Consider the following 72,089-nt stretch of genomic DNA (forward strand, 5'->3'; position numbering starts at 1 on the left):
AAATATAGCAATGCGGGGAAAAATATAGCAATGCAGGGAAAAATATAGCAATGCGGGGAAAATATAGCAATGCAGGGAAAATATAGCAATGTGGGGGAAAAATATAGCAATGTGGGGAAAAATATAGCAATGCAGGGAAAGATATAGCAATGCAGGGAAAAATATAGCAATGCGGGGAAAATATATAGCAATGCAGGGAAAAATATAGCAATGCGGGGGAAAATATAGCAATGCGGGGTAAAATATAGCAATGCGGGGAAAATTTTGGCAATGCGGGGAAAAATATAGCAATGCAGGGAAAATATATAGCAATGCGGGGGAAAAATATAGCAATGGGAAAATATAGCAATGCGGGGAAAAATATAGCAATGCGGCGGAAAATATAGCAATTCTGTGAAAAATATAGCAATGCGGGGAAAAATATAGCAATGCGGGTAAAATATAGCAATGCGGGGAAAATATAGCAATGCAGTGAAAAATATAGCAATGCGGGGAAAATATAGCAATGCGGGGAAAATATAGCAATGCGGGAAAATATAGCAATGCAGAAAAATATAGCATTGCGGGGAAAAATATAGCAATGAAGGGGAAACTATAGCAATGCAGGGAAAATATAGCAATGCGGGGAAAATATAGCAATGGGGAAAATATAGCAATGCAGGGAAAATATAGCAATGCGGGGAAAAATATAGCGATGCAGAGGAAAAATATAGCAATGCGGGGAAAAATATAGCAATGCGGGGAAAAATATAGCAATGCGGGGAAAAATATAGCAATGCGGGGGAAAATATAGCAATGCGGGGGAAAATATAGCAATGCGGGGAAAAATATAGCAATGCGGGGGAAAATATAGCAATGCGGGGGAAAATATAGCAATGCGGGGGAAAATATAGCAATGCAGGGAAAAATATAGCAATGCGGGGGAAAATATAGCAATGCGGGTGAAAATATAGCAATGTGGGGGAAAATATAGCAATGCGGGGGAAAATATAGCAATGCGGGGGAAAATCTAGCAATGGGGGGAAAATATAGCAATGCGGGGTAAAATATAGCAATGCGGGGGAAAATATAGCAATGCGGGGGAAAATATAGCAATGCGGGGGAAAATATAGCAATGCGGGGAAAAATATAGCAATGAAGGGGAAAAATATAGCAATGCGGGGAAAAATATAGCAATGCGGGGAAAATATAGCAATGCGGGGGAAAATATAGCAATGCGGGGGAAAATATAGCAATGCGGGGGAAAATATAGCAATGCGGGGGAAAATATAGCAATGCGGGGGAAAATATAGCAATGCGGGGGAAAATATAGCAATGCGGGGGAAAATATAGCAATGCGGGGGAAAATATAGTAATGCGGGGGAAAATATTGCAATGGGGAAAATATAGCAATGCGGGGGAAAATATAGCAATGCGGGGGAAAATATAGTAATGCGGGGGAAAATATAGCAATGCGGGGGAAAATATAGCAATGCAGGGGAAAATCTGCTCTCCGGCGATCTATATATAAAAAAAAAAGGAATACGATACGCTTGCCAACGACTTTTTTTTTCCTCCTAACACTTTTCTCTATTTTGATATAAGCGTAAATTTTCATAATGTTTATTTCTGTCCATCAGGCAAGCGAGTTTTTCATTCCTTGCCTGATTAAATTACTCAGACATTAGCAGACACCCCGCAGCGAATTCATTATTATTCTCTCATTATTGGTATGCGACAAGGCTGACCGAATTTAAAATGCAAAAAAAAAAGTCCTAATATTTTCATCTTTCAGTTCCATTTCCCAATTTCCTTACACTAACCCTCTTCTCTCTGCCTCTTACCCTCGCATCGTGTCTCCATTTCATTTCCATTTGCCTGTTTTGCCTTTCCTTCTTTTCCTTCCATTACTTTTTTTTTTGTAGGGGCTGGATAATCTCGTACATCAATGAGTTTTCTTTCGACATTGATCAGGACGAAAAGGAGAGGATCAAAACACTTCTCCATCCGAAACTGACCTCTCTTATGGCCACTCATCTATAGGAGCCATGTTCAGCGGATTATTTTTGTTTTATTTGTATATTTTCCCTTTGAGCTGCTTCCTCTGCTGAAAAAAAAGGAATACAGGAACACGCAATCTCCCGCCTGGACCGCTACCTCCCACGGCACGTCAGCCACTTGTGATTATAGTGCAGATACCCCGCCATCATCATCAGTGTGTGTGTATGTGTGTGTGTGTGTGTGTGTGTGTGTGTGTGTGTGTGTGAGAGAGAGAGAGAGAGAGAGAGAGAGAGAGAGAGAGAGAGAGAGAGAGAGAGAGAGAGAGAGAGAGAGAGAGAGAGAGAGAGAGAGAGAGAGAGAGAGAGAGAGAGAGAAGAAAAGAAAGAAAGAAAGAAAGAAAGAAAGAAAGAAAGGAAGGAAGAGAGAGAGGGAGAGACAGAAAGAAAGAAAGAAAGAAAGAAAGAAAGAAAGAAAGAAAAAGAAAGAAAGAAAGGGAGAGAAAGAGAGAAAGAAAAAGAAATAAAGAAAGAAAAAAAAGATGGAGGAGAGAAATAGAGAAGAAAGAAAAAAAGAAAAAGAAAATAGAAAAGGAATGAAATATGGAAAGAGAAAAAAGAAGAGAGAGAGAGAGAGAGAGAGAGAGAGAGAGAGAGAGAGAGAGAGAGAGAGAGAGAGAGAGAGAGAGAGAGAGAGAATGGATAAAAAGCGAACCCATTCTCTGGAGGACTGTTATGCGCGGGGCCACTCAGCACGGGCCGGGTACCTCATGCAGCGGCGAACACGACCCTCCACCAAGGCCGCGCCGAGTGGAAATGGGGAACTGATAAGAGCTGCGCGGAGCCTCGGTCTTATCAAACATGTGATTAAGAGGATAGTCAGCGTGTGGTGTCTTTGCTCATTATAGTCCTTAGAATGCTATAAAGTTAGAGGAATATCGAATAATGCTTTTAGAACAACGAAAGACATATTCAAAAACAGATTAGATAAATTCATGGATGGTGATGTAAGGTGGGGTTTGGTTCACAGGAGCTGCCTTGCATAGACCTACCGGCCTCTTGCAGACTCCTTACGTTCTTATGTTCTTATGATGTTTTTTGTTTGTCTTCACTTATTCCTTTATTTTCACTCCTTGGACTTGATGCGGTTAATTTCTCTAAGCCCTTCAGAGTACACAAGGACACTTAGTAATCCAGGCTAACTGTGCCTCATTAGCTACTAGGGCCGCCATTTACTGAGTAATAACATATAAAATTTAAAGCCTAACTCCACAGCTGCGGCAAGATTCGGACCCCGGGATCGATGTTCCGTGGAATCAGCAACAGGCGGTAGTGGGCACTCGAAGGCGGGAATGAGTGGAGCGGCATTGTGCACGACATCGGCAGCCAGGGACTCCAGATAATGGTGCTTAGCAAGGGAACGGAGGAGAGGAAAGAATGAACGCGAGGCGGCTTGATGAAAAATGACGGACAGGCAATCAGCGCGCCTAGACGGGCCTCCAGCAGTCACTCACTCTTGTCGGCGACGCAGACTAGTGATGGTGGGGAGGGGGGACAGGAGGCAGACAGCGTGTCCCCCTATTGACTGACACACACGTCACGGCTCCTACAGCGTATAGATTCTGATATACAGGTGCTCCAACACCCCCCCACACCAGCGTATAGAAAGTCACTGTGGATTCTGACATACAGGTGCTTTACCCCTTCTTCCCCTACACACACACGGGAGGAAGAAGAAAGGGTCGTACCATAAAACAATGTAGTGATGGTGCGCCACTTTCAAGGTACATACATAAGCGAGATAAAGAACAGAATAAAAAAGTAAAAAATAAGATGAAGCTGAAAAAGAAGACCACATCAATTAACCAAACGACAGCCGGGTTCACGAGGCGGCCAGATTGGTTACAACGACACGAAAAAATAAAAAGGTCTCGCTAACACATAAAAAAAAAGGCGAAAGGAATGACACACAGTTAAAGAAAGAAAAAAGCTTACGAAAACCAGAGAAGGCTGACACAAAAGAAATCCTGGACCCCATTAACCTCAGCCTAAGACGAACCTGCGGGACTTACAGACCTTTTGAAGAAGTGACGAAGAACTTGCGGAAAATCACGAGGAGAGAGAAGAGAGAGAAAAGAATAGAATGTAGATGAGAAGGAACAGCCAGAGAATAGTGACTGGAGCAAGAAAGGAGAAAGGTGACAGAAAAGAGGTGTGGGAAGAAAATGGTGAAAATGGTACCAAAAGGAGAGGAAGACGAAGGAGGAGAGAGGAGAGGAGGTAGATGAGTAGGAACAGCTGGAAAAAAAGTGAGTGGAGCTGAAAAGAGGAGAAAAGTGGCAACGTTTGGGAAGAGAAAGGTAATAAGGAGAGAGGAAGATGAAGATGAGGAGAAAGTAGTGAGTGATAATAATAGTGATGGGAAGATAGAAGATGTAGAGGATGATTCTCGGAGGAGGAAAGTAAAAGATGGAGAATGATGGAAATAATGACGGAGGAGAAAGGTGACGGAAAAGACGTGTGGGAAGAAGAAGGTAACGAGAGGAGAGAGAAGGATGAAGATGGGAAGAAAGAGGTGGGTGCTAATAGTAGTAATGGGAGAACAGAAGACGTAGAGGATGATTCGCGGAGGAGGAAAGTAAAAGATGGAGAATAATTGAGAGAATGATGGAGGTGGCAGCAGGAAGATAAAGGAGGAAATAGAGGAGGGGATACCAGCGAGGAAAAAGAGGAAAGGGAAAAACAGAATAAAGAAAGAGAGGACAAAAGAGAGATAAAAGGTACGGTATAGAGGGTAGAAAGGGCTTACAATTCTACACGGTCATGGAAAAGAGAAAAGTGTAAATGGAAGAGAAACAGAAAACGAAATGCGATGACGAGGGGGACGAAAAGAAAGAGACGGAGGACGAGGAGAGGGATGAAAATGAGGACGAGAACGAGGACGAGGAGGACACACAAGGGGAGGGGAAATAAGGCTTTAATGAAGGCCGGAAGGAGGCTGCTGAAAAAATAAAAAGGTGGAGCGTTTTAGGAACAGAATGGAGACGCCGGGCATGTAATGAATGATGAAAGGAGAGCACGGTGAAGGTGTGGTGAGGGAAAGAGAGTGGGACAGAGAGAAAGAGAAGGAGGAGAGGGAGAAAAAAAAAGTTAGCAGAGAAAAGATGGAGAAAGTGGTGAAATATAGAGGAAGAAGAAAGAAGGTGAGGATAAAGTTTCAGAAGAGGAGCGAACGAGGAGGGAAAAAATGAAAGAGAAAGAAAAAAAAAGAGAAAGGAAAGGAAATTATGAGAATATGAATGGAATGAAAATACTAAAAAAAAAAGTGGCAAGAGTGGACTAATGGTTTGTGGAAGATAAAAATAATTGTAACTGCTGCATGTAAAAAATAAAGAAAAGGAAGAATTAGATTAAGAAATAGGTAATATGGGAAATAGGAGAGAGAGAGAGAGAGAGAGAGAGAGAGAGAGAGAGAGAGAGAGAGAGAGAGAGAGAGAGAGAGAGAGAGAGAGAGAGAGAGAGAGAGAGAGAACCGTGATCCCGGGCGTGCCAGTAAAAGAATCTCGGCAACTCTAAAATTTAAAAAGGATAATGGGCCGCCCGGATTAGGGTAAAAGTTTCTGAAGTATTATCTGCCTTAAAGAATTCACAAGAGACTGCGCCAAGTGATCCGGAACCTTTCACGCAGGAACCCCACGCAGGGACAAACCGCATAGGTAACGTACGGATACTAAAAATAGAAAGGTAGAGAAGGATAGACAGACAGAAAAAGAGAGAGAGAGAGAGAGAGAGAGAGAGAGAGAGAGAGAGAGAGAGAGAGAGAGAGAGAGAGAGAGAGAGAGAGAGAGAGAGAGATTGATTGACTAGCTGACTGACTGACTGACTGACTAACTGACCGACTGCATGACTGCCTGGCTGACTGACTAACTGATTGATTGATTGATAGATAGATAGATAGATAGATAGGCAACTAAAGATAGAGAGGAGAAGAAAGTGAGAGGCCACAAATAAATCTTATGAGCAAAATTACATGTATTCTTAACGCCAAGGACACAAAAAAAGCCGTGAAAAACAGAGATGAATGAACATAAGGTTGACGTAATGTTTCTCCTTCCTCTCTTTGCCCTGACTCTATACCAAGGAGGTTTACAGAGAGCGTCAGAAACTCTATAACTACTGGTCAATCTACTAACTGGAAACTCACTAACTGACCTCCACTGAAACTCGCTGACTGACTTATGCTGAAACTTGCCAGCTGACCTCTATTGAAGCTCGCTAACTAACCTCATCTGAATCTGGTTAACTGACCTGTACCGACGTTTACAAGTGCTGATATACAAGTACCGTGATACAATCATGACCAAATAAGCAGAGTTAGAGTCAAAGTTTGTAATATATTGACGGTTTAAGAGATCAACCGTGTCTTCAGTGTGGTCAGTAAGTCTTTACCTTACTTACGAGAAAGGAAAAACGTGTCTCGGCTTAAATTTTCTTTCCTCTTCTTTATACTTTCTTGGAGGTCCGCTAAATGTTCTCAGTTCGGTGATACATCTTGTTTTCTTACCCTTTCATATCCACTGACGATGCCGACGCCGCCATTGCCTTACCGACACAAAAAGCACACGGCCAACAGTACGTCTTGCTGCTCCTCTGATCCTGGCGTCTCCCGTATCAGCAAAACATGGAGGTGTGCTTTTTTAGAGTGCAGTTTCTCCGCGGAATCTCTCCTCGCCGCGTGCAAGTCAAGTGCAGTGCGCCGGCCTCTCCTCCGCCAACCCTCAGCGTCTTCAGGAGTTTCATTTTCTATCTTGCTCTCTTTTCATTCTTCAAAATACTTTACTCCTCATCGTCTGAATTGCAGCCTCAGTTATATTGCGAGATAACTTTTCTTCTTCTCATTAAAACTTCCCACTCATTATTCATGGAAGTCGTCCGGTCCAGCGGCGGCAGCAGCAGCAGGCCTGGTCGGTGCTGCCCCGCGGCTGGCTGGAGGCGGACCAGCGGGCGGCGTCTCGTCCCGCCCTGCTCGCCGCTTCACGGAACTCCAGGTCCCATCACGTGCAGGATTAAGTTTAATGACGTGTCTAACCCATGCAGCTTTTAGTAAAACGTTATCCACATTAATATTCTTTATTAATTATCTCCTTTTTTTTAAATGCTTTCCTTTGTGTTCAGTATAATCACACTGTCTGAAACGGCACCTCTACTGGCACGGTTATTTTGTCTTTTCATGCTTCAGAGTCTTCTATCAGACTACTTAAGTCATTGTCATTATACCCACAAGATGACGGACGCTACGACGCGGCCGCTGTGGGCTCAGGGCGGCGTCTGCTGTTGTCCTCCACGCGCTGAACACTGATGTTGATGCTTCTAGATGTTGAGTAACGAGAACACACTCAGACGAATGAAAAGGGAATGTTTTTTCATGTAACAAAGTTTCCAAACGAGAAGCAAACAAGACTATTAGCTTTTTGAATTTGTGGTTTCACAGACAAAGGAGTAAACCATTCCGTATTCTCTTTGAGGCAAGAACTGTCTCACTTTTTTTAAATCTCTCGTGCACGTAAATAAAAAAAATTCCTCCGGTTGCTTATCATTAAGAATATTTACTTATTTACAAAGCTGTTGTTTTAACCTTTCCGAAACACACAAAGAAAGAAAAGCAAAAACAATGTAGGTAACCAAATACCCCTGAAGAGAATTTCCTTGAACAGGACGTCCCGTTGAGAAAAAGCTCCTCTTGTTCGAGCCAGGAACACAGCGATCGATGCCCAGCTGTCTGCCTGTCACGAGCAACGCACAGGAATCCTTGATCTCTATTTCCATGCTAACTGTTCTTCTAAATTTGCTAACTATATCGCCCTTCCCGCGGATTTGCTGCATAAGTACGCCTAATTATTTCAATCCATTTCTCTGTTATCCAACTTCCAAATGTAGAACTTAATCAGTATTTTCATCCTTTCAATAATTTTACATCCATGCATAAGGGTGACCGGTCTAGATATCTTCCCGCACCACACCGATGGGTCTGGTTCCTGTCGATGGCTTCTGAACCGCTAAACCCGGAGTCGGCAACAGCTGCACTCATCGCTGGACCTGACGCAGTGCCGCCCAGTGCGCTGGGAACCAGAGGCTATTGTCTTGACGTTACTGTTCCACACTCACATATTGTATTTTATTGTTACCATTTTTCCAACCATCTTATTGCTGCATGAGATCCACACGTCTCATCGACATGACAAAAGCCGCTAATTATTGTTGCCCTTCAATGCGTACACTTAATTAAGCTATTATTTGCGAGGCAGCATTTGTGTCGCCAACATTATATTCGACATCACTATCAATACAATCGCTTTCAATAACATCAAAGTCTCAACTTTTTTTTATCAAGACAGACGAGCTAAAAATAAAAATAGATTGCAAAACTATGCAGGAAGAGGACCAAACTTGGAAAAAGAAAAAAGTCCAAAATAGACGGCAATGTTCAACAAATTCGTTCACACGGCGCCCAGGTACCAAATATTTTTCATTCCCCGCGCTCCCAAAATACAATTTTTTCTTTCTCTTTCCCTCTTCTTTCGGTCCTGGGTCAGTCACGCGGCCGTCCGACCCCCCTACCACCCACCCACCACCCAGCTACTGTGACCCTCCCGCACCCACCTCACCTCGCAAGTTTTCTTCATCTTTCACGACAGGACCGAGAAGTTTGTAGCCCGCCCTCACCTCCCCCCTCCCTGGCTGTAGTACGTGGGGGCATGGGAAGCAGGTTGGCGTCAGAGAAAGAGCGGGTGACGCGTTCGCCAACCCTCGACGCAGAAAAATGAAAAAAATGCAAAATACCATTGTCGTATTTCCCCGACCTCACGATCCCCTCGAGTAACCGGGACTTCAGGTGCAGCTGCGGGAGGCCTGGGTCTCGGGTGGCCCTTTTCCGCGAATTTCAACTCTATTTTTACCTTTCTTGATGCTGGGAGGAGGATAAATGAAAAATTCCAATACGTTACGGAAAGAGAGCCGGTTCAATTACAGCCTCAAATTGAAAACTATATTACCTTCTTTCCCTTAAGCTACGTGGATGAGTTTCTTGTTACTGTGTTTTCTTCTTTCCCTCATCGTGTATAGGAGGATCAATGAAAAATCCCTATGAAATATTGAAACGAGGGCGGTTCAGTTATAGCCTCAAGTTTCAAATCATATTCCTACTTTTCCTTAAGCTACGTTCCTATGCTTTCTGATCTTTCCCTCATCGTGCCAGTCCTGTATGTGGGTGCGTAGGAGGATCAGTGAAAAATCCCTATGAAATACTGAAACGAGGGCGGTTCAGTTATACCCTCAAATTGCAAACCATACTCCTTCCTACTTTTCCTTGACCTACGTTCCTATGCTTTTTGGTCTTTCCTTCACCGTGACATTCCTGTACGTGGGTGAGTATGACAATAAATCAATATCCCTACGACATCCTGAAAAGGGCGGTTCAATTATAGCCTCAAATTGAAGAGTATATCAACTTCTTTTAAGCTACGTGGACAAGTTTCTTATCCGTATGTATTTTATCCTTTCTTTGCTCGTGTATTCCTGTACGTGAGTGTGTATGAGGATAAATGAATAATCCCAAAGAAATGCTGAAGTGAGGGCGGGCCATTTATAGCCTCAAATTTCGAACTATACTACCTACTTTATCTTAAGCTACGTGGATCAGTTTCTTATTCCTGTTTTTCTCTCCTTTCCCTCAGTGTGATATTCCTGTACGCTGGAGTGTGGTAGCCGTAGAGTTGCAGCACGTGTCCCCCCCTGGCGGTGTTGCGGAGCAGTTTGTTGTGGTTCCTGCACTCAAGCGCTGCGACCCGCGCTCATGTTTGCTCTGCGGGATTTTTGCGTCTCTTTTTGCCTTCCGAGGGGTCGAGGCGATAATCAGGCGTGAGGAGCGTAAACTAATTCCTTCAGCAAACAGAGACTCGGTTTGTGCTCTATGTACCATGTGGGGCAACGACTGTAAAATTAATGCTCGTGTAACTAATTCCGGAAAACGAGAAAACGTGTCCCTAATTACGAAGAAAACACAACACCGAAACTTTCCGCCCATTACCCTCCTCGCAGATATTACTTTTGAGGAAACACAATCGATACAGTTTCGTGGAGGATGCATAAAGACTTCAAACCTAATGAAAACGGAATCCAAGAACTTGCAGCGACCGGGGAGAAGGAGGGAAGGGCAGGGTAGGGCAAGGCAGGGGAGGAGGAACAGGGAATCAAGTCTCCTCGTAAGCTAACTTTAACGCCCTTCATTCTTTCCTCGGCCAAGACGGGGGTTAAAGTTGAGCTTCCTTCCGTAGAGGTTTTTATTATATCTTTTTTGGCGAGATTTTTGAAGTGCAGCTACAAAGAGGAAAGGCTTTATTTTTTTGTTCTGTTTGTTTCAGGGGGTTGTTTTGTGTGTGTGTGTGTGTGTGTGTGTGTGTGTGTGTGTGTGTGTGTGTGTGTGTGTGTGTGTGTGTGTGTGTGTGTGTGTGTGTGTGTGTTTTATACCCTTCCCACACGCACACAAAAAAAGGTAATGACACAAGCTAATGACTGAATTACTGAAGCTTGGCAAGTGAGAAGGCGATGTATTCCAAATGATGATGATGATTATGATGATGATGATGAGGAGGAGGAGGAGGAGGAGGAGGATAGGGATGTAACAGAAATACTACCCCTGAATGTGAGGATAAAGACGGAGGGACTGAGCGAGGAGGTGGTGATGGATGAAGATAAAGGACGCCCGAGAAGGAAAATATGACTCAGGGCCCAGTTGTAGGGAGAGGAGAGGGATGAGGACGTGAGGGCGAGGAGATGGGAAAATCAGCATATTCAGATGAAGAGATAGAGCCCCTTAAGTGGAAGCAAATAAGGTGCGAACGATCAATAAGCGATGACGGAAGACGGAGTGATAAAATGCGATGAAGGTTCGTGTCCCCCTCGTCGCTGAGAGAAAATGGGTCATCTTTTTAAACACTCCGTCTCCCGAGGACGCATATTTAAGTAGACTTGCGTAGGAGTTTAGGCTATTTCCAGGGGTAGTTTTATGACCCTTTTTGTTGTTTGACCCTTCTTCTGTACCATGAACCTAAAAAAAAGCACTCCTTTGACCCCGATTGATCTCCTTTTCGGCCTTTGGAAATTGATGATATTAGGGGTGGAATACCAACTGCTGTGTGTGTGTGTGTGTGTGTGTGTGTGTGTGTGTGTGTGTTACCGAACTCCCCCAGCTGTACCATCGGAAACACACTGACGCCCTCCGCTGCAGTGCGCCAATACCGCCACAACACCAGAAAACAATACGTTCACGGACTCTCCTTCGTTCCAGCAGCGGGTTATAAGCAAGGCCGCGGCCACTGAGAGCCTCGCCCCGCACCAGCGCTCCCCGGGGGCACGCGGACTAAAGTTTGCCCGCAGCCAAGTCCAGCGAGGGCTTCATGCATTGTGGATTACGATACTCGCAAGAAAAAGGACGTAAAAATAAAGAGGAAAACGAAAAAAAAGAAGAGAAACGAAGGAAATCGCAAAAAAAGACAGATGAATGAGAAGAAAGATAAGAAACGCAAGAAATGGAAAAAGTCGTAAGAAAGAAGCATGAGTGTAGCTGTGTGGGCGAGGGATATGCCATGAGTTATGAAAGATCAGCGTCAAGGCGAGAGAGAGAGTTTACCCTCGGCCAAGTCCAGCGAGAGCCTCATCCATTGTAGATTACGGTACCCCAGACGAGCAGCGCGAGACCCAACTCGGGCACTGGGTTATTGGAGTTGTTTTTGCCAAGCCTTTCCGTGCTGATGTCAGAACGGCTTCGCTTTTTCTGCCTCCTCGTCTTGGCGTCTTTCTTCTCAGTAGCTGGAATGTGTTATACGACTAAGCCATTATTTTTTTTATTTTGCTCATGAGTTCTACGTGAAGCACTTGAATGTCCTGTTCGTAGCTAATGAATATGGAAAAATACTAAGGTTGGTATTTTCAGACGATTCCCCATCGCACTTCAACTGTTTCCAAAAGTCGAAGAGGAGATCAGTTGGTTTCTAATGCGTGTTTTTATTTTCAAGGTACACAGAAAAGGTCACACTACCACCAGCGACATAAAACTACCCCTGGAAATACCCGAAAATCCTACGAAAACCTTGCCAAATGTGTGTTCTTGGGAGCCGAAATGTTTAAGAAAATGTCCCTAAAATACTGCGAAATAATTACCATAAAGATGAAAAACACGAGAATTATTATGCATCGCCTGGCACGTGTCTGGTGAAGGGGACGCAGAAGCACGACCGAAGAGCAGCGGGAAAAATATCATTGTACTCTGGGAAAGAATGGAAGCCCCAGAGAGTGTGAAGCAGTACGTAAACAGGAGCAAGCGAGGCGAGGAACTAAGAGAGAATCAAGCGTGTTACCAAACAGGGCGAGGGTGAGGGAGGAGGAGCAGGAGCTGGAGGTAAATACAACGAGGAACGGAGACTGGAAGGGAGAGTAGAGGGTGAAAAATAACGCGAAGAGAACGGACGAGCAGGTGACAGGTCTGACTGCGCATCTCACCCACCTGCGATGACTGTGTTATCGTGGTCTGTGTTTTTATATACGTATTATTATCACGTACGAAAGAGGGGAAGTGAGTGTGAGAGAGAGATAGCGCGGCAAAGATACCTACACGCATACAGACAGACAACACAGCCAGACATGGGAAACTCTCTAGTCTGATAAGGGAAAACATGAAAGAATACGTTGCTGATTATACGTACCTGAGTCCTTGGGGGAACAGGTAAGGAAGAAGACACCGCGCGCCGACGACACGCAACAACAGGAACACACACACACACACACACACACACACACACACACACACACACACAAGATAAGGAGTCTGCAAGAGGCCGGTTGGCCTTTAAAAGGCAGCTCCTGATAGCCTAGTCCCACCTTACATTATCCATGAATTTATCTTGAATGTATCTGAGGTATTGGCACTCACAAAATGACTGCCAAGCCTATTCCACTCATCCACCACTCTATTGGTGAACCAATTCTTGCCTCTGTCTTTGTTAAATCTGAATTTGTGTAACTTAATTAAAACAATTGCTACGTGTCCTACCTGATTCTTTTACAACAAAAACCTTATTACATCCCCTTTATTAAAGCCCTTCATCCATTTATATACTTCGATCAAGTCTCCTCGTATCCTTCGCCTTTCTAGAGAATGCAAATTTAAGTGTTATCCCATACGGCAAGTTTCTCACCCCTTGAATATTTTTTGTCACCCTCCTCTGTACAAATTCTAACATCTTGATATCCATTCTATAGTAGGGTGTCCAGAATTGGACCGCATAATCAAGATGAGGTCTAACTAGTGCTAAGTAAAGCTTGAGGATGACTTCAGCACTCCTATTGCTTACGCTCCTCGAGATGAAACCCAGTACCCTGTTTGCCCGATTCTTAGTCTGAATGCATTGAGCCCTAGGACCGAGGTCATTGCTCACTAAGACTCCTAAGTCCCTCTCACACCCAGACCTGCTTAGAGGAGTGTCATTTAAGGAGTTTTCGTGTGAGGGGTTATACCTACCTACACTCAGAATAATACACTACCCTACGTTGAATTAAATCTGTCACTTCCACGCTCAATCATATAGTCTGTCTAGCTCATCCTGGAGAACTCTAGCGTCCTGATCTGATTGAATTACTCTACCAATCTTGATATCATCTGCGAACTTATTGACATCAGCACTAACTCGTGTCCAAATAATTGATGAAAATGATGAAAAGCAGGGGACCTAGCACCGACCCCTGTGGGACTCCACTCGTAACACTGCCCAATTCAGATTTTTTACCATTGATTTGCACTCTCTGCTTCTTACCCCTAAGCCAGCCCTGATCCAGTTCAAGATTTTCCCATCTACGCCGTGAGCCTGTAATTTTAGTAATAGCCGGTGATGAGGGACTCTGTCGAACGCTTTACTGAAATCTAGGCACAGTAGGTATGTCATAATTTTCATCTCTGTCAACCGCCTCGATTACTTTAGTGTAGAAGGACAACATGTTGGTGAGTTGTGAATTAAACTATGCTTCTCTAAATGGTCCCGAATGCTTCTAGCTATAATTGACTCCAACATCTTGCCTACAACTGATATTAAGCTATATGGACGAAAATATAAGGTGGCTGGCTTGTATCCCTTTTTGAAAATCGGCGTCACGTTAGCTACTTTCCATAGGCAGGGCATATAACTAGAATTTACCGACATCTTAAAGATATCGATTGAGCCAGACAGTGCAGCAAGAAGTACTAGTGATCTGTGAGTACTATTGTGGCGTTACTTTACAGTTTTCTGATGATTAATTACTGTAATAAATAATCACTTGAGGCCCGGCTTCATGATAAGGCCTTACAGGGTACATTTCAGGCTCCCAGTTCCATGTCTTTGAGGTAAAATATGATGTGTTGCACATGATCTGAAGAATGTTTCCATTCCTCATAATTGGCTAGAGTAAAATAAAGAAAATCTCCTTTCGATTCAGCGACGAAATTATGCTCTAGAACTGTCCTTTAAGTAAAACAAAATGAAACTGAACATAAAACAGAATCCTCAGGTCAAACTTTGAAACCAAGAGAATTATCCGTTTTGGGATTTTTTTTTTTTTTTTTTTTTTTACAGATCCCCACCTATAGCGCCGGTAGGCTTTCTTCAGGGGCCAAATGGTCGGCCCAAGCCCGTCGTGGCGCAGGCAATTTTTTTATGGTGGCGCCAGTGGATTTTCATTACATAATTAAGGGCGTGAAAGTTCCTCCTGGCTGCGGTTACCGTATCAACACTACAAACTGACAAATACATTACAGTAAACCTGGGGCCGCGCTGCTCAGTGGTCGTCGTGGAGGGCGGCGTGCAGCGCGGCCTCGGGCTTGGTTTGCTGCAGGTTGTGAATAGAAGTGACTGCCTGCAGCAGGGAAGGCCGCGACCCTGAATGATCGTCGTGGAGGGCGGTATCTAGTACGCACAGCCTCGGGTTGACTTTCCTGCAGATCGTGAGTCGCAGTGGCCGCCTGCGGCAGGGTTGGTCGTTCCTCTGAATAGTCGTCGCGGAGGGCAGCGTCAGGCACAGCCTCGGGCTGGCTTTCCTGCAGGTCGTGAATTGCAGTGGCCGGCTGCGTCAGGGAAGGCCGCGCCCCTGAATGATCGTCGCGGAGGGCGGCGTCAGGCACAGCCTCGGGCTGGCTTTCCTGCAGGTCGTGAATTGCAGTGGCCGGCTGCGTCAGGGAAGGCCGCGCCCCTGAATGATCGTCGCGGAGGGCGGCGTCAGGCACAGCCTCGGGCTGGCTTTCCTGCAGATGATCGTGAGTCGCAATGGCCGCCTGCGGCAGGGAAGGTCGTTCCTCTGAATGGTCGTCGTAGAGGGCGGCGTGCAGCACCGCCTCGGGCTGGCTTTCCTTCAGCTCGTGAATCGCAGCCACCACCTGTTGCAGGGAAGGCCGTGCCTCCGGGTCCCACTGGGTGCAGGAGGCCACCAGGGGCTGCAGGGCGGCCTTGAGGCTGCCATGGGGCGTCTGCCGAGAGACGATCCTCAGAAGGACGCCCAAAGCGTACACGTCGCTAGCCGGGAGCAGTGGTTGCCCGTCCTTCAGTTCGGGGGACATCCACGTGCACATCCCGAAGTCCATCTCCTCAAAGTCAAGGTCGTAGGCCTCAGCGTCGAGCGGCTGGCCGGTGCGGGTGGCGAGGCCGCAGTCAATGATGCGGAAGGTGGGGCTTGAAGTTGGCCCGGACACGGTGACGTTGTTGCTCTTGATGTCATTGTGAATGACTTGTTTGGCGTGGAGTTCGCTCAGTTGGCGGGCAATGCAGACGACGGAGTCGAGGAAAAGCCCCACCGAGCACCCTTCCTCCAGAAAGTCGTCATAGGACTTGCCAGCATACTCCTGTATGAGCGTGGGCGGCTGAAGGCAGAGGGCGAGCAGCCTGGGCACGCCCCCCGCCCCGTCCAGCTCCACCAGGACCCGCGCCTCCCGCAGGAAGAGGTCGAGCTTGTCCTCCTCGAGCATGAGCTTCTTGGTGACCAGCTCGCCCTTGTAGCGGATGAGATCCACGGACCCGTAGGCGCCCTCCGCCAAAGTCTCCAGCACCTCCACGGCGCTCAGTTCCTCTTCGGATAGGAAGACCACTTGTCGGCGCAGGAACACCTCATCCACCTCCATGCCCTCGAGGGCCGCAGCCCCGGGCAGTACCGCGCTGCACATGCTCTCTGTGCTAGCCATTCAAGTGTTTTTTTGGACGCCAAGCAATCACGGCTTGGATGCCTATACAGGGTCGCAATCCAGCACCTAACCTCGGTTTAGGTCAAAATTTTCCTCATCTTTCCCTTCTATGTTAGATCTGAGCTATCGGTCAACTTTACTTCGACGCTGGATCCGAGCTGAGGAATGGTTCAAGCAATTTTCAACCTTATCGCCTCCAGCCTCGGCGCCCACGACGGACGCTCGTACAGGGGCGGGAAACATGGCGCTGCCTCGTGAACGGGCACTAATATGAACGGCAACACCGGTCACGGCACAGGGGGGGGGGGGGAGAGAGAGAGAGAGAGAGAGAGAGAGAGAGAGAGAGAGAGAGAGAGAGAGAGAGAGAGAGAGAGAAACTATATACCCAACCCCCAAATTAGGTGTGGCCTGTTTCTTTTTACTCGTCCTTCTATGAACGTAATTCTAGTAGTTGATAAAAGAAAACTAAGTGGAAGACGCTAAGAAATTGGAAGGAATAAAATAATATGTGGCCAGAGATCATCATTACCATTATTATTGTTATGGCTGTTTTCTCTCCTCTTCTTTCTCTTCCTCGCAATATAAAAGGTTACAAAATCGCTACACTTGTCGTTAGTCTTTCCATTCCGATGACAGCTTCTCATGCATGCTTCCTCTCCTCTCTCTGGTGGTCGGTCGGTCACTTTCACCCAGCCGTCAGTTATTGCTATTTCCTACACGTTAATCTTGATAATAACACCACTCCACGATACCTGTTAGTTCTATATAGTAAAAGAAAAATGATAGGAGTAAATGGAAGAAAGAAAGAGATTGATAGACAGATAGACAAATAGATAGATAGATAGTAATTATATTTTTTCTATCATTTGGTAAGATTAAATTGTCTATTCACAGATATTGCTTTGTTGGCATAATTCATTTATAGTATATTTAAAATGCTATGGTCAATAAAATAATCTCTATATTTATCTATCTAAATCTACCTATCAACTATCTGTTTATATATCTGTTTATAAATCTATCTGTCCATTTATCTATCTATCTATCCACATATCCACCTACTTATCTATCAATATATCTATATCTACGTACTTATCTATTTATCTATATATCTACTTATCTATCCATCTGTTTATCTATCTATCTATCTTTGGCCAATCCGCCGCCCAAGGAGTCAGTATTCTATCATTGATTATTTCTGATGACTGTACTTTGTTACCTGTTAATATATCAAGGTAAGGGACAGGTGTGCGGTTAAGAGAGAGAGAGAGAGGGAGGGAGGAAGGGCAGGTGTGTGTGTGTGTGTGTGTGTGTGTGTGTGTGTGTGTGTGTGTGTGTGTGTGTGTGTGTGTGTGTGTGTGTGTGTGTGTGTGTGTTGTTGTTGTTGTTGTTGTTGTTGTTGTTAGTGTGACCCTAGTATGACATTGCCGTGGACTATTATTTGTATTAATTATCTCCTTTTCATTTCGTTTACCGTTACTAATGCGACAGTTTGTATATCTTGGTTTATTACTACGAAGATGTCTTTTTCATAGATGTTCCTCTTTATTATATTATTACAGATGGATTTTTTTTGCTATATTGGTACATAATTTCGTGTTTTTTGTTACGTTATTAAATAGATAGTCCTCTCTAACTTATATAATCACACATGGGGCATTTTTCTCGTTATATTTTCAACTTTTTTCGACTTAATTTATCTCTACATCTTTCTATCTATCGTCAGAATTCTACGAGGGCAAGGCAATTACAAGGACACACCCGGCGAGGCTAACGTCCTTATAAGGTGACTCTCCATCTCAACCCATACAAGGGAGTGAGACGATTATTCTTGTGGCTTCACGCTCACCTACTCTCCACTGACCTGTCCAGCTAACTACAGCCTATTAAACTATTGCAGACGTCACAAATATGCCGTATAGAAAGTTTCGTATATGCGCTTATCCCAAAATGAGTCTGTATCAATTTCTTTCAGCACTTATTCAAATCCAGTATCACCCTCAGCCTACATTGCTAATTACATTCTAGTGAGCTATATTTTAAGCGTCACAAATATAAAAATAATCGTATTTGCGCTTCTCCCAAAATAAGAATATATGAATGTCTGAAGCACTCATCCAAATCCAGTATTATCCTAAGTCTACTAATGATTATGAAAAACAAAATAAGATGAACCTCTTTTCCTCCCCCCCTCCCCCGCAGCCTGTAAATGACATGACAGGTGTTCGCGGTGATTTGGACTGTCAGCTCTCGCACACAACAAAGGCGGTGACAGGTGGACCGTTTAATGATTGAGGTGAGGGGCACTACAAGAGGAAGGGACAGGGTGAAGTGTACACAGTGGATGCCGAGAGATGGCGTGCGTGTGTGATGGATGCTGAGGAAAGATAGAGTGAGGTAAGGAAAGGAAAGGTGAGATGGTGAGCGGAGAGAGGTGGCGAGTCAGGTGAAGTGGTAAGAGGAAACACCAGGAGAGAAAGTGCGAGGGAAAGAGCGAATGGGGGAGGAATGATAAAGGAGGTGAGAATCTAGTGGAGTGACGGGGGGAGATGATAAATGCATAAGAGGAGGAGGAGGAGGAAGAGAAGGAGAAGATAAAGGAACAAGAGAAAGAGAAGAGGAAGAGCAGGGTGGATATGAGCGATGGTGTAGGCGGCGGAGACGGAAGTGGAGGAGGAGGAGGAAGAGAAAGGAGAAGGGGAAGAAGATAAGGGAACAAGAGAAAGAGAAGAGGAAGAGCAGAGGGGATATGAGCGATGGTGTAGGGGGCGGAGGCGGAAGTGGAGGAGGAGGAAGACCAAAGGGATACGTTCGCGGATGTGAAGGAGATGGAACAGGACGAAGGAGAGGAGATCGGCGAGGTGATAGCGGACGAGAAGTTGCACGGGAAAGAAAAACGTGGTGACGGACTGGATGAGGGAAGGGTGAGGGCGAGTGAGGCGAAACAGAACTTGGGAAAAGGAAAAATTAATGTGGCAACTGATCCTGTGAGTGAGCGGAAAGGGCAGGAAGAAGGAGGACGAAGAGAATGTGGCAACGATGGACTTGACACACATGGCCGCACCGAAGCAGGTCATCATCATCATCATCATCATCATCATCGTTTGCGTGAGGGAAAGATGCCACCTCGTTACCCCCACTGAGGAGTCAATGGCCCGCGCGGGAATGGTTGGAAGGTCATGCCCGTGGAAGGATGCGCGGCCAGGGACACGTTAGGTCTTCGCTTTACTCTTCCGAATCCTCATTTTTACTTTTCTCAGTCATCGTTTTACTTTTCTCAGTCATCGTTTTACTTTTCCGAGTCATCGTTTTACTTTTCCGAGTCTTCGTTTTACTTTTCCGAGTCTTCGTTTTACTTTTCTCAGTCATCGTTTTACTTTTCCGAGTCACCGTTTTACTTTTCCGAGTCACCGTTTTACTTTTCTCAGTCATCGTTTTACTTTTCTCAGTCATCGTTTTACTTTTCCCAGTCATCGTTTTACTTTTCTCAGTCATCGTTTTACTTTTCTCAGTCATCGTTTTACTTTTCTCAGTCATCGTTTTACTTTTCTCAGTCATCGTTTTACTTTTCCGAGTCATCGTTTTACTTTTCTCAGTCATCGTTTTACTTTTCCGAGTCATCGTTTTACTTTTCCGAGTCTTCGTTTTACTTTTCTCAGTCATCGTTTTACTTTTCTCAGTCATCGTTTTACTTTTCTCTGTCATCGTTTTACTTTTCTCAGTCATCGTTTTACTTTTCTCAGTCATCGTTTTACTTTTCTCAGTCATCGTTTTACTTTTCCGAGTCACCGTTTTACTTTTCCGAGTCATCGTTTTACTTTTCCGAGTCTTCGTTTTACTTTTCTCAGTCATCGTTTTACTTTTCTCAGTCATCGTTTTACTTTTCTCAGTCATCGTTTTACTTTTCTCAGTCATCGTTTTACTTTTCTCAGTCATCGTTTTACTTTTCTCAGTCATCGTTTTACTTTTCTCAGTCATCGTTTTACTTTTCTCAGTCTTCGTTTTACTTTTCTCAGTCATCGTTTTACTTTTCTCAGTCATCGTTTTACTTTTCTCAGTCTTCGTTTTACTTTTCTCAGTCATCGTTTTACTTTTCTCAGTCTTCGTTTTACTTTTCTCAGTCATCGTTTTACTTTTCTCAGTCATCGTTTTACTTTTCTCAGTCTTCGTTTTACTTTTCTCAGTCATCGTTTTACTTTTCTCAGTCATCGTTTTACTTTTCTCAGTCATCGTTTTACTTTTCTCAGTCATCGTTTTACTTTTCTCAGTCATCGTTTTACTTTTCCGAGTCATCGTTTTACTTTTCTCAGTCATCGTTTTACTTTTCCGAGTCTTCGTTTTACTTTTCCGAGTCTTCGTTTTACTTTTCCGAGTCTTCGTTTTACTTTTCTCAGTCATCGTTTTACTTTTCCGAGTCTTCGTTTTACTTTTCCGAGTCTTCGGTTTACTTTTCTCAGTCATCGTTTTACTTTTCCAAGTCTTCGTTTTACTTTTCTCAGTCTTCGTTTTGCTTTTCTCAGTCTTCGTTTTACTTTTCTAAGTCTTCGTTTTACTTTTCTCAGTCACCGTTTTACTTTTCTCAGTCATCGTTTTACTTTTCTGAGTCTTCGTTTTACTTTTCTCAGTCATCGTTTTACTTTTCCGAGTCTTCGTTTTACTTTTCTCAGTCATCGTTTTACTTTTCCGAGTCTTCGTTTTACTTTTCTCAGTCATCGTTTTACTTTTCTGAGTCTTCGTTTTACTTTTCTCAGTCATCGATTTACTTTTCCGAGTCTTCGTTTTACTTTTCCGAGTCCTCGTTTTACTTTTCTCAGTCATCGTTTTACTTTTCTCAGTCATCGTTTTACTTTTCCGAGTCTTCGTTTTACTTTTCCGAGTCCTCGTTTTACTTTTCCGAGTCTTCGTTTTACTTTTCCGAGTCATCGTTTTGCTTTTCTCAGTCATCGTTTTACTTTTCCGAGTCTTCTTTTAACCTTTCTCAGTCTTATACTTTTACAATTTCATATTTTATTCATAGGAAGCACAATAGAAGCGAGGCAAACAGAGAGACAGTGACAGAGAAGAGGAGAAGGAGGAAGAGGAGGAGAAGGAGGAGGAGGAGTAGGAAGGAGGAGGAGGAGGAGGAGGAGGCAAGCAAGGGGAACATGTCAGTTATCGTCAGGAGGAGGAGGAGGAGGAGGAGGAAGATGTGGGTTCTCCACTGTCTGTAACGAAGCACCAGAGTGAAGGAAGCAGCAGGATTACCGACAACGACGACTATGAATTTTGCATATACGACAACATTTCTACAACGCACAAAACATAGAAAAAATAAAAAAAAACATAAAACAACACGAATATGCAAACGATAAATAGAGACCCCACCCACAATAAGATAGAAATAACCAAACAGGAGAGCAGGAAAACTAAAAAGGAAGAGAAAACAAGGAAAATACGGGAAACAGAAGACGGAATGAGAAGGAAGCATCTTGGAGTGTGTATCCTTGAGGCCGAAGGATACACCACAAGGAGTTATGACAGATCAGCAGTACCGGGGACGAGAGGAGAAGATGCGTGAGGGACGAGAGAGGAGGAAATGACTCGCCTGGTGGTCTTGCCGAGGAAATGAGACTGGGCTAAGGAGAAGGAGAGAATGAGCAATCGCAGGCGGGAAAGGGAGATGAAAGAGACCCGGGCGGAGATGATATCGAGTCGGGGCGGACATAGATTTGGCCAAAAGAACATCGTGCGGAGTGCGTGAGAAGGTAAGGAAAGATATAATTCACCTGAGAGTCCATGAATGAGAGAATGAAGAGTTGTAGCGAACTTGAGGAGGCGAGGGAAGAGGAGGAGGAGGGTAGGACGACGAGGAGGTGGAGGAGGAGAAGGAGGAAGGGGGAGGATGAATTGTGGCGAACATGTGAAGAAGGAAGAGGAGAAGGAGGGTAAGACAACGAGGAGGAGGAGGAGGAGGAGCAGGAGGAGGAGGAGGAGGAGGACAAGTAGACTCCCGCCACACTGAACCACAAGACCAAGAACCATCACTAGAGCACACGCACCTCGCTTATAAATGAAAGATCCGCCAATTTCCAGGAAGACGCGCTTTCCCTCTCTCTCTCTCTCTCTCTCTCTCTCTCTCTCTCTTGCGCGCATACACTAGACTAAGGGCAAGGCTTAAAAAATAGTCTCCTGCGGCACACAACCTTCACACTCTGTTCAAAATATCCTGGAAATGCATGTATGACGTGCGAACAGGGGGAGGAGCATAAAAAGTGGGGGAAGGGGAGTGTGTGTGTGTGTGTGTGTGTGTGTGTGTGTGTGTGTGTGTGTGTGTGTGTGTGTGTGTGCATCGAAAATCGTCTCAGTTCAACATTCTAGGGAAAACAAGGAATACATATGTTGAACAGTTTACCGCCTAGAAAGGAAAGCTGTACATATCCGAGGTATTTTTAGCATAAGCCAATAATATTCATAAGCTTCACTGTCAAAATAAAAGTTACAAAAGTTAATTGCCTGCCAAATACTTCCATAGAAATTCATGATAGATTTGCCAGTATGAATCTTTCTGGCCCCTAGTTGTTCAGCCTTCGTTCTCATGCTGTGTTAGTCCCCCCTCACACACACAAAAAAAAGAAATAAATAAACAAATAATAAAACATCACGAATAAGCAAACGAACAATAGAAACATCACCCACAATAAGAAAAAAATACACAAACAGGAGAGCGGGAAAACTGAATATGAATAAGAGAAAACGGGAAAGACACGAAACAGAAAACGGAATGGGAAGGAAGCATCTGGGAGTGCGTGTTCTGAAGGGGAAGGATACACACACACACACACACACACACACACACACACACTACAGTCATCTCAGGAGCATGCTGTGAGGAAGGAAGGGCGCAGCAAAACAGATCTCACCAGGAAATTAAATGCCACAAGAGCCGTTTCTCATTCTATTGCAATGCTGGGGCTATTTCCGTGTCCCTCCTCCCATTGCATTTCCTTCTCATCTTTCTTTGTGTTAGAGTAGAATTAGCCTCTTTGTCTGCCACCCTTTTGCACACTGGGATTGGAGTACACATGTATTTCCTCGACAAGGTATCACGGGACGAAGTATTTTTTCGTTTGGTGGAATAATACATAAGCTTTTGCCAGCCTCCGTCCTGGGAATGTCTCTCCGTGCAGCCAAATGGGGACGCCGCCGAACTTGGTCCCTGCAACTCTGTGCCTGGTATTACAAGACACTTTGCCATGTCACATCAGCTATTTCTAAAGGTCAAAGAGGGGATCAATCGGGTTCTAATGAGTGTTTCTTCAGGTTCATGGTACAGAAGAAGGGTCAGACTACCACCAGGGTCATAAAACTACCCCTGGAAATGCTCACAACTCCTACGAAAGCCTTGTCAAATATGTGTTCTTGGGCGGCGAAATGTCTCATAATACGACTCTGTGTCACTTGTCGGCTGAGTGCGCAAGTTCAGCAACATATGTGCGCCATCGAAAACACATACATACACACATATACTGGCATGCGCACACCCACACACCCACACACCCACAGACACACCAACATAACCATACCCAATCATTATCTTCAGGCCTTCATTCAGACTCTCTGCGTAGTTCACCGATGACCATTTTTAAGTTTTCCTTTGAATCACTAATCAAGACTATGTCATCTGTGAATCTAAGGTTGTTAAGGGTATTCACAGTCTATCCTGATCTCTATGTTATCCGACTCTATCCCCTCCCAGACGCTGCAAGCCAAACACCGTCGCCTTACCTGTACCCGTGTGTTGCCTCCGTCCCACTCTTTACCTCTCCTCCTCCCCCATCTCAACCCCTGTGCTGCAAATGTTTACATTCCCGCTATCCGTCCGCCATTGATCCCCGGTCACCAAATAATCTCAACACAGGTTAAAATCAGCAGCCTCCCTATCATGCTCCCTCTGCGTCAGCCCGGTCTGCTACCGCCTTCCTCTCCTCAATCCCTCCTGGCGGGCGTATCTCCTTTCACCCCCTTGATTTCCACGAATGAGATTCATCAGGTCCCTCTCTGCATCTTCCAATGGTTATAAAGTCCTTCCTTTCTCCCTTCCAACTATCTCGTCACTGAGAACCTTGATCCCCGGCAGTCAAGCATCTCCTCTTCAGCTCTCTGTGTTCCCGTCTCATTAACCCTGTATGTACATGAAGCTTAGGTTTGTTCCCCTTTGAAATCCGAAACAATACCACTTCGTCCAGGAAGCGAGCTCGCCAAGGCTCCGAGAAACAAGATGATAGTAACCGTCGTCTACCATCACTTCAAGTTTATTTAAAGAGAAAGATTGCCTTCATGCGAGCTCAGGCATAGCATCAAAACATAGATATTCACTGTGGGATAAGCTTTCTAGATAATAACTTTGAAAACTAAGATATTCTGGTGAATCTTGAAAGCCTCAAACGGGCCAAGGCGCTCTTCCTTTCATCCTCACCCAAGACGGAGCACTCAGGACGGCGGGTCACTCGCGGCTCAAGCTCTCGGGTCTCCATCACCATGACGGATATTGCCTCGTTTGTCTCGAGAATATGGCAGCGGACTGCACCGCCTCACTGTCACTGCCAGAAACACAACTCTGAGGCGTGCTGCTGCTTCAAGGTGCGGGGGCCGACGGGAGGCACGAACCTACTCTCTCTGGAACACACGGTGGGTAAAGGGAGGAAGAGGAGTGAGTGGGAGGGAGCACTCGATGAAAAAGGAAAGTGAAAAAGTATATAGTGACGAAAAGGAACACACAGTTGGGGTAGTGAGTGAGAGGATGCAGATGATGAACAAAAACGGAGGAAGGAAAGTAAGGGAATTCATGGTAAGGAAAATAAACACACAAGGTAAAAGGAGGAAAGGGAGTGAGTGAGAAGGAGGACAGGATGATAGAAAAAGAGAGAAAGGAAAGTGAGGGAGTACATGGAGAGGAAAAGAAACACACAAGGTAAAAGGAATGAGGGGAGTGAGTGAGAAGGACAGGATGATGGAAAAATAACAAAGGAAAAATGAGGGAATACATAGTGAGAAAAAAGAACACACAAGTAGAGTAAAAAGAGGAAAGGGAATGAATGAAGATAAACGAAGGCAGGAGAGTTAATAATAAGAACAGAATGACGAAAAAAGGAGAAAGCAAAGTGAGGGAGTATAAGGTAAGGATAAAAGGGTAGGAAGGTAAAGGGATGAGGGAGCAGAGAGGCGGGAGTTACGACGTTGTAAAAGAGATAAATCGTGGCGGTGAAGAAACACGTGGCAGCAGGTGACACGGGATGGTCGATCAACCCTTGCCCCTCAACACCAGCCTCAGCCGCGCTCTGACGGGGGTCTAGGTTCAGCGTCACGTAGAAAAATGAGAGGCAGGGGATGGAAGTCGAATAAATGAGAGGAGGCGGAGGGAAATGGGAGGAGAAAGGGAAGAGGAGAAGGAAGAGGAAAAGAAGAAAAAGAGGAACAGGAGAGGAGGAAGTAGAAAAATGTGAGAAATTAAGAACATTGAGAAGAAGTATAAGAATGAGGAGGAAATATAAAAATGAGAAGGAAATGGAAAATGAGAGAAGGGAGTAGGAAAATGAGAAGAAGATAAAAAAAAAAGAGGAAGGAGCAGCCAAATGAGATGCAGAAAAAAAATCGAAGGAGGAAGTAGAAAAAATGAGATGGCGAGCTGAAAATGAGAGGGAGGGGTGAGAAAATGAAAGGAGAGAATACAAAACTGAGAGGAAGAAGAAGAATTACAGGAGGAAAAAGAAAACATAGACGAAGAAGTAAAAAATGAGATGGGATAAATAAGAGGAGGAAGAAGAAAATGAGATGAAAAAGTAAAGAATAGAAGAGAAAGAATAGAAAAGGATGAAAGGAAAAAAGAAAACTAGAGGAGGAAGAAGAAAAAATAGAGGAAGAAGTAAGAAATAGTGTAGGTCTTGAAAAATGAGGAAAAAGTGGACAAAAATAAGAGGACAGAAAAAAATAGAGCCGCGAAGAGAAAGTAGAGAAAATAGAGGAGGGAGAGCGAAAATGAGAAGAGGGAAGATAAGAAATGAGAAGAAAAATAGAGAAGGATAAAGAAAAAGGAAGAAGAAGAAGTAAAGAGTGAGACGGGAAGTTAATAAACGGGAGGAGAGGGAAGAAAAATGAAAGGAATAAATAAAGAATAGAATGAATAGAAAAATAGAAAGGGAAGAAAAAAAACAGAAGAAGAAGTAAAAAAGATGAGATACGAAGTGGATACATGAGCGGAGGAAGAAGAAAAATGAGAGAACAAGTATAAAGAAGAACAGAAAGAAGAGAAAATTGAAACGAAGAAGAAAAATAAAGAAGGATGAAGAAAATAAAGGGAAAGAAGAGTAATAAGAAAATTTAGGTGTTAGAAATGAGAAAATGAAGAAGAAAAATGAGAGGCAGAAGAAATAAAAGAAATGGGAAATTGAATAACCGAGAGGAGAAAGAAGAAGGAAAAATAGAGGAACCAGAAAAAATATACAAAGAAGAAAGATAAGAAACGGGGAAGTAGAAAAATATGAGAGAAGGAAGAAGAAAAATATTAATAGAAAGAAGAAAAATTAGAGGAGAATGAACAAAAATGAGATGGGGAAGTGGAAAAAAATGAGAGAATAAAGAAAATGAGAAGGGAGAAGAAAAAGTGGAGGGAGAAGTAGAAAAATGAGGAGGCAGCAGATAATTAGAAGAGGAAGTATGAAGATTAGAAGAGGAAGTATGAAAATTAGAGGAGGAAGAAGGAAAGGAGGGAAAGAAGAAGATTTGGAGGAGAAAGCCGCAAAATGACGAGAAAGCAGATAATTAAAAGGTAAGTAGAAAATTAGAAAGGAAACAAATAAACAGAGGAGGAAGAGAAAAAATGAGAGAAAAAAGCACAAAAATGAATAGGGAATAATAAAATAAAGAGGAAGAAGTTAAATGACGAGAAAGAAGAGAGGGAGATGGCAAAGGGAAAAAATGAAAGGAGGAAGAAAATGAGGAGGAAGTAGAAAAATTAGAAAATGAAGTAGAATAAGGAGGAAAAAGAAAATGAGAAGAAGAGGGAAAATAAGAGAAGGAAGAAAATGAAGAGGAAGAAAAGAATGGAGGAGAAAGTAGAAAAATTAGAAAATGAAGTAGAAGGAGGAAGAAGAAAATGAGAGGAAGAGGGAAAATGAGAGGAGGAAATGGAAAATGAGAAGAGGGAGAAGAAAAACGAGAAAAAAATAGAGGACGCAGACGATAATTAGAGAAGGAAGAAGAAAAATTAGAGGAGAAAGAAGAAGAAGGAGAAGAAGAAGAAGAATTAATGGACGAAGAAAATGAGAGGAGGAGGAGGAAGGTGAGGCTGTCCCGAGCAAGACTAAGGCTGGCTCCCGCTCTGGCTCGCTTTTCCTGACACTTCATTTATCCCGAATGTATAAATTTTCGCGCTTGGGCGGTCTCGAGGCCTCCGGCGGTAACGATCTTTCCGGCGGGTGATCCACATTTGGCGCCCCATAAGCCGCGGAGGGGGAAGGGGCCGGGGGGGGGGGTTCATTCCTTCCAGCAACAATTCCACTAAAGGCGGCCTGCTTCCCCTCCCTGAGTTTAATTGAAATGCCTGTTCCTTCTTTTCTTGTAAAAAAAAGGATGTGGGAGGGAGAGAGGTAGTTGTGGTGGTGGGTGGGTGCGTGGGTGCGTGGGGTGGTGGTGATGGTGGCGGCAGTATATTATGATAATGATCTATGGTGATGGAAAAGTGAAACAGCGAGGCAAACAAAGCCCCGTAAGATACTCTCGAAGCAAGTAAAGAGGAATGTCCTGAGACTCAATTTCAGGATGGAGAAATAGTAAAAATGTAAACGAACAGGACTGAGGAGGGAGGACCGGACAAAAAGGCGGAAGGGAGACTGGAAGGAGCCTCGGCCGAGTAGATGGAGAGGCGAGTACACACAAGACGAAGATCCTCCGGCAAAGTTTTATCCATCAGCGAAATAAGACGTTTCGTCTCGACTCTCCGATTGGTCGACCGCATCTGAAAAATTCATGTGTGCCGGTGACTTTTCGTATATACTTGAAAACGTTCAATAAATTTATTTGTTCTTTTGCTTCTCAGTTTCGTTGAAACAAAAAAAAATGTTATTGTGAGAGGGAAGGGTTGCACCGGCCCTCACTCCCGTAGTAACCGTTTCTTACGCTCAGATAAGTGACAGTCCGATTGACTCCACTTGGAGCTTTTCACCAACACCCCAACAACTGCCGGGGCCGCCTCTGGAGGGGATCGTGGCGATGGATGCAGGCAATTGCGACAAGAATGCAGGACAACTCGACGACACCCTCCCCTGCCCTGCACCATTTACTGCAAGGGTCGAGGACAGTGTGAAGCCGTGAGCAGTCAAGCCATTGTGCTCTCTCTGGAGGCCAGGGAGAGGCAGACTTGGGCTTCGAGTCACGGAGTATTGTGCGACGGAGGTGAAGTGGAGGGTGACTATAAGTTTGTGTTCCCAAACAAACGTGGAGCCACGGCAATGCGGCGCTTCAGGACTGGTGCAGAAGGGGCCGCTTGTTCGATGGACTGAGAGGACAGAACCGCCCTTGACTGAGCCAGTTGTCTGAGAGGGGATACAAATCCTAATGGGATCCTGTACAGGCTATTATCAGCTCGGTGCAGGACAAAGACCTTCCATATAGTCATCAACCTCTGTTAGATGTCAGTGTGCTCTGTCCCCCTCCGGCAAATGCTTGAACTCCATCACTCCAGCTGGTTTTCTGTCTGCCCTGATTTATTGTACAATTCTCGGGCTGTTACTCTGTTACTTTGACTTTTCATTCTTTCATCCCCTTCACTGTTAACCTTTAGAACAGTCTTCCTTCGTCTGTATTTTCTCCTGCCCAACGACTTGACCTCTTTCAAGAGGGGAGTATCTGGACACCTCTCCATCCGAAATTGACCTCTCTTTTGGCCACTCTTTACTACTCTCTCTTGTCCCGTCCTCTGTGATTGGCACGGATTTCACCTTCATTGGTAGCCTGGTAACACATACTCCCAGGTCTTTCTCTGCATGCCTCTGTGGTGGATAGTGGAGTGTTTCCCATGTGGTATTGGATGCATGTAGTATTGGTGTCCCAAGGTGCATGACTTTACATTTTTCTTCATTGAATTTTAGCAGCCACTTTTTGTTCCATTCCTGTAGCTTGGTGATGTCTTCTGGTAGGGGATCCGCAGTCAAGGGGTTATAGGAGCAGTGTTTAGCAGGCTTTTTTGTTTTCATATGTTTTTGCCCTTGAGCTGCTTCCTTTACTACAAAAAACACTTTGACTGTCCATCCAAAATCAGTTCTATGTATGAAAGGACTTCCCACGTCTATTTCGTATCCTTTATAGTTAATAGAGTAGCTCCAACTTTTCTTTATTCCTTAATCCACGATGCTCGCTCGATATCTCTCCATCTTTTCCTCAGCATTTTTCTCTCCACTTCACCGCTGTGTCCCCATTTAATCCCTATGTGCGGAAATGTTAACAAGGTGTTGGGTTATCCCGACAATTTGTGTAGCGCCGGACAAAAGTAATCCCGTAACAGGGAAAACGATGCACTTCTACCGGCACTAAATCCACACGAAGGGAGGAAAGGCGTAACGAGTGAGGTTCGAAATAGAGGGGTTCGCAGCGAGGCGAGAGAGAGAGAGAGAGAGAGAGGGAAACTCGCACACCAATATATTCCTCAGAGAAAAGATGGGGAGCGTGTATAGAGGATTAGCCCAGTGAATGAACGCAGGAGCAGGAGGAGGAAGGCGATAATGTGGGAAGCACCAGAAAAGGCAGCAACTAGCGTCGTATTTACGTGGAAAAGTTATTATGAATATCGCGAATAAGGGTAATTATACAGTAACTATTGGTATGTGAAATTGAGAACGGGATGAGAGAGAGAGAGAGAGAGAGAGAGAGAGAGAGAGAGAGAGAGAGAGAGAGAGAGAGAGAGAGAGAGAGAGAGAGAGAGAGAGAGAGAGAGAGAGAGAGAACGACAAAACGAAAATTACGGAGGACCATGCATGCGCGCTCGCTGTTGTATTACCAAACCATTTTCCGAGGATATGCGCACTGCCAGGACGAGAGAGAGAGAGAGGGGCGGAGAGAGGGGCGGAGAGAGAGAGACAGGGAAGATCTATTAAGCATCTCATCCCGGGCGGTTGGGTGAGAGCCTCCGACATGTCCCTGTATTGTGCGGCAGCGTGGGAGTATTGGGTAATGACAGCGGCCTCGTGTACAGACGTGTTTGGCTACCGGAGTTGAGTGAATTTTCCAAACTCCAAAATTTTTTCCTTCAATTTGGAGCAGCCTCTCTTCGGAACACTTATGCTTTTTGTGGGAAACCCTAAAGTGTACGTGCTCACTATACGGGGTCTGTGCATGGGAAGAATATGCGCGGGTGGCTGGAGCTGAACGGACTAAAGCAGGTATTCCCTTCTCAAAAAGACAATGTTTTTTTTTATCGCCCTCCCCTCGGAACACTCGTCTTTCAGGTGGAATACGTTTAATATATGCATCCACTACACTGCGGCTATGCATGCAAATGAGTCCAACGTGGAATTGATTTTCACCCATTAAAAAAAAAATCATGAGCATTCCTCCTTCGTAGCATTCCGGTTTCATATGTAAAATAATATATGAATACATTAACTGTGTCTATCCGCGGAAATGGTATGTATGGATACCTGGAGTAGAGAGCCATGGAGTTCATATCCTTCCGAAAAACTTACTTGTACGTATATTGAACATTAATTAACTTTTCTTGTAGAACATCATATATGTATAAAATGAATTCTTAAGCTGTCCCTTTAAAAGTCACTAAACTTGGCCACATTAGGAGCGCACGACACCGTCCCCTAATAGTCATACAAAACTTGGCCCAGGATAAGCTGGGGCCACGCTAGGCTCCTGCCAGTGGGATGCACACACGTGACTGGCCTATGCTCGCCACCCGCCATCCACTCAACCTATTTTTAACAATTTGGATTAAAAGGGAAAAGGTAATTCCCACAAGTGCCGATTTTATCAGTGCTTAGAGAAGGAAAGAAAGTTAATGAGCTCCGAGGCTTGAGTCAGCAGCTCAAATAACTTGCAAAGGGTGAAAGAATGATCCCCCGCCACGGGAGGGCGCAGCGTGGAGGATATGCAGACCCCCTTCCCACACACACCCCATCGACGGGCTCTGATCAGCGGAGCGACACTTTTAAACAGGAGATTCTTTTGTGCAGGTGTTGCTGTTTTTGTGTTGCTCTGTTCGTGTGTAAACTGAACCAGAATACACTGTTTCGTACAACAAAACGTATTTATTTCGAAGGGGTGAATGACATTAGTATATTATTTTAGTACAAATAAATAGATTAATTAATCAATAAATTGATATACGTTTTTATCTATTCCTCTAAATAAAGTATACTGGCCCGTGACCATTAGCTATGCATATTATGTATAGAAAGCACACACACACACACACACACACACACACACACACATCTTCCTCATATTACAACAAAAGGCACACAGCATAATCCCCCGATATGACAGGAGGGCGGGCAGGCTGGCAGGAGAGCGGGCAGGCTGGCAGGCAGGCAAGGAGGCGGGCAGGCAGGTAAGCTGACTGACAAGCTTGATCTTCCTCCTCCCTGGCCGGTGCAGCTCCTCCTCGGCCCCGCAGCTTTAACCCGCTGGCCGCCCAGCCCTCCCTTAGACGCGGACACCACCGATCACACGTTCCTCAGACTATTAACCTTATTAACCTCCATCTCCGGCGACGCGACGATGCTCACACAATATTTCTTTCTCCTCACTTTTCTTCCAAGTTTGTCTATGCAGGGGGGAGGGGGTCCACAGCGGGGAAAGATTCAGGGGGTAAACTTTGGTCGTGAATTATAAAAAGATACGATGCATGAACCACGATGCGATGTTGTTTATGTGGCACTTCATTGTGATTTATTTTTTCTTGCGATCCGAAGAGTGGGAATAAGTTACTGAGTCTGGGGAAGGGGGGAGGGGGGAGGGCACGCTTTGCTCCATCTTTTCCTCGCCCGTCAGAGAGCAGCAGCAGCAGTGCAAAAAAGATCAAAACTTACTCGCAGGAGCTCCGCGCAGAGTGATTTATGTCGCTCCGCTGCCTGGCTGTTCGGCTGTGCCCTGAAAACACACGGTGGGGCTGTTCACTGAGTTCCAAGTGTGAAGCGATTTCCGAACTTTTGACGTCTGTCGGAGTAATGTGATGACCGTGGCCGCGGCGGAGTGAGGAAAGGAGGTGAAGGGCGGCCCATAACGCGGGACACCTCAGACCCACCAACGGGTATTGATTGGGCTCATCATCCCACCATTTCCTGAAGACTCCTGGATGAAAGCAGACGCCGGCTTTTGAGGTAAGACCAGTGACGCTGATAAGGGAGGGAGGGACTCGCACACTACTACTACTACTACTAATACTGCTACTACTACTTCTTCTACTACTACTACTACTACTACTACTACTACTACTACTACTGCTGCTGCTGCTGCTGCTGCTGCTTCGGGTGTCATTTTAACAGTAGTGATGAGTAGAAGTAACGATAATGAGTGACGATTACGATGATGATGCCAATGATAAATAATAACAATAACAATAACAGCAATAATAACAACCTCCATTCTTCAAACGTGGATAATAACAGGCGAGCAGAACACATTTCACGCTCCGGCAAATGTGGCTTCAATATCTGAGGTGGAGCGGCATTTTTACGGCGAGGCCCTGTCAGGTAATGAGGGTAGAACAGCAACTAATGATAATGCAGCCCGCGGTGGAGTGCCGGGAAGGGAAGGGAGGTGAGGCCCAGGTGAGTGCCGGGAAGGGAAGGGAGGTGAGGCCCGGGGGAGAGACGGGAAGGGAAGGGAGGTGAGGCCCGGGTGAGTGACGGGAAGGGAAGGGAGGTGGGGCCCGGGGGAGAGACTGGAAGGGAAGGGAGGTGAGGCCCAGGTGAGTGACGGGAAGGGAAGGGAGGTGGGGCCCGGGGGAGAGACGGGAAGGGAAGGGAGGTGAGGCCCAGGTGAGTGACGGGAAGGGAAGGGAGGTGAGGCCCGGGGGAGAGACGGGAAGGGAAGGGAGGTGAGGCCCGGGGGAGAGACGGGAAGGGAAGGGAGGTGAGGCCCGGGGGAGAGACGGGAAGGGAAGGGAGGTGAGGCCCGGGGGACTGACGGGAGAGAACAGGTGCGGGAGGTGCAGGTGGAGTATGGAATGGAAGGACTCGTTAGGCAGAGGAAGAGGCAGGTGAGGCGAGGTGGATGGACACGTTAGGCTGAGTGTGGGCAGGTGAAGGATGAGGTAGGACACTTTAGGTAGGGAAGGGACATGTGAAGGATGAAATAGGACACGTTAGGTAGAGAAAGGATAGGTACAGGATAAGGTGAAAGGACGTCAAGGAGAGAATGAACAGGTGAAGGATGAAATAAAAGGAAACACTTGGTAGGCTAAACAAGTGAAGGAGGGACACGTTAGGACACCTTCATAAATAGATCGCACCTTGCTAGATTAGTCACCTTAACATGCTTCCTGTGACACTTCTTGCGGCGATGGATGAGAGAATATTTAGAACATCGTTAAAAGAATGTGGAATAAGTTAGGGCCCTTCCCTCCCCTTATAAAGACGCTCCAGCTTGTTAGTCGAGCCACCTTATCGTTATATTTTTTTAACCTGTAACGTGAGGACAGACGAGAGAGGTCCTTCAGAGCTCCGCAAACAGTCATGACGCAGCGCCCCTCTTGAGGTCGTGTAACTCAGCACGTGAATGGCGGTGGTTATTACAGTGTCTTTTTAGCCCCCGAGTGTAAACACGCCACTTCCTTCAAATGAGTTTTGTCTTGAGTGCCGAAAGGCGTTGAGTTTGTAGCTATAGGGGGGAGAAGCAGAGCGTGTGGCTACCCGAGGTGTGAACTCCTGGCTATGGCGTGTGAGGCTGTGTAACTCCCTGAGGCAGAGCCCACAAAGAGTGTGTGTGTGTGTGTGTGTGTGTGTGTGAGAGAGAGAGAGAGAGAGAGAGACTGCGTAACCGCTTATATTCAAGGCTCCTCGAGGTACATGTTATTGTATAGCCCCAGCGACGGCTCTTCAAAAGTATATTTCCTCGTTACCTAACATTTTCCTTACGAGCCAAAGCCGCACTTCACCCTCAAGTCCTTGTAGTGCAAACACTCATCTGGCAGGGCGGGAGGTCCTCTTTCAGACACGGCTCAGAATGAAAACACGACCTTTTTCCAAACCATAAAAATATCAGCAGCCCTTCTCTTAGTGTGGAGGAATGGCTGCCGAAGGACGCATGCGGGGTGGAAGCAGTCCAGCCGAGGCCAATACCAGTCTTCCTGCTAATGATTTATCACTCCAAGACCAAAGGCCAACCTTCCTGGCCGCTATGTATGTCTATCTCGACTTCCCAATACGGTGTGCTGCACGGTGCACGACTGGTAAGGACTAGCCATTAGTGCAGCAGGAATGACGAAAGAACAACACTCGCCACACACACACACACACACACACACACACACACACACACACACACACACACACACACACTCGGTTATTATTCATCTCTATGCTGCGTGGGGCATGACTGGTAAACATTGCCCGCCATTACTGCAACACAACGGGAGGAAGGTTTGTTTGGGGCTGCGGGGCGGTGCAAAAGGAGTCATCATTAGCAACCACTCCGTGCACCATGTTAGTTCATCAGCGGAAGGAGACACATCGGGCTTACTCTCGTAATGAGGCCACTTTACTGCGGCTTAATTCAGAGCGGTGCGCCAGTAAAAAGCTTCCGTCTCGTCGTGATGTGGAACCCAACTCTGCATGGAGTCCACTTACCGCGAGAAGCTGGAAATTCTTTGCATATTTCCCGTTAATGGCGTTAATGGCAACGCTCGCTGTGTGACGCCAGGCAACCACTGGGAGGCGTGATAAGGACGCAGGAAATAACTTGCCGATTTCACCTATCTTCGCAAACACACACACACACACACACACACACACACACACACACACACACACACACATTATGAATTATGGAATGATCGGTTGCTATTTGAAGAAACTGTTACTGTTAAGAGATCCTTGCGCAAATACCCTTATTAAAATATTAAACTGCTTAAACAGAGAAGGGCGGGACACGGCACTGACTCACTGGGTCCCGAAAGAATGTAGTGGAAAAAGACGTGACTGAAGACAAAGATGAGCCGGAAATTTTTTCAGGCACAATATGGCAGAGAATGAAACACATCCCTTTAGTCATATAGATACTGGGGACTCATAATGACTCAGTAACATAAAACAGGACGGTGTTATCAAACCAAATGAAACCGATGAATAAATGGATAGAAATATATATATAAGCTATTCTTACCTTGATTTCCTTGATTTTCCAGCAAGTCCTGTGGAGCGATTTATTGTCCCTCTGATGGACATTACTTACAAACCGGGTCAAGTCTTCCGTTCCTTGGATAGAGTGGGCACAGCACCTCACCACATGACCTCTCCCTGTGAAGGTTAAATAACGTCATACAGCATTAGGACAGGAGAAATATAAAAGATGCGTGTCATAAAAACAAGTAAACAAAATTCATACACATTAGCAATATAAAAGAGGCAAAAAAAAATCAACAACAAACTCCACAACACCGACTTCACGTTAAGGCGGAAATCCGTGGAAATCTATTTTTCATGGCCAAAGCGAACGTTTTGTAAGGGAGCGTTGAGGCGTAAAGAGACTAAAAACTTTGCGGGCTACAGGAGCAAGCCGGCCAGCACGCGCACAGCCGGCATACCAAGCAGCCCAAAGAGGTGCGAGAGGGGAACAGAAGGAGAAAATTCTGCGATACTCAAAATCTTTACCTCTACACTCCCTCCTCTCCCTCCCTCCCCGTCTTTACTTACTATACCCTATCCTAGCCACCTCCCTTCCCCCTCCTCCTCCTCTTCCTCCTTCCCTTCCACGCCCTACTAAACGCGTCCCTCATCTCTCTTTTACCCTCTTTTCCTTCTCCATCTCTTTTGCATCCTACTACACCTTTAACCCAACTCATCTTCATCTTTCTCCTCCTCTTCCTCCTCTTCCTCCTCCTAGAACGCTACTTGGCACCCTTTAATAGATTAGGCCCTCGCACGAGAGAGAGGAAGAAAATAAGGAGGAGTTGGAGGAGCCGGAGGAGGCTGTGAAAGGCGGCGGCGGCCATAAGGAATGAAACAATAACAGCCTCCTTAACGGCACGCCGCCTCTCCATCTCCAGAGTCGCTTCTTGAGGCTGACTCGCCGGGCTCCGACATCGCGCCGTTCCTACTCCAGGCTTGGCAGGTGTTTCGTTTGATAACACAGAGCTGTTTTATTTTGTACGGCTTCAATTAAAGTGAATTAAAGGGGAGAAATATTCTGTGGGAGGCGACTCCTCAGGACGCCTATACACACCGTCGCGGGCCTCGGCTCGTCAACACTTTTGCAGACGCGCTCCTCCTGACGCCCTTCCTTCCTTCCCCTGCCTCGCCGCGCGGCCATAACACTTTATTGCTGCTCCTGCTGAGCGCTGACGACGCCCGGCAACGCAATCTCTCCATGAGTGTAGATATCAAGTTCCCCGCCGACAAGGGCCTGCCCAGCGCTGTCTCTTATTAGTTAGTAATTAATGCATCATGCGACAGACAACCAATGGCCTGATAACATCCTTTATCCGTGTACGGCAGCATTGCACGTTCACGGAGCGGCCTTATTTACCCTGCCGACAGGACGAACACTCTCATAACAGGAGTGATTAATATTTGAGCGGCAGCATCATTATCTTTACAGTTATTTGCCTGCCGGCCATCCCATTTGGCGCACAAAGAGCGTATGATACTCATGTTCTGTGTAGCAGGAGAAAAATTTACATCATTCGGGCTGTGTGAGTGAGTGTGTGTGTGTGTGTGTGTGTGTGTGTGTGTGTGTGTGTGTGTGTGTGTGTGTGTGTGTGTGTGTGTGTGTGTGTGTGTGTGTGTGTGTAAAATAGATTGATGCGTTTTTATTGTAAGTTGTGGTCAATAAATATCTATCTATCTGTGTGTGTGTGTGTGTGTGTTTGTGTGTGTGTGTGTGTTCGCGTGCTCTCTAAACGAAAACAAAAATGATGGCGCGCTGGACTTAGCTGAAAGATGGTCTCGGTAAATCGATGACCAATACCACGCCAGCAATCCTTCACTCGCCGGTCAGTTCAATCATCCCGAAACACGCGCCCTTAAAAACACCCGACGGCCATCACATAAATGAACCCCGGTGTGTATGGGTGCCTCTGAGCAACAAATGTCAACGTTAAAGGTTTTAGTGCCAGTTATATTTGCAAACGGACAGCTTCATTTGGCAGCGTAACATTAGCTTAATTAGGATTCATGCCTTTCACCCCGACTTTATTAGTGAAACAAAATTTATTGGCTCTGCGCGGTAGGGTTGTCACAAGGTATGAGATAACCGGTATCAGGTGTGTTGGTATAGTAGTAGTAGTAGTAGTAGTGGTAGGTAATCAGGTAGATAGGCAGACTAAAAACGAGAGTATACTTGTAGGGGAGGCGATAGCCGAGTGCTCAGCCTGAGGGCGTGGTGAGACGGAGAACCTAGCCAGGACTCACACACACACACACACACACACACACACACACAGACAGACAGACAGACAGACAGACAGACAGACAGACAGACAGACAGACAGACAGACAGACAGACAGACACACACACACACACACACACACACACACACACACACACACACACACACACACACAAACATGTAGTAAATGATCACAATAATCCTGTACCGCGTAATTCAAAGAACGAGGAGAGAGTATACAGTCTCCTCGTCCCGCCACGAAGGAGATGCTCGTGATAAATCAAGTTACAGACACGACCAAAGGAGAGAAATAACCGACACCTCAAAGAATAACCGCATCTCTTCCCTCATGCAAACACGGTCATTGAAATCCGCGATCCAAACACATTTTTACACAAGAAATATTATCCCGCTCTTGAAGTCTTGGCGAATTTCGTGCCTCGAGGGACCTTTATCTTGCAAATCCTTCGCGATGGCCGTGATGACGCCAGGAGACTCGCGGCGAGAGTGGCGGCGGGTCCGGCCAAACCTCCGCGCCCGATCGCTGGTAAGTTGGTATTGTTGGACGCTCCCGCCTTTCACATCAACTATTTTCAAAGGCCAAACAGGAGACTAGTCGAGTTCTAATGAGTGTTTATTTAGGTTCCTGATACAGAAGAAGGGTCAGACTACCACCAGGATCTTAAAGTATACCCCTGGAAATGCCCCAAACTCCTACGAAAGCCTTGTCATATATGTGAACTTGGGCGCCGATTTGTTTAAAAATATGGCCCTTAAACCTAAGATCTTAAACCCTCCTTGCCTGTTCTATCCCCTTTCCTTTCAGCGTCTTTTACCTTATTCATACGCCTTGTCTTCCCTCCGACTCTTTCTCTTTTTATCTATCTGTCCGTTTGTCAGAATTAATATACGTATGTCCCTCTTTGAGATACCTATATAACCTTCCTCGCCTACTCTCTCCCCTTCCCTTTCCGTGTCCTTTACCCTATTTGTTCCTCTTCTCTTCCCTCCGACTCTGTCTCTCTCCCTCTTTCTCTATCTGTCCGTTTGTCAGGATTAATATATCTCCCTCTTTAAGATACACATATAACCCTTCTCCCCTATTCTCTCCCCTTCCCTTTCCGTGTCTTTTATCCTATTTGTTCCCCTTCTCTTCCCTCCGACTCTCTCTTTCTCCCTCTTTCTCTAACTCTCCGTCCGTCCGTCACTCATTTTTAACACCCAGATACCCAGAAATTGAACACGTTTCTCATGCAAAGTCTTCAGTGGTCTCGTGAAAACATACAACTTTTTCAATCATACACCCCCCCCCCGCATCCCCCCCTCTTCCACACACACACACATATATACACACGCACAGGTTCCAATCACAAGTTACGGCGCTGAAGAGAAATCCCGACCGAGCGCGTTCCCAACTCTCACCTGCAGTGCCGTTCCGTACAGGCTTGGTATTCTCAAACGCGTCCACCGCTCACACACTCGTATTTGACAGGGCTTTCACAGGGGTTTGGGGCATTTGGAGAGGTGGTAATTTGAGCCTTCTTCTGTACCCTGAACCTAAAAAAACACTCATGAGAACCCGATTGATCTCCTTTTTGGCCTTTGGAAGTAGTTGATGTGAAAGGCGGAAGCGTCTGAAAATACCGACCCTGGACAGAAAGGTAGCGCTGAAAAGGCCCGGGCACTAAAACGCCAGTCCTCGCCACGACAACGAGACGCGAACTCGGCAAAATGTAATATAATGCGAACATTTCTTTGACTGCCGGAAAAGAAAACTTCCCAAAACCAATAAAAACTTGCGGCATTTGCGTGTATCACCGGACATCAAAAATAACTTGTCTGTTTGTTTGTGTGAGTGTGTGTGTGTGTGTGTGTGTGTGTGTGTGTGTGTGTGTGTGTGTGTGTGTGTGTGTGTGTGTGTGTGTGTGTGTGTGTGTGTGTGCTATTTGAATTCGTATGACCATAAAAAAATATGATCAGTGAATTTGATGAAAAGACAAATAAAATATTTTTACTGCCAAGGGTAATCATACCACCCTCGTAGACACACACACACACACACACACACACACACACACACACACACACACACACACACACACACACACACACACGTAGTAGTAGTAGTAGTAGCAGTAGTAATAGTAGTAGCAGTAGTAGTAGTAGTAGGCCACTGTGTGTAACTGTGTCCCGGGCAACCCTTCTGCAGATAATGAGGACAAATGGCGAACCTTGGCCTGAGCAATGGGCGTAGTTAGGGGAATCAAATCCATCAGCGGCGGTAATAATCGTGCCATCTGTGTGAATGGACCTCGCCGGTAGAAATTGTTTTCCCGTTCAGCGATCCAAAATACGATACACCAAAACACATAACATTCCGACGATCCTTCCTGGGACATCACCACGTGTGTTCTTGAGCTTAAAAGAGTATAATCACGGCCATCTTCTTAAACATTTCGGCGCCCAAGCACACACGTATTCGACAAAGCTTTCGTAGGAGTTGCAAGCTAGCATGTCCATGGGTAGTTTCATAACCCTGGTGGGAGTTTGTCAAAGCTTCTGTGCCATGAACGTCAAAAATATGCTCATGAGAATCCGATTACTCTCCTTTGTGACATTTGAAAATATTTATTGTGAGATCCGAAAGCCTCTGAGATTGACATGAGTTCAGACATTTCCATACAAGCGGTCCAGGCATATAATACGAGTTTGTGAATTCAGACATACTTGACGAGGATGAAATGATACGAAGAGCAAGCAATTTCCTGAACACAATAGGCGAGTTTTCCTTTTTTTCTTTTTTAGGAATTCAGCTACATTTCACATTTTTCGGGCAGCTTTCCAATTTTTCTTTTGTGTGTTTGTTTTTATTTTTGTTGTTTGTTTTGAAGCCTTTTCCCCATGCACGAGTCTCTGGGGATAAAAAAAAAGTGACCAATAGCCGAATATCAGAGAGAGAGAGAGAGAGAGAGAGAGAGAGAGAGAGAGAGAGAGAGAGAGAGAGAGAGAGAGAGAGAGAGAGAGAGAGAGAGAGAGAGAGAGAGAGAGAGAGAGAGAGAGAGAGAGAGAGAGAGAGAGAGAGAGAGAGAGAGAGAGAGAGAGAGAGAGAGAGAGAGAGAGAGAGAACCAATAACGCAGAACAAGCATGAGGAATTTTACAATCATAGGCGGTCTTCGTGCAATACGTGAACCAATTAAGGAATAAAACAAAAGTGGGTCATTCTAAAAATTTGCTCATCATTATGCCTAAGCTTTATATTCTCAAGTGTTCTTTTTTATGGTTCGACACAGCGACACTTCTCTTAAGTACCGGTGATAACCTGCACCTGTTGGCCGCCTCGCGCTGGACAGGTAAAGGGACGCACACCTGAGGCCCGCCGGGTGATCAGTCTGAGGAACTTTTGGCACGCGAGACAGAAACAAGAGACACGAATTAAAACGTGATTATTTTTATATAAATGCATTAGTGAGTCCCGCTTCAAGAATTGGGTTATTTACATGAAGAGGAGAGAGAGAGAGAGAGAGAGAGAAGGGGGGTGAGGGGGTGAGGGGGTGCTCGCTGGATTACTAGCCCTTTCATCAAGCCTGAGCAGAAACACGGACGCTTTTTGCCCCCTCCGATACTCGCCGCCGCCGCCGTCATCTGCACGGCCCCGCGCCGCAGACACTGCCGCCGACTATTAAGGCAAAACACGCCCTCGTCGGGAACACTTTCTGCGTCAGTGGCGCCATTATACACCGACGAATACGAGGCAGTGGACATGACAGTTAGATCGGACCCGAGCATGTTTAGAGCCCGACAAACAAACATAAAACGTCGTCTCAAGACAACGGCGTGGTGACACGAGCAGTCCCACCATCATGATCTGTCCGACTCCGCAAACTTTATTTAAAACCACATATAATCCACTGCATTCAGTCTTTCAATAGCGTACCTTTTATTTGTGATTTTCTTTCTGTCTCCGCAGAGTTCAGGCTGAAATGAGCCCTGTATGTCAGCTATTAATTAATAGGCTCGAGACCATTGAACCTGACGGAAAATCAGAAGAAAACTCTGATGGGACAATGAATATCGTATGATAAAAGAGGGAAGCTTATTATAACTTATTAAAGGACTAATGCTGTGAGGGAAATATGTTTGTAAATATACCCTGGGCACCTCGCGCATGCGCAGATCAGGGGGGGACAGTTCATGATAGTGGGACAGCCCATGTTACCACACCGGAAGTGGCGGATATTGTGCCGTGAACTTGATCTTGATGACCGAAGACGAGGACGATGCCGGCCATTTAAGCAATCCCTAACTGCGGAGGGAGTCGTGTGTGTCTTGGGCATTGGGTTCTATTATAATCCTTATGACCACGACGCCACTGAAAATTACAATAAAGTCGATAAATAGAAGCATTCGAAAGGACATAATGGACTACTCTATTATATACCTCTTTCTTAAACTTTAACCACGATAATGACAACACTATTAAAGATACCACAAAATGTATATATACAAACATCTTTAAAGACATGATGGACTGACCTAATAACCCAGTGTGTGTGTGTGTGTGTGTGTGTTATCCCCTTAACGAGTAGGTGACTTCCAAAAGGATCTTAAAGGCGAGAGGAAATCCCCAAACTAAGGAGCCGAGGGAAGGGAGAGGGAGGGAGAGGAAGGGAGGGAGAGGGAGGGGAGGGAGTGGGAGAGGGAGAGGGAAGCGGCAGAAAAGGACAAAGAGGAAAAAAGATGAAGGTGGCGAGGACGAGAAAGAGGATTAAGAGGAGGAGGAGGAGGACGAAGAGGACGAGGAGAGAGAGAGAGAGAGAGAGAGAGAGAGAGAGAGAGAGAGAGAGAGAGAGAGAGAGAGAGAGAGAGAGAGAGAGAGAGAGAGAGAGAGAGAGAGAGAGAGAGAGAGAGAGAGAGAGAAAGGAAATAGAGAGACAGAGATAGACAGAGAGAATGAGAATATGAAACTAACACACACACACACACACACACACACACACACACACACACACACACACACACACACATACACACTTCCATTAGCGCATGAGAATGAAATAGTAAAGAAAAAACAAAACGAAACAGGCAAGTGGACAACTGAAACAAAGACAACTGGCGACAATGAACAGAAAGAAGGAAGCAGAGGAGGGGAAAAATAACGACAGGGATAAAAGACAAGCAGGATAAAGAAGCTGGGAGGAGCGACAACTCACGCACGCACAAAGGCAGCCAAAGGGAAGCCGCCGGTAAAAAGTAGACAATTCACAAGGAAGCAAAACAACATGAAAGTCTTATAAAAAAAAACTAAAGGAAAGAACACAGCAAGAAAACAACGCAGAAAGCTCCGTTACGGTGACTGTTTTGTGTCTCTTTGAAGATCTTTTAAATAACTGCCTTGGAGAGAGAGAGAGAGAGAGAGAGAGAGAGAGAGAGAGAGAGAGAGAGAGAGAGAGAGAGAGAGAGAGAGAGATAGAGAGAGAGAGAGAGAGCGAGAGAGAGAGAGAGAGAGAGAGAGAGAGAGAGAGAGAGAGAGAGAGAGAGAGAGAGAGAGAGAGAGAGAGAGAGAGAGAGAGAGAGAGAGAGAGAGAGAGGTGAAAAGCAAAGGTAGATTATATAACACGGAAAATCTAGGATGTGCAACGTTCCTCGAAATTCTATAGTAAGGGGACACAAGAAAGGGTAATGGTGAGTGTGTGTGTGTGTGTGTGTGTGTGTGTGTGTGTGTGTGTGTGTGTGTGTGTGTGTCGAAAAAGGTACAGACACAGGTAGGGACAAGGTATATAGTGTTCAAGGTGAAGCACAGAGTGATATATTTATATTTGTAGGGTCGGGGATTGAGGCGTTTGTCAATTAAAGTGATGAAAAAAAGTGGAAGAATGGCAAGCTTTACATCATTCAGCAATCAATACTGCAGTGGTTCCCGACCAGGGGTCCATGTACCCCACAGGGGATCCATGGAAGAATTTCAAGGGGACCATGGAAATTCTAAAAAAAATTAAATTTATTATACTGGAATTAGGAGACATACGGCTCGGAATAAAATTCATCATACTATTGAAAACAATCCTTGAAACTGAACGCTTAATTGCTAGAATTGCTCTACATTAGCTAACGGTACCAGGGGTGTCAAACTCACGGCCCACGTGACAAATTTGGACATCGGGATGGTCATGAGTGGCTCGCGAGATGACAGGAAGATTTGTTGCCCCCTGTGGGGATCCACAGTTGAAAAAGTGACTGGAAAGGGGGAACGGGACAAAAATGGTTGGGAAACACTGCTCTAGATTACCGCCACTTCGGCCTGCCTTCAGGTAGCCAATCAGGAGGCAGAAGGCAGTGATGTCACAGCTCGCCAACCAGTGAGCTCTAGGGGAAAGGCGTGCCCACTAGATCTAGACTCGGGCCTATGCAATGTCGACTCTAAGCTCCGACAACCAACTCCAAGCTCCCACGACACAAACCGAGGTCTGGGGCCAAATCACACCCTCTACTATTTTTTTTTTTTTATAGGTATGTCCTTGCCGTATACAAGGACGCGCTTGTGTCACTCCGCATGGCCACCGAGACGAACATCGCGTGCTGGGTGCGGGTCCCCGCCTCCAAGCAGGTGACGGCCCTGCACCTTGCTGGAGGTCCTCTATCAGTTATGTTATTTTCTTAAATCAATGGTGGTTGTTATTTACTTCATACTTTTTTCTACAAATTAAAAAAACATTAGTACTCTATATTTTATCTTTGGAACTTGAGCAGGAATGGCAGATATTTGTGCAGAAACACCGTAAAAATAATTATTAGAATTGATAACATGCAAGACTCTTGAATTTGTAGGATATTTACTTAATACGTATCTCATAAATCTGCGAGTCTTGAATGTTTTGTTAATTATCCTTTCGGCCTTTGTGTGCAGGTTATTTGTAAGCTCGATCCTGGCCGATCTGCGTGCAGTGATTCAGTGTTTTGTGTGTGTGGATGTTTCTCACTGTGTGCGAGTCCAAAGCTTTATTTTGTATCTGCTGTAATGGTAACTTGTCGTTTGTTTGTTGTGGTGAGCGGCACTGCGGGATATTGCATGGCGGCGATTATAAAGGTTCTGTGGGATGAGTTGTGGTGGTTGTTGGGCGGCTCCTAAAGCCGTACTGGTCCGTCAGGGCGTCTTCCTCCTTCCGTCTTTCAGTGTGTTCTTTCCCCGCACGGCCAAATATCGGTCCAAATACTTTCCCTTGGCATGAGTTTTCCTTTACGGGCGTGCCGTGCCGTCTATGGCAATATTGTGTTTCTTCCCTGTGGTATTATTTTTAATTTATTCTTATTTATTTTGGTTTTCGATTCACTTTATAGTTGTATTTTTTTACTGTCACTAACGGTTCGGTGCGCCGTGAGCTGCCTCGAGTTGCCGGGAAGCGCTAGTGTGCGTGGCGTAGTCCGCATGTTGTGCATAAAGCCTACACGTCCTGGTGCTGGTTGTGGCGAGGCTGCCGCGTGGAGGGTGTGGGAAAGCGTGAAGGTGCTGCTATGGTGGCACTCCCTTTGCTAGGAAGGGAACGCTGGCCCCGCGAAGACACCGATTTTCTTCTTCAGTGTTCGCTTTTCCATATATTTATACGCCTCCTCGGTGCAGTGGCTAGCGTCCCTGACTACGAATCTGCAGGCATGGGTTCGAATTCCGGCCTGGGCAGTCGGCGTGCACCTAGATAAGATAAAAATTAGGCCAAGTAAAAGAAGTCAATAAGCCAAGAAACGAAAGGCAAATGAAACTAAAAAGCAGATAAAGCTAGGCAGGTAACGGGAGACAACTAAAGGTGAGACAGGTAAGGTAAAGTAATGCCATGGAAGTCATTAAGTCAACAAAAACTAAGGTAAACAAGCCTAAGGTAAACTAGGGAGGTAAACCAGGTAAAGCCAGGTAAGGTAAGTCAATTAGAGTTAAGCCAGGTAAAGTAATTAAGTAAGAAAAAGTCGTTTAGGCAGAAAAATAAAGTGGATGTAAATTAAACCGAGGCAAGACAGGTAGAATGGGTAAGGTAAGCCAACTAAAGGTGAGTCAGGTAAAGTAATTAAGCCAAAAAAACAAATCGTTAAGCCAAAAAATTCAGATAAAGAAACAAAGAAATAGATTCGACAGAAAGAAAGGATGAAAGAAACGAGGACACGAAGAAACGAAGAAAGAAAGGAAATAAAAAAGAAGGGAGGAGGGCTAAGGACAAGATAGAAATCAAAGGGCAAAGAAAAAGAGGAGGGAAGAAGGAAGGGCAGGAAACAAAAAAAAGAGCTAAGGTGAAGCTAGAAAACAAAAAGCAAAGAAAAAAAATAACGAAGAGTAAAAATATTAAGGAAGACATTAAAGTAAGTAAGTAAATAGGTAAGCCAAGACAGGGAACGTGTATCGCTGCATGGGACGCCGCAGAGTAGACTTTATTAGTCGGCCGCCACCTTCGCAGCACTGTGTCGCCCCTCAGGTCCTACCTGCCACCCAAGAAAAGATAAAAAAAAGGACGTCAAGAAAAGCAAGCCTCCTCCAACACCACCTTCTCCACTACAAGACTTTCCCAAGGAAGTAGCCTATACATAGGAACGTGTCCAAACGCCCAAGTCACATGAATCAAAAGAAGAAACGTCGGCCAGGGCGACTGTGACGAACGTCGCCGTAGTGTGAACGGGGCCTTGGGGAAAGGGATGGCGGGTTTCTTGGAAGACTGAAGAGATAAGAAGACGAAGGAAAGGAGACGAAAAAGGAACACACACACACACACACACACACACACACACACACACACACACACACACACACACACACACACACACACTGATGACAAACAGGTAAATGCAAAGCAAATTTTAAGGAATAAACCCACACGTATATAACTCTAGACTTGTGGTTCCCAACCAGGGGTTCATGAACCGAATTTCAAGGGGTCCATATAAATTTTAATTACTTTTAAATTTATTATACTGGAATTAGGAGACCTGCGGCTCGGAATAAAATTCACACCATCCACACACGATCCATAAAACTGAACGCTTAATTGCTAGAATTGCTCTACATTAGCTAACGGTGCCAGGGATGTCAAACTCACGGCCCACGTGACAAATTTTTACATCGGGATGGTCATGAGTGGCTCGCGAGATGACAGGAAGATTTGTTGCCCCCTGTGGGGTCCACAGCAGGGATGGAGAGAATACAAGCAATGTGTATTCGAATACGAATACGAATTCGAATGCACTGAAATGGTTTAAATTCAAACACAAATATAAATACTTCTTGAAATTATTCATGAATACATTCATGAATACTTTTCATTGAAAAATACCTTCTCGACGTAACTGGGCGTAGAACTGTTCTGAAGTTATGCAACAGTAAAATGAACTCATGAACACATTCAGCGTCCACACTGGCAAGGGGCAACTGAGTCAGACTCCAGACGCCGCGCAGCCGCAGTTTGCGAACCCTGCACTATATGATTACACGTCCTCCCAGCAACAGGCTGGAGGCTGGAGTTATAAGGAACAACGGCTGTTATTTCTGATGATAGATTTTGAAGTATTCGTCAGATTATTCACAGAATACGAATACTTTCCCCTTGTATTCGAATACGAATAAGAATACTTTGATTTTTATCAATATTAATTCGAATACGAATACACCCAAATACGGTATTCGAATACGAATACCGAATACTAATACTCCGTCCCTGGTCCACAGGTGAAAAAGTGACTGGAAAAGAGGGAACGGGACAAAAAAGGTTGGAAACACTTCACTACGGTATTCTGAGTTACTGTGCTGATCCTCCTCAGAAAGAAAGGATTCCATATCAACACATACAGGAACAGATTTCAAGCACACATTACCTGTAGTTTTGTTCCCAGGCTTCAGTCGGCAACCATAGACACTCGACACACGGGAACCAGCGACTCCGGTAGTGAGGTGATGAAGAGGACTTTGTTGTGGTTGTTGCTGGCTGCTCGTAACGTGCGAGACTTACAAGACCTTGCGAGATATCAAGGAGGCACCATGTTGTTTTATTATGCTATCGCGAGCAGTAACAGTACATTTCAGTAAAATCAGGCAAATACGAATAAGAAATCCCAAAAATAACCACGTAGAAACACCATTGTTATGAGGCTATGTGGTTAATATTGGGTCATATCAATATTCTGTGCTGTAAAAATGATTCTTACCCAAAAAATTTAACTGCGGAATAAAAAGTCTTCAGATATGATACAAACAATAATAGGTATTCTTAATTGTATTTACGCTGTTATAAACCAACAAGTTATTCCGTAATGACTGTAATATCGTTTGTGTCGATGAGTACACGACGAGTGACCCACCGCGTCTGTAATTACCTCAAAACCGAACCTAATGACTGTGTGTAGGTTTCTTTTTCTTTTTTGCTTTTTTTATTGGAATTGAGCTGTCTCCCTTGCTATAAAAAAGGCGCAATATCATTTACGCCAATATGAACTAGTAGGTTACGGGTTTCCGTCGCACTGACTGTACAATCACATGTGGTCAATGTCGTAGGGAAAACTTATTTTATATCTACATTAACTACATCCACATCGATATCCATCATTATACGTTAATCGATATCTTCTACATTCATTCCACTTCATCCCACTGAACAAACAGGAGGAATGCGTGATGCAACACCTATCTTAGCTACCATTCCGTCACTGGACTCCAGAACACAACAGCATCAACAATCATTCATTATTAGAAGTATTTTCATCCCATTATACGATCCAGAGAAATGCGTGACGCAGCACCTACAGCCACTACCGACAACAGCAAAAATCTCCTAATGACAGTTTTGATGAGCCCCTGCACGAAGGAATGCCACGTCGGGTATCTCCGTTACATTACCTCGGATAAAGCAAATCACAGTGCCGACAAAGCCCCCGTACGCTTCACTTTCGTCATGTTATTGTTTCTGTCATTATTATCTCGACTTGTTCGTCTTATCTCCTTATGTTTCCGTTTCCGTGAATATTCTCCTTATATTTTCGCCGTGCTATCTCATTTTCTTTAGCCATTTACCGTTTCTCATTATTCTCCTCATTGTATTCGCTCCATCTCCTTTTGTTGCGCCATGTTCAGCATACTCATTGCCATGGCGGGGCTTGGATCCGTTCCCACACTTCACAGAACAAGAAAGATCAAACAAACAAACATTTCAGCCCTCAAAACCAGGGAGTATTCACAGCTCGGGGAAACTACCAACAGATCAGTCATGACTAACCCTTCCTGAACAATTATATAAAACTACTCTGCAATAGTTTACGAATCCAGAACTCACCTGCAACGAGTTTTATGAGACCAACGTGATCTGCATACCCTTCGATGAACTGACACACTGATGCTGCCACGCTCACGGAATCACGGTCTAGCGTGGTCACGTGGTCACGCTGGTGGTTCACAGTTTCACACCTCGACTTGAAATCAGTGTTACCAAGGTCATTCGTTTGGAAATCGTGGGTTGCCTGCTTTGTGTACGGAGCAGTTATAACAGATAATACTCCACAATATGTAAAAGATTCAAAGTTGTGTTCATATTGTTGGATTATTTCGTGGGTGAAAGTCTTTATTGATAACCTACTGATTGACTACATGAAGGCAGGAAAACTTAAATATCTACTTAAATTGCACAGAAGGCTACGAAAACTGGATGGCTTTGAAACTTCAAAAAATTATCAGGCAAAGGGGAATACTAACTTGACGTTAAACTTGGCCCTGGCATGTTGAATTACGTATTGACATCAAAAGTAATAACAACAAAACATACATATACCCCAGAGCTAGTAGTACTGTTTGAGGCTAAGAGGGGATACCAACCACGACACACCTCCCACTTAACTTGTTTTTAAAAGTTTGTTGCCGTGACAAAGGAGATACAATATATCAAAGTAAAAAGAAAATGTTGATGACATACAGATGTAAAACCATATCGATAGTAATAGGAACAAGGCACCAACAGTCCAACATAGGCAAATATTTTTTTTTACTTCATTGCATTTTTCTTTGGTTGGTGGTCATATCTCTTGCCTCACACTCCTGCGAGGTTTGTCTACTGTGAAGTGGCCGGCGTGGAGTGCATGGATTGAGGGTTTAGGAACGAAGAACGCTTTATAGTTTACTGCCATGACGGAAAACGGTGATTGTTTCTAGTTGACTAAAACTAACAACTGGAGTAGCGAAATAGTGTACGGGGAACATGAATGAAGCGTTGAGTGTGTGGTATCGTTACTCCGACCCGTGATTCATTGGACTTGCTGGACACACGCCACGGACCTGAGACTCACCATTCATACACTGGTGAGTACTGTATTTTGTTTTGTTTTAAGCCCATCAAATTTTTCAATACTAGAAGGTAACTCTCCACAAATTTAAGAGTAGAAATCGATTCAGCACACATCATAATCGATATTTCACGTCTTACTATGAGACAAATATAAAATACAGCAAGCCCCCTCGAATCGGTAGTATCTTGCCTGTGCCCCTCGCCACTTCCAACCTTGCTGTATACGTCAGTAGGTTACTATTTGTTCTAGTGACAGAAGGTTTCTGTTTCGGCGGCGATAGGTTACCCCTAGCAGGGATATTATTTTTGGAGAGGTGCTAAGTTAATTATCCGTTAGGTTTACGTGAGGTTCTGTTAGTTTAAAACCATAAAGGTGGGTTCTACATGTCGAACTAAAGAAAATTCTTATGAGCTATGTATCTATGTATGCGTGCAAAGCTTAAATGCTATAAATATTTTCGTTAAAAATGCTAATTCAATTGTGGTATGGAGTATAAGAGTTTAGAGGAGTCTCTGGTGTTCAATGCTCTGCAGCGCTTCCATGGAAGAAAACAAAAACTATAGAGGGCTAACTAAACTAAAGTAGACGTTTTCATTTTTGTATGTACTCGAGCTTTTGTCAAATTTATGTCTGTGGGTTTTTCGTATTATATACACTTCAGGCCTGTAATTTTGGCAGATTTTTTTGGGGGGGGCTAGAGGGCATCAGTGGTTCCTTAGGGGGGACGAGGGGGGGGTATTTTTTTTTTTTTAAAGCACTTATATATAGGGGCATTTTGAGACCGATATAAAACATTAGGGAACTATAGCCCCCCTAGCCTTCCCCAAAAAAATTACGGCCCTGCACTTGCCATGTGAAAATGAATACAAGTTATCCCTTATTCTAATCTAGCTGTGTTTTGTCAACGTGTAACACGCAAAAGACAAATTTCACTCAGTGCAATTAAACACTGATCTCAGAATATATGGATTGGTTAACTCCGTGCATATTTTAAGAGATCACTGGCAAAGAAGCTATTCTTTATTCCATCGATCCTTCCCACCCATGCCGACGCGAGCAGCACTGCATGTGAACTATATATGTCTGTATCCTATTTTGACACACATCAGAGACACGCCGATCAGAGACACCAGTCCTCGTCGACAGACCGACTTGGTCGGCTAGATTTCGATCGCCGATAGAGTCGTTCGTGCTCCCTCGTGCAGGGGAGTGATCTTTTCCCTCTTAACGGGCCATATTTGGACAAGGGCCCGTTCCCCTAGTGATACTAGGAATAAATCTTTAACAACAACAACAACAACACGCCAGTCCTCGTCGACTGACCGACTTGGTCGGCTCGGCTTACGTCAGCCGATAGAGTCGGTTTGTCGGCATCCTCCTCTCCATTGGCCGTCACCCGATAAGGGCCCCATGGTCCCTCCGCGGAGGAACAAATCTGCATGTCCCTGACGGGCTCTGTAAAGCCCGTGTCCCCACCCTTGAAATATTACAAAAAAAAATAATAATAATGAATTTGAGTATTGATGCCAGTAATAAATAATAAGTAAAGCTTGAGTTGAATAACGTTCTCTTTGCTTATAGTTGAGAAACTTTTAGATGCAATTACCGATGAACACCTCACCGTCACGGCAACATTCATTATGCCGACTCTAAAGCTCAAGGAAATGTATTCTTAAATATGTTAATTATAACGTCATTCTGCATTTAATTAATAAATGAAATTAATAAATTGGTAAATGAATAAGGGAATGAATAAAACACATTAATTAATTAATAAATTGATGCATAAATAGGTCATTGAATCAAAATGAAGTAATAATAATAATAATAAGGAGGAGAAGGAGAAGAAGGAGAAAGGAAATACGGGTGTGTTTGACATGAGTTTATTCCTGATTCCCCAGTCGGGACAAACTCATCTCAAACACACACACCCGTGTTTCCATCCCCCTCCTTTCACTCAACTTGTCGAAAATGTCCTTACAATGATAATGAAAATAATAATAATAATAATAATAATAATAATAATAATAATAATAATAATAATAATAATAATAATGATAATGATAGTAATGATAACTATCACTTGGCATCCCAAACTTTCTTCTTCAGCCTGAAACAGCTTACCACAATAAACAGATTGAATCATATGAAGGTATTTATAAAGTGATGTTTCAGTGAAAATTTGAAGCTTACTCGAGAAAGTTTGAAATTATACAAAAGTACCCTCGCTTAATGATTTATCTATCAGATGTGTACATGTTTTACTGCTTCCTAAGTGTATTTGTATTCGTATAGGTCTAGAAATTATTACTAAAACAAGTACACTTCATCAAACAAGGTAGTATCTTTTTGCCTGTATCTTGACTCTTAGATTGGTCGCACACATTTATTTATAGAGATTACAGTACAAGGGGAGGCAGCACGTAAAGTGAGCCTGCGGAGGTACTGTGGCAACCTGATACGCAATAGCGAGGATTTAAGTCAGGTCATAAAAATGCAAATTATGCACCGTGGAGGGGAGGAGGGAGGGGAGAAGGGGAGAATGAGACCTCTGGATGCAGGATGGTGTCGTTGATGTGGTTACTGCGGCCAAGAATTGAAGTGCTGTGTGATGCAAAGAGATAACACACCCTCGATCATTGATATACCTGTACTGAAAGAGTTTTAACCAAGGGAAGTACTGAAGGCCGGAAGGAAGAGGGTGAGCTGGTGGTAACGAGCGTGGTGGCGGCGATAACTGTTGAAGTGCTACATGACGCGGATATATTACACACCCTAACTTTATATCTGTACCAAAGGAGTCTTAACCAAGGGAAGTATTGAAGGCGGAAAGGAAGAGTGGTGACGGGCGTGGTGGTGGTGGTGGTGACGGCGATGACTATTGAAGTGCTACACGATGTCAAAAGATAACATAACACGCCCTTACTGATATATCTGTACCGAAGAAAGTATTTAAAGCAGAAAGGAAAAGGGTACGGTGGTGGTGACGGCCGTGGTGGTGGCGGCGGTGATGGTAGCGGTGGTGCTGATGGGCGCAGGTTCCCGTTAGCGCGCCCCGCCCAGCCTCTTATGCTTCTCTGTTGGCAGGGTGGTCTGTAAGGTCGATGTGAGTGAGTGTCGACGGGTGAGGGGGGAGGCGGGGTGAAAAGGGCGGCGGTCTCTCGCATCGGCTACACCTCCACCAGCAGAACCCAGATAGTCAAGTGACGCTTTAGTTAGGTTAGTTAGTCAGGCGTATGTGTGTGTGTGTGTGTGTGTGTGTGTATGTGTGTGTGTGTATTTTGCTCTGATTTTGTAGCTAGCGTTCATCATTAGATCAATAGCAGAGAGAGAGAGAGAGAGAGAGAGAGAGAGACTAATTTTCCTTTTACTCTACCATATTAGGGAGCTCATATACACGATCATTACAGGTGAATCTCGTATACTAATATCCGTATTAAACTATATATAACAACGATGCGAATATTTGAAGAAAACAGCGATGGGAAGAACTATACTAAAAAGAAACGAAGGCATTTCTTTTTTCCATCAAACCACTGCAAAAAAAGAAAGACTCGTCCTATCTCCCACTATTACAGAGGCGACAAACACACCCGAGGGCTCGTGGTCGTCTCATATTCCCAAACCTTTCGGCGCCCAATTACACATATTTTACAAGGCTTTCGCAGGCGTTTCGGGCATTTTCAGGGGTAGTTTAATGGCCCTGGTGGTTGTTTAACTCTTCTTCTGTACCATGAATGTGAAAAAATCCTCATGAAAGCCCGATTAATCTCCATGTTGACCTTTGAAAATAGTTAATGTGTGAGGTGGAAGCGTCTGAGAATACCGCCCTCAACGCCTTGGAGAGTCAGTGAAGTGAGTGGCGCCTTCACGGGCTCTTGATTGACCGAACTTGAGAGACAGGGCCGAGGGGACCACCGAAATGACCTGCCGATATTAGCTAACTGATTGAGGACCGTTGACCGTGGAGGAAAACAAGTCAGTATCAGAGAAGGCAAATATAAAGTGACAGAAAAATTGTAGTAGTAGCAGTAGTAGTAGTAGTAGTAGTAGTAGTAGTCGTGGTGGTGGTGGTGGTGGTAGTAGTTATTGTTTTCTTATCATTTCATTAATTTTTTTTTTAAACTACGTACAGAATAGCTCTCATTTTCATATTCAGAAAGTTGGCCCTGTATTGTTTCCATTCTCTCTCTCTCTCTCTCTCTCTCTCTCTCTCTCTCTCTCTCTCTCTCTCTCTCTCTCTCTCTCTCTCTCTCTCTCTCTCTCTCTCTCTCTCTCTCTCTCTCTCTCTCTCTCTCTCTCTCTTTCCACCCTTTCTAATTTATATGTTTGCTCGTTTCGTCCCCTTCGTCTGTGTCTGTTTCTCTGCACGTCCCCTCGCTGCCCCTCTGGCCACTATTTTCAATCATTTCCTCCTTTTGTCTCTCTCTCTCTCTCTCTCTCTCTCTCTCTCTCTCTCTCTCTCTCTCACATTAACACGTTCCCCCTTCACTATTCACTGTTTTGTTGAACTTCGTTGCTTCCTCTCCTCTCTTTATTGTTCCCTTCCCTCCACTTTTCTTTTTCTCTATCTCTCATTCCCTCTTTTCTTTATCTGTTCCCTTCTATCGCTTCCCCTCCTCTTCCTCGCTCCCTGCTCCTCGTCCTCTCCTCGCCCTCCCTTTGTCAACATCGGGATTGACCGCAGGACAGACTGTGCCACTTGACGCCAGGAATTCATTACGACCTGACCTGTGTTGTTGACTCCACTCCGCCGCCGCCGCCGCTGGCGCAGGCGAGGCAGATTGAGTCCGCCGCCAAGGAGATGAACGAACACTCGCCACAGGACTTGAAGACTGGCTGCGAGGGTGACACGAATTATTGACGAATGGCCTGGTGGATTTTCCTGATAGGCTAATATATGAGAGACAATAATTATGTGAGGCACCAGCTCTAGCAATTAATGTATATATGTGATATTATTTTTTTATGGTGACTTTCTTGCCATGAAGATTTGACTCTTTTCTCGTCACTTTTCTTATTTCCCATATCGAAAAAATAATCTTGTTTCGTTTCCCGCCCGACACGCGGCCCGCGCCCGGCGGGTAATGGGGCGGGGAATGGCCGGACGTCCACACTTAGCGCCATGTGTCAACGTTATGCTCTTCCTCAGGAACAACATAACGGGAAGCTTTTCCTCCTGTCGTGAGGTCGTGCAGCGCCGTGGCAGAGGCTCGGCTGGTGCCCCGAGGAGGACACTACGGGGCTCGGTCACGGCAGGCTCCTTTATTGCCTTGCTCATGTGATTTTTTTTATTTTTTATTATTATTAGTGCCTCTGTGCTTGCTCCTTTAGCATGCATACGCACGGGCCCGGGAATCTGTTCGGATCCCGACTGGGCCACTCCGTGTGCAGTCCACGCTGATTTTGTTTTCTTCTGAGAAAAAACATGCTCAAGGAAACGAGGAAAGGTGAAGAATACTTAAAACAAAGATCTTGCTAAAAACACCAACATTACGCGGAGGCGTCGACTGTTGCCGCGTAAAACCAATTTTCGTGTTACAGAATACTGATTCAAAGTGCCCCCGAGCAACGTGCCGATCAAGGCGGTCACGGTGGTCATTATCGCGTCACCTCGGCACCGCCCGCTGATTACCGCGTCTCGCCAGGTGCAGGCGACGCGGCGCGGCCAATGAATAAGGAAATACTCTCTCAGAATTCAGCGTACCCTTGGCGGCGACACGGAAGGGATCTGTGGGTTATAAATCAACTATCATCGTCCAGGTAAACCAGGTGGCAGGTGAAGTAGAGGTGTCAGAACGCACTTAGATGTGTCTGCCGCGCGGCTTGGAGAGTAGATGAAAATGGAACGGGCGTTATCCATTTTTAAGATTTTTTTCAGGTTCATCCATTTTTGTTATCACGTGTTAATTAATTTAATAACTCATTCGTTCATATCTTGTTGTGTTTATCCATGAATCAGTTTAGTTATGTATTATTATTCGTGGGATGCAGGTCTCGTCAGTCGGTGTCCGCAGTATAAGGCATTTGTGTTAGTCTCTGTCCGTTGTTGTCAGGTTTATTTTCTGCGTTTGCTTTTCATGGACATTGTTAGTAGTAGTAGTAGTAGTAGTAGTAGTAGTGGTAGTAGAAGTAGTGGTGGTAATAGCAAAAATAGTAGTGGTAGTAGCAATTATTGTCGCTGGTCTTGATAATGCAGGAGTAACCGAGAGGCACGAAAATGCATTGGTATTCTTCATGCACAATGTGTGTGTGTGTGTGTGTGTGTGTGTGTGTGTGTGTGTGTGTTCGGGCGCGCTCGTTCACCTGCTTCCTTGCTGGGGTATCTAAGAGCCTGCATGTGTGCATGCCTACCCGTTGGCACACGTTAGTACGCGCACTCAAGTAAAGGCAGATAATAAGAGAGCGTGGAGGGAGCGTTTGCCAAGCACACACACACACACACACACACACACACACAAAGGTTCTCATTGTCAATCAGAAGTGAGCGTAAAAGGAGGAGGAGGATAAGGAGAAAGAGTCGTCGTTTTTTCTGGCGTGTTTACGGTCGATTATTGACATTCGTCCAGGGACTATAGAGAGGCGGTGGGGAGGAGCTGTGTGGCGTCACCCCCCGCCTCTTCTTCACCCCTCCCATCCTCCCCTCCCCCGCCTCTTCGTGATGGCTGCGCGTGATTGTTTGGATTAACTTACGGCCAGTAATGTTGCCGCGAGCACTGCGAGGCGCACCGCGACGGAGCGGTGCAAATACAGGTTTCAATTTTGTTGACGACTTGCTTGTAACGCGACACCGGTGGTTAGGCGGCGCAGGGGAACATTACGGTCACTGGATGCGTATCTTGTTTCACGCACCGACTCCCTCAATTTATCCTTTACTTTGTCGTGTGTGTGTGTGTGTGTGTGTGTGTGTATATCTATATATATATATATATATATATATATATATATATATATATATATATATATATATATATATATATATATATATATATATATATATATATATATATATATACATACATAAAGACATCAATACACACAGAAATATATACACAGAGAGAGAGAGAGAGAGAGAGAGAGAGAGAGAGAGAGAGAGAGAGAGAGAGAGAGAGAGAGAGAGATTACATGAAATCACTTACCCATAAATATTTTTTCGCCATTAGTTTCAGTATCGCTAAAGTGTTGAATCGATACCTGCCGTGAATTCGCTATGCATCACCGCGCGCCGTTAAGTGCGCGTAATGAACATGGTGTCAATCATGCTCTTGTTAGGTTTTCCTTTAACTCAGACGTGTCCGGTAATTTCAAGCCTTTTCTCAGATTGGTTACTTATAAATTCACCAGTTGTTCCGCGCCAGCACGCCACGCGGAACGGCCCGGCCCGCCTGCCCCTCCAGCAGACATGCACGCGGTTCGATTCCCGCCAAGCAGCGCCGCGTAATTGAAACAGACTAAGCACCGAAGACTGCCACGCGGCGTGTGGAAAGTCACGCCGCGCCACTTAATAAACACACACACACACACACACACACACACACACACAGATCGACGATAAAGAGCACTTGCTCATGTCGAGAGGGTACCTGCTGGCGATTACGAGTCCAACCCGGGATCAGGCCGTGGTGAATTACACACACACACACACACACACACACACACACACACACACACCTATCTGCTCGCCATCAGTCACACGCCGTCAACCTAGACTTCATTTACACCACCATTACAATGCAGGGATGAGCCTTTTATGCACGCATAAGCCTTTTAATGGTCGGCGTAGCTCCGCTCGGGGCCCTCAAACTACAGCTCAATGGCCTACTCGGTGCGTCCCTTTCCCATGTATTTCCCTTCCCTCAGCTCTCCCTTCTCCCCCTTTGCTTTGCCTCCTCTCCGCCCCTATCGGTATAAAGAAGAGCCCAGTGAGCCGCGATAATTCCCCGCCGCCACAATGGATCAGTTTTCAGGTCATTATTCACTCAAAACGCTGTAATGTGCCGCAGAGATCAGGCGACCCCCGCGCGGCCACCTGATGAACGCCGGACGGACTGGAGAGAAAGAACCCGCTGAAAGAACTCACTGGTGATAAAACGCGGCTCTTAATTCCCTCCCCTCCCCTCGCCCCGCTCTCCCCTGCAGGCTGGCTTACGGAGGTGTGCTAAAAGTAAATCTGTGCGGTGTTCATTGTTTGTCGCCTCCCGTATGGTAATTTGATTTTTTGTTGTTGTTGTTGTTGTTGCTTTTATGTTTGCTGTTGTCGTTTTTCTTGTTGTGTTGTTGTTGTTGTTGCTGATGATGATGGTAGGATATTTTGATGTTATTAGTATGTGATTTTGATTTTGTTTTGATAAGTAATTCGTAAATCATATTGTTTTGACTTTCTCTTTATTTACGTGCCAATAGTTTCCTTTTCTCCGTTGACACGCATGTTTTTTTTTGTTTGTTATTTTGACTTTTTGTAATTGTAATAAGTTCCCTAAAAATCTAACCTCTAACAGGCTTTGACTTTTCAAGAACAAACAGTTAATCACAAAGCTATTAAGAATGTCCGATTATATTTTTTCTAAGCAATAGCAAATTTTCCCCGGTTTATTTTCCTCTTTTCCTTGTTCTTTATTTTTCTTCTTTTCCTTTTTTTCCTTATAACGTTCTTAGAGACTCCGATCACACACATTACCTGATCTTCACCTGTCCCTTCACCTCCTTCTCTACTTCGTCCTCCTCCTCCTCCTTTCCACCTGTCCCTTCGCTCCCATCACTTCTCTCCACCAACTATCTATCTCTTTCTCTCCATTTCTCTCCACACACCTGACCTCTCCATCCTCTCCATCCTCTCTCTTTCCTCCCCACCTAACCGTACCTTCTTCTCTGCTGGATTCCCCTCTCCTCCTCTTCCTTATATTCCCATTTTTTTCTCTTACTCATATGTCCCGATTCTTTCCCTCCCTCGCTGCCCCCTTCTCTCCTTGTTTTCCTTCCCCCTTCCTCTCAGTCCCCTCACCTCTTATTGCTTCACTTCATGTCCCCCCCTTCCTTGTATTACCATTCCTCCTCTTACTCATATTTCCCCTGCTTCCCCCTCCTTCTCTTCTTTTCCTTCCCCCTTCCCCTAAATACCCCTCACCCTTACCTAGCCTCAACCTTCCCCTTCCCTCCCCTCAACCTTCCCTTCCCCTACTCTACTCTCTCCTCCCTCACTCTTCCATCAGTCGCAGGTCAATAGTCATGTCGCTGTCACAATTAACTCGTAGCGACAGACAGGCAAATGACCAAATATACGAAGGAAGCGGAACACCAGCTGGAGTTGACGTCACCGGCGGGAGGGCGTGGCGGAGGGGAGGGGCCGGTGAGCTGAGCGTTGGGGGTGAGGGAGCGGCGCTGTAATCGGTGAAGCAGGCGGCGTGTGTATGGGTAGAGGGGGCCAATCATGCTGTGAGTAATGATCATAAAACACTTCGAGGTAGGGGCGCCGTCACCATAAAGCATGACACCCGGAATGATGGACTGCGACAAATTGGACACGATGCGCTAAAACCCGGCTATCAAATGAAGGAATAATAGCACACACACACACACACACACACACACACACACACACGGAGGGAGGAAAAGAAGATATACGAGACAAAGAGAGAAATGAAAATGATACAGGGTTCAGTTTCTCTAAAAATAAGGGTTAAATTCGAGGAGGGTGAAGCGCCGCTGTGCCTCGGGTGGCGGAGGGACGAAGGGCGCGAGGGAGGAGGAGGGAAGGCGTACGGTGACACGTTATTGAGTCTGCAGCACCCGCGGAGGAGCGAGGGCGGCGGGGGAAAGAAACGCGCCAGAAGGTTTAATAATTCTTCCTGCACCGGGGCGACGAAACCGGGCAAACAAAACTGATTCAACACGGTATTCCATAAAACAAATGGCCGCCTCTGACCTTTACGCCCTGTTTTTTTGTTTGTGTGCTTAGTTGATGTTCATGATAAGTTTGTTGCCTAATGATCCTCGGCTTACAAAAGGACTGATTATGTTCCACCAAATATTATCATGAGAAACTTTTGCATGTAATTATGATCGCTAATTAATGTTTCAAATGCTTTCTGTCCGCCAGAAAAAAATTGTCGATAGCCTGAAACTTCTATGATATGCTTCAGAATCTTGGCGCCTCACAGAATATGCCTATCTAGAAACTTGAAAAATCACACAAAGGGGAATGGAGAGAAAAATGCTGACTATAACTAAGAGAGATCGGAAGCGAGCAGTAACTCTTCAATAATTCTAAGATAAAACGTTGCTTCACGTCTGCTGATACTTATATCTTATTTAGCGCCAGTGAAGAAGTCTGGAAAAGAGAAAGTAAACAGACGACGCTTGCACTAAATCGAATGAAGATGTTGATTGGTTCCTGTCCGTCCATTCCATCTGCCTGTCTGTCTGTCTGTCGGTTCATCTGTCCGCCCAAGGGTGACGCGTAACAAGCATTTTTATTTCCAGAACGAGAGGGACATCGGGGGAAGAAACGATAGAGAAGGTATAAATGACTCTCTCAGCGTCAAAACTAATAAAACCTTCGTCTCGTCTGATAATTAACCGTGAGTGACATGTAACAGCTGACCTTATTCACCACACGAGCGAGGATGGCCGGGGAAAGACGCGATACGGGAGATTAGATAACTTTTCCTACAACCAAATCGAGTTAGCAGTTAATTCCTGTCTGCTAATTAAATATAAATAGGTAACCTTATATCCAAAACGAGCAAACGAAAAAGGAAGACCATGAAAAAGAGGTGATTCAGAACAATAATTACAACAAAACGATTGAAAATGGTTCCCGTTTATTTGTTTGTAATGTACTTGAGGATATTTACTACCCTATCCCCTCTGGCCTTTCTCTCTATAACCGTCTAAATTCTCTCACCTGCTTTCTCCTCTCTATAACCGTCTAAATTCTCTCACCTGCTTTCTCCTTCTCTCATCGATTTACTTTCATTTTTCTCTCTCGGCGTCTCAGGTGTTTGGGGTCTTCTGAACAGGCAGCTTATAGTGTTCACAGTGTGAACACTACAAGCTGCCTGTTCAGAAGACCCCAAACACCTACCAATAAGTAATGCTTTTAACGAGAACTTTAGCTGAAATCTCGTTATCTGTGTGGGTAGGAAGGTTTGGGGCCTCTGAACTGATAAATTGATAATTTTTTGTACGATAATATATGGCAACTCCCTACCTGCTTCTCCAACCTGTAATAGCCAAAATAATTAAGCATCAGAGACTTTTAACAGGTAACCCCATTTACGAAACAAGCAAGGAAGACCGGGAAGGAAACAACTAGAACTCTATGTAATTTTCCCAATACCAAAACTATTAAAAATGCTCCTTCCTGTCCGCTGATTACGCATGGATTGGATGACGAGTAACGGGTAACCTCATCTGCATCACCCGTTCGTCCCGTTCTCTCTCTCAGTTAACGATGGCAATGAGAGTTCTGGGAGCAGGTCTTAATGATGGCCGCGAGGGGAGAGCCTTCGGGGTTTTCTCTCCTCTGCAGTGTCGTGTTGGCGGGCGGCGGAGGACTGGGTGGCCACGCGGCTCCTCTTACACTTCGTTACCGTAATGGGCCGTCCCGTGCAAGGTGGGGCCGCTCACTCACCGCTGCTGACCGTGCCCTCTTAGCATCCCCCTTCGTCACCAACCCTTCATTAGTCTGGCCACACGTGTTACTTGTTGCTTAATACATGAGACCGAGGGGTATCATGTTAGCACCCCTTAATGCGAGAACAACGGAGACATCGCATTCAAATATCATATACTTTGAAACTGTCACAGAGAAGAGAAACAAATAGGTTCTCCGAGTATTCCGTAATAAAAACTTTGCTATTAATTAACCTGAGCACCAATATAAGACACTTTGGCTTCTCACATTACCTATTTCTAAAGGTCAAAGGGAGGGTCAGTCGGGTTCTAATGAGTGTTTCTTTAGGTTCACGGTACAGAGGAAGGATCAAACTACCACCAGGGCCATAAAACTACTCCTGGAAATGTCCCAAACTCCTATGAAAGCCTTGTCAAATATGTGTTCTTGGACGACAAAATGTTTAGTAATACAACCCCAAAAGTTTAGCAATTTATTATACAAGTGAGAACCCTAACAAAATCGAGAGTTCTCTATAGGTATGCTCCTGAAAACCAGTCTTATCTGTAATAGGAAAAACACCATGCTGAATCCCGGTCCTTAGCACGATCGGCACGATGGATTGAACTGAACTGAACACCCTAAGCACTGAGGGTCGTATTTCAAAATATTTCGTCGCCCAAGTTCACAAATTTGACAAGGCTTTCATATGAGTTTAGGGCATTTCCAGAAGTAGTTTTATGACCCTGGTGGTAGTTTGATCCTTCTTCAGTACCATGAGCCTAAAGAAACACTCATTTGAACCTGATTGAGCCCTTCTCTGACCTTTAGAAATAGTTAATGTGAGAAGCGAAAGTGCCTTAAAATACCGACCTGACCCGTGTGGCTTGGCATGGTCTCGCGACAAACTCTGTACCGATATTCAAGGAGTTTATCTTTTATATTTTTTTTACTGAGTGTGCTCGTCTACTTTCACATACAAAAAAAAAAGTCAGATTTTTTCTTTACCTCCCCGTGGCAGGATTGAAGCTCCACATGGCATATAGATTAGACATATTATAGGCATAGGTTAAGTTAGGCATAAGAGACAACCATAGAGACAACAATCAAGTCAACACTACCGCTCCAGAAACACTAAAGGAACATAAACATCTTATATATTTACCTTATATAATATTTATCTATCTAGCTTACTCCTTAACCATCTTGAATATTTAGTTACCTAGAATACTTATCTACCTTATATGTATCAAACAAACATCGGATTTATTCTCCTAACACTAAATCTACCACCACTATTATCACCACCATCCCCATCACCACTACTCCCAGCATCACTCCCAGTACCAACACCAACACCACCACAATCACCACCACCACAATCACCACCACCACCACCACCACAATCACCACCACCACCACCACCACAATCACCACCACCACCACAATCACCACCACCACCACCACCACCACCACCACAATCACCACCACCACCACCACCACACCAGTAATCCCGCCACACTAAGCCGCCTCGACCCCCCTGAAGCTGTTTTCCGCGCCCCAGGAATTTATAGCGATATTCGATTTGCATATATTCTAATAGGACGGTGTGGTAGGGTGGTGTTCACGTGCACACACACACACGCACATACACACACACACACACGAGCGCACGTGGAGGAGACATATAATAGCCAGGACGCAGGAAGGAAGAAGAGAGACAAAGAGAGAAGCGATAACAGGATAAAAGTTCCGCTTATGTAGAAAAAAAATTAGTGTTAGGTATCACCACCACCACCACCACCGCCACCGCAGCTGATCAATTGGCCACCGGGACCCCCATTTGCCCCACAAAAAAAAAAAAAAAAAAAAAAAAAAAAACAGCAGCTATGGGGGCGGTGGGTATGCTCTCAATGGAACCTCTTAAAAATATGGGATTGATGCAGCAGGTGGGCAAAGGAGGGGTGGAAGGGGGGAGGAGGGAGTGGGGGAGGAAAGCGAGAACACCGGGTGAGGGGAGGGACAGGAGGGTGAGGGGAGTGACGGGTGACGAGTGACAGCAGAAGGGGTGGGTGGCGGGGATGGTGGGGGCGGGGGGGGCAGGGGAGAGGGGGAAAAGGGGCGGGACGGACGCGTTCAATTGCCCCGATGGATCACGTGTCTTGCATAGGCCTGTTTTGTCTACCCTTTCACCACCCCCTTTCTCTCTCTCTCTCTCTCCTCTATCTATATCCACGCACACACAAACTCACCCCCACAAACACAGGTAAATAGATAGGACAGGTAGATAGATAATTGCACACACCTGTTGCATTTTGGCTCTTCCCTTCCTCCCTTTTCTTATATACCTCATTTTCACTCTCTCTCCCTCTCCCTTCCTCGCTCCCTCCCTCCCTCCCTTCCTCGCTCCCTCCCTCCCTCCCTTCCTCGCTCCCTCCCTCCCTCTTCTGTGCAGGTCATCACAATGGCTGAGAAAGGCTTTCCCTAACACGCTGAAAAAGATAATGGCTTATTAGACGAGCCCTACATCTCCCTCCCCACCCCAGTGTCACCATCAACAGAGCCTCTCCCTACCCCCCACCCCACCCATCACGTCAGAGGTAATGTGATAGGCGGCCTAGGCTCATCTTTTCCCATAATGAGCCAGCCTCCCTGATCTGCTAATTATTGTCCCCTCGTGTCCCTTCCGCCGCTCCCTCCGTCACTTGCCTTCCCTCCTCCGACAAGACTCCGGGAGGGATTGTCAGACGCTTCCAACCCTCACATCAACGATCTCCCAAGGCCGTAAAGGAGATCACTTCGGTTCTAATGAGTGTTTTTTTAGGTTCATGGCTCAGAAGAAGAATCAAAGAGCCGATTTCACAGTCCAACACAGCGTCTTCATAACAGCCCGAACCAAATTATAGAATCCAATACAATCCAAAATGGTGAGGTCTTCGATGCCACACTAAATACACAAGACTTTTCCTGTATAGTTTCATCAAATTTGTGAACTTAAATATAAACACCAGACCCTCTACAAGAAAATTTAGAAGGCTCTGGTATTGGTTTAGGAGCTTATTAACCCATCATGGTGAAATGTGAAACTGGCCCAAAGTTACCCCTGAAAATGCCCAAAATTCCTACGATGGCCTAGTTTAGTATGTGTAGCTACTTGGGCGCCGAAATACTTGATATGACCTTCCGCCGCTGTCTTTTTTTAACGCAGTGAGAGGCATTGTGAACACTTTTTCTAATAGCTGATAGTAATGAGCAGTCACCTCGCTCCTCGTCACCATCAGCACCTCCACGCTTCCTGTTGGTTAATCATTGTTGTTATACATCTGGATTCGTGTCGTTATTATAGAGTAGTGTAACAAGGTTCTGGTTATTTTTATACATTAATTAAGCTTTCTGCATCATAAGACCATCGGGAACTGACCTTTCTTCTGGTCACTCCTTATGTTAGCTTATGCAGGAGCAGTGATTAGTGGGCTTTTGTTGTTGTTGTTCTTTATTTGTTGTTGCTGTTCTTTATTTATTTATTAGTGAGTTTTTGTTGTTGTTGTTCTTTATTGCCCTGGAGCTGTTTCCTTTACTGTAAAAAAGTGTTAGTTTTGAAAGTGCTCATGTCTCTTATCTGACTAATGTGTGTGTGTGTGTGTGTGTGTGTGTGTGTGTGTGTGTGTGTGTGTGTGTGTGTGTGTGTGGCTAATTGTTGCTTCCTCAGTATTTTTGGTCCCTGGTTCCCATGACGACTGGAAACTGCGTTGTACTTTTTTTTATCTTGATCCTCCTTTTCTGCTCCTATCATCCTTCTGTCTGCAGCGTTATTGGTCGCTTTGCCTTCTTTTCACATTCGTTCTGATCATTTGCCTACCACCAGTGTAAAAAATATCAAAGTCAATTAAGTATATATTCCATCTAATACACCATGTCACCATCAGAAACAATCACTCCATCTTATGTATCACGAACTCTTCACGAACCCTATTTGTCATTTTCTCGTTCGAACATTATCCCCACCGCCAGCCAGCCACTTGACCACCCAGGGCTGTGACCACTGAAACAGGTGACCCTCGCTAACCTGTTTGGGCCAACGTAATCCCTCGCGACCCCTTCTGACCTGACCCGACCTGAAGAATGACCCGTGTTGTGACGTGGGTCTCTGTGTGGGATCGCCTGCTCAGCCCTGAGACTCGAAAACAGGATTATCATTGTGTGTACAGGGCAGGGGACGGCGGAGGGAGGCGCGGGGCGAAGAATGGCCGGGTGACAGATGGGGATTTCTAGAGGCCTTGCTGCATGGGTGGTGTGGGCTAATCAGGGAGAGACGACAGTTCAGGGAGGACCATGGAGGAGGGATGGGGAGGACGGAGAGTGAAGGAAAAGGGAATAATGAGGGAGGAGGAAGAGGAGAGAAAAGGAGAGTAAGAGAGAAGATTTAGCGGAGAGGAGGGAAAATCTACAAAGGAAAAGAGAATATGGATCGACGGAGGAGATACAGGAGAGAAGAGTAATAGAGGAGGGAAAAGGTACAAAAAGAAGGACAAAGGGAAAAAGAAGGTTATAGGGAGGGAGGAGCTACAAGTGGAAGAGACGAGAAGAGTATACGGAGGGAGTTCATCGAATGGAAATTGTAACACTGAAAAGCTACTGAAGGGAGGAGGAAACGATAGGTAGAATAGAGGATAAGACAAAGTGGAGGGAGGGAAGGAGGAAGGAGGCTACAAAAGAGGGAAGGACAGAATGTATAGGAGAGAAAAAGTAGAGGAGGAAGGTAGAACACGTAGAGGTAAACAAAGTAAACAGTGCATAGAGAGAAAAGAGAACTAATGAAAGGAATTTACACGTGGAGAGAGTGTATGCAGAGAGGGAGAAAGGAAGAAAAAGGAGACGGATGGGAAGAGGTATAAGAGAGAGGCAATAAGGAGAATCTATGAGTGGAATTTATGGACCAGGTGAATGACAGGGCACAGGTGAGACGCAGGTAATAAACACGAGGCAAGGGAGACAAGAGGGAAGGGAGCAGAGGGAGGCGGGGAATGGACGAGAAGGGGAGGACATCCAAGTTAATCATTTTTCTTCCACAATTTAACTAAAGTATAAAATGAAACGTCAAAACAGAGGAAAAATAAGTGTTACAGTGTGTAGAAACTCCCCTCCCCCCCCTCTTCCTACCCCCATCCCCCTCCCTCCTCCCCTCTCCTTCCCCCACCTTTCTCCCCTTCCACCCGCTCCCTTCTCCCCCTTCCCCTCCAACCTCCCTCCTCCCCCTTCCCCTTTACCCCTTCCAAATACCCCTCCTTCCTCCCCCTACCTCCTCCCCCGACCCCATACGTATAAGCTTCCCCATCTTTTGTCGGGGCCGCGGGGCAATCCTGGGTCGGGCACCTCGCTGATTGGCCTCACACCTGTCTCACACCTGTCACAAGGGCGCCCCGTCCCCCCCGCTGGCAGGTGAGCGGGGGGGGGGGAGGGGGGGAAGGGGACGGCCATTGTGCGAATAATTAGTTTTATTCATGCTTACGTTTGTCTGTGGGGGGGGGAGTCTGTGTGTGTGTGTGTGTGTGTGTGTGTGTGTGTGTGTGTGTGTGTGTGTGTGTGTGTGTGTGTGTGTGTGTGAGAAAAGACGTTATGTAAAGCTTGTAAACACGATTGGGTACCTGTGCCTGTCTGTCTGTCTATCTGTCTGTTTGTCTGTCTGTCTGTCTGTCTGTCTGTCTGTTCCTGTGGAGTCAATCGGTCCTTTAATATGGTGCCACAGACGACGTGTATGTCTGTATGTCTGTCTATTTTCCATGTGTTTGTGTCTGTTTGTATGATATCTATATATGTATGTGTGTTATATTACATGAAGAAACACAAGCGTGCACACATTTCTTAATTTCTCCCTTCAGCATTCCCCTTTCTCTCTGTTAGTATCTTTTTTTTTATATATTTATATGCCCTATACTACATGAAGGAAATACAAACAGTCACACATATCCAGAGATCGAAGCAAAAAAATAAACAAACACAGTGGTCAGTGGTTTGCGTGTCACCTTTCCCAGGAGAACAAAGGTGTGTCCGCAGGTGAGGTTGTCTCATGAGATATTCACCTGGGATCAGAGGCTCTCACGAAGGGCTTTTTAGGGCTTGAGGAAGAGGAGGGGTGTGGGAAGAGGAGGGCCCAGGCAGAGGAGGAAGGACGGGATTAAAAAAATGAAGGAAGGAAGGGAGAAAGGAAGAAAGAAAGGAAGGAGGGAGGGAAGGACGGAAGGAGAGAAGGAAAGAAAAGAAGGAAAAAAGAAAGAAAGAAAGAAAAAAAAGGAAGAAAGAAAGGAAGTGACAGAAAGAAAGGAAGAAAAAGAAAGAAAGGAAGAAAGAGAAGGAAAGGAAGAAAGGAAGGAAGAGGAAGAAAGAGAAAGAAAGGAAGGAAGAGCAAGAAAGAGAAAGGAAGAGAGAGAAAGTAAGGAAGAAAAAAAAGAGAAACAAAGAGAGAAAGAAAAATAGAAAGAAAGAAACAGGAAGAAAGGAAGGAAGGAAAGTGTACAAGTAGTGTGATGAACAGAAGAAAATCGCCATAAGAAAATAAAAAGGAAAATAAGACTGAACAGAAATATTAGAAAGAACTATGTAGCAAAATAAAAGAAGACCAATATATAGTTAAATAAGTATAATGCAATTCAGGTGAAGGAAGAAAGTGAACAAGTGAAGAGACGATAGGAAAACAGTAAGAAAGAATAGAAAAATCATAGAAGATATAAAAAAAGGAACTGAGTATGAGAAAAGACCAAACCATTATAAAGAAAGTTGAAGTGATGGAAGAAAGTGTACAGGAAAAGTGACAGTTAGAGAAAACAATAGAAAATAAGAAAAACTACAGAAACTACAAAGAAATAACTGAACAGGGAAAAGGGAAAGTTTAATATATGTAAAAGTAAATGTTTATACTGAAAAATAGAAAACTAACTGAAACCAAAAGAAAAAATAACGAACAGAAGAAAAGAAAAGAAAAATTACAGAAACCATTAAGAAAAAAACTAGACAGGAAAAAGGCAAGATTAGTGTCTGTAAAAGTAAATATTTGCTCTTAAAAATAGAACACTGAAAAAATAAACGAACAAACCAGAAGAAGAGAACAGAAAAACTACAGAAACCATAAAGAAATAACTAGGCAGGGAAAGAGGCAAGATTAGTGTATGTATCATGGTATCAGGACTCCTCTCCTCCCGAAATTGACCTCTCTTTTTGGCCACTCATTGACCTCTCTTTTTGGCCACTCCTCTGTACTCTATTCAGGAGCAGTAAGTAGCGGGCTTTTTATTTTTTCATTATGATTTGCTTTTTTTTCACGCCCTTGAACTGTCTCCTCTTCTGTAAAAAAAAAATGTAAAAGTAAATGTTTATACTGAAAATAGAAAATCCAAAAAATAGACGAACAAAACGAGAAGAAAAGAAATAACCAAAGAAATGTTAAACGATCACAAGCTTACCAGTAATACCAGACCATTATCCCATCATCCTTATTTTCACTATTAATCGCCGAGTGGACGCAGACCATGAGAGGGGAGGAGGCCGTGCGTGACTGCCTGTGTACGCCTCCCTCACCTCCCCCTCCCTCTCCCCTTCCTTCTCCCCTTCCCCCTTAGCTTGTCAGTGCCTAATCCGCGGTGCCAGGGGCGTAGGAGAGTGCGTCAAATGGGGTGTCACGCAAGCAGGTGTTTTTGGTGGCCCTGCGAAGGTTAGGCTTGACGCTGGACATTACACGGTGCCTCCTTCGCGAGTGGTGGTGGTGGTGTTTTTTTTTATTGTTATTTGTTTCATTTTTCCTACTCTCTTGCCTTCTCCATCCCTCTCTTCCTTCCTTCATCTCTCCCTTCCTCCTTTCATTTCTGTGTCGTCTTTCCTCTCTCTCTCTCTCTCTCTCTCTCTCTCTCTTCCTGTCTCCTTTCCTCCCTTATGCTACGAAACTTGGACTGGATACAGGTGTTTTTATTAACGATCTATATTGCTCCCACTTCTGTTGTTGCTACTGAATGACTGAATGGATGAATGAATGAATGAATGAATGATAAGCAAACCTCCTCTCTCCTCTGCTGTCAAAAAAAATATAAAAAAATAAAAAAACGAAACATCTGCTCTATATGGTCACCTGGCACTGAACTCAACTTTTCATTACCCTTATCAAAATTTATGTCTACAAAGTGAGGTCGGGGAGTCATTCACGTGTTTCTGGTCTGGCTGTAGTGTTGCGTTTTTTTTTATCAGGAGAATATCACCTGTTTCAATATGCAGGGTTGGCTGAAGGGGAGTGTGTGGGCGTATGTGTGGGTGTGGGTGAGGGTGTTTATTTTTTTATGTTTTTATTTTTTTTTTATTTTTTTTTTTTACAGCAGTTCAAGGGCATAAAAAAGGTACGGTAACAAATGTGAGTGTGCGTGTTAGATTGTCTTTGATTGATCTCTTAGTGCTGGAAAAGAGCTTAGAATGTGATTGAATTATTTTGTGCTGTCATTTCTTTATCTGTTTTCGCTTACTCCACCTTCCTCCACCTCTCCATCATCCACTTCTCTCATTCCTTCCTTCTCTTTCCTTCCCACGTATTGACTCTCCTTCTTTGACCTCTTTCATACTCTCTTCTATCTTTCTATTCCTTCTTCTTTTCTCCATTTTCATTTCCTTTACTCTTTCCTCTCTCATTTCATCCCTTCCACTTCCTCCTCCTCTCTATCATCCACTTCTCTCACTTCCTTCCTTCTCTTTTTCCTTCCCACATATTCACTCTCATTCTTTGACCTTTCTCACACCCTCTTTTATCTTTCTATTCCTTTCTCACTTCGTTTTCATCTCCTTTACTCTTTCCTCTCTCATTTCATCCCTTCCATTTCCTCCTCCTCATCATCTTTCTTTCCTGTCCATCTATCCATTCTCTCCTCCTCCTCCTCCTCCTCCTCCTCCTCCTCCTCTCATTATGTACTTCCTTTCCATTTCTTCATCATCGTGTTGTTCTTTCATTCTTCCTTCTGTCTTTTTTTTCTGTTTTCCTTACAATCTTCATTCTCTAATCATCATCAACTTTCTTTCCTATCCATCTATCCATGCTCTCCTCCTCTTCCTCCTCCTCCTCCTTTTATTACTTCCTTTCCATTTCTTCTTCATCATCTTGTTCTTTCACTCTTCCTTCTGTCTCTTTTCTGTTTTCCTTACATTCACCATTCTCTAATCATTCGTTCACCTATTTTACTCTCTTCTCTTCTATCCCTTCCACACTCTCCTCTTCCTCCCCTTTCTTCTCTCATTACATCCTTTCCCTTTTTCATTCACATCATCTTTCACTTCGTTCACTGTTTTTCTTTCTCTTCTTCCCTTCTTTCCACTCTTCCACAGTCTTTGCTCTCTCTCCTCTCTTTTTCCACCCGTTTCACACTCTCCTCCTCCTCCTCCACTTCCTTCTCTCATTACAATCTTTCCACTTTCTTATCATCTTTTTTTCGTCATTCTTTCGTCTCTCTTTCCTTCCCTTCTACCCACTCTTATTCTGCCACATCTTTCATTCTCTCTTCGCTCCTATCCATTCCGCACTCCTCCTCCTCCTCCTCCTGTCCAGCTTGTCTTTGTACTTATTCATGAACCCAGATCACAGTCTCGCCTGACCCGCGGCTTCGCTCACTCGGTAATGGACGCTAATCTGATTGTCTCGCCGCCACTCACAACAGTTCCCTTCATCGATTGCCTTGTGCGTGTGTCCTGCCTCGTGTTGTGTGTTGGGGGGGGGGGGGATGGGGGGTGAGGGGGGTGTTGTTGTCGTCGTTTGTTTGTGGTTGGTGTGTGTGTGTTTGGGGTAGTTTCTATAGGTTACGTTAGGTTAGGTTAGGTTGGCGCTCTCCCTCAGCTTCCAGTTTCTAATCCTTCCATCGTCTTTTCTGTCGTTCATTTCACCATCCGTCTCTTTTTTTCTCTTTTTCTCCCTTTATCTCTCCCCATCTCTTCCTTTCCTTATCTCTCCCTTCCTCCCTCCATCTCCTCCTTTCTCTTTCATTCACCGCCTTTCTCTCCAATCCTTTCCTTTCTCTCTCCCCATCTCCTTCTTTCCCTTTTCGTTCCTCACTAAGTTTTTTCATCATCATCCTTTCCCTTTGCATCCCACTCTTCCTTTCCCCATCTCTCCCCTCCTCCCTTCATCTCCTCCTTTCTCCCTCATTCAACTCCTTTCTCTCCAATCCTTTCCTTTCTCTCTCCTCATCTCCTTCTTTCCCCTTTCGTTCCTCACTCAGTTTCTCCCTCCAGCATCATCCTGTCTCTCTGCATCCCACTCCCCCTTTCCCCATCTCTCCCTTCCTCCCTCATTCAACCTCTTTCTCTCCAACTTTTTCCTTTCTCTCTCCCCACCT

The 72,089-nt window shown here is 45.0% G+C and overlaps 1 protein-coding gene and 1 long non-coding RNA gene across 2 annotated transcripts; both read right to left on the reverse strand.

Moving 5' to 3' along the window:
* Positions 1-14,840: 14,840 nt before the first annotated feature.
* On the reverse strand, positions 14,841-16,215 carry LOC126997256 (probable serine/threonine-protein kinase DDB_G0267514). Its single transcript, XM_050858253.1, has 2 exons — positions 14,980-16,215; positions 14,841-14,891 (listed from the first exon to the last, which is right to left on the reverse strand). The coding sequence occupies exons 1-2, from the start codon at positions 16,213-16,215 to the stop codon at positions 14,841-14,843; spliced, it is 1,287 nt and encodes a 428-aa protein (XP_050714210.1).
* Positions 16,216-24,632: 8,417 nt separating this feature from the next.
* LOC126997735 (uncharacterized) lies at positions 24,633-47,804 on the reverse strand. The gene is made up of 3 exons (XR_007752365.1): positions 47,667-47,804; positions 35,599-35,732; positions 24,633-24,888 (listed from the first exon to the last, which is right to left on the reverse strand). It is a non-coding gene; the product is annotated as an uncharacterized LOC126997735 (long non-coding RNA).
* Positions 47,805-72,089: the final 24,285 nt, after the last annotated feature.

The sequence above is a fragment of the Eriocheir sinensis genome, chromosome 12 (genome assembly GCF_024679095.1).
Source record: "Eriocheir sinensis breed Jianghai 21 chromosome 12, ASM2467909v1, whole genome shotgun sequence".
NCBI lineage: Eukaryota > Metazoa > Arthropoda > Malacostraca > Decapoda > Varunidae > Eriocheir > Eriocheir sinensis.

Coding starts and splice junctions, on each gene's coding strand:
- LOC126997256 (XM_050858253.1), bottom strand. CDS start 16,215: ATGTGCAGCGCGGTACTGCCCGGGGCTGCGGCCCTCGAGGGCATGGAG. Junction 14,892..14,979: donor AGGAAAGTCAACCCGAGGCT/GTGCGTACTAGA, acceptor CACAACCTGCAG/CAAACCAAGCCCGAGGCCGC.